This window comes from Malus domestica, chromosome 07 (assembly GCF_042453785.1).
Source record: "Malus domestica chromosome 07, GDT2T_hap1".
Taxonomy (NCBI): Eukaryota; Viridiplantae; Streptophyta; class Magnoliopsida; order Rosales; family Rosaceae; genus Malus; species Malus domestica.
In genome coordinates, this window is record NC_091667.1 from 5,995,334 (window position 1) to 6,067,422 (window position 72,089).

Consider the following 72,089-nt stretch of genomic DNA (forward strand, 5'->3'; position numbering starts at 1 on the left):
CATCATTTACCGATTTGGCATTCCTTAATCCATCGTCACCAACAACGGCCTGCAATTCGTGGGCAAAGATTTGGCGAAATTCTTCCAAAAATATGGCATCAAGCAGCATATGTCCATGCCGAGATATCCTCAAGGCAATAGGCAGGCCGAAACATCCAAAAAGATGGATCTCATCTGGGAAGGTCTGTACAAGCTCAGCAGAATAGGCGGTAAGAGTAATTATACCCCTGCTACCATGAAACGATAAAAAGATCGAAAAGTAGTGGAGCGCCTACAATCTGAAGAAGTACCATGTGTGACCTCCCACTACATCAAAGCTCGAAAACTCAAGAAGCTTGACGGGCACCACCTCACAAGTCGAGGACTATCCAGTTGTTATGCAGTTCCTACCTTACAGCTAAGTTCTCGTTCGTTTCACTCGTTTTTCAATGAGGAATTCAGAAGTAATCACAACTTGGCTCGGCTACATGCTTATAACAACTGATCACTCCGGCACTTCAAAAGAAGACTGCGCCCTTCTTAGGGACCCATCGCAGGAATTGCGCCCCCCGAGGGACCAACCATGCTCTCCAGTGCGAGAGGGTAAACTAATTGCTCTCCAGTGCAAGAGGGTAAACCAATTCCCCGACACCCATATGGGTCGGCTCTCCAAGACGGGAGGATAAACTTTACACTCCGAATATCCAGACGTGGATGAGCCTGGCTGCCCTAGTATAACTAGATGCACGATGGCTTGCGCCGGGATTCTTAGAAGTAGCCGCAATGGTCTTTTTCAAGGCTTAGCTAACTGAAGGATTTTGGGTCTCTTAGCCTAATCCGTGGGGAACTGGGCCCTAGAGACGGAGAGGGCACATTACGCAGTACATTCGATGGACGGCTGCCCTGGAATCCTAAAGCTGCTACCGAGTGCACTAAGGTAGCCTATGGATTCCGGAAGACTGCCTACGGCTTGCCCTTCGAGCAGTAAAATCGCGCTAGACTTAGGCAACTGCACATTCTTGTGAAAGGTTAAACAAGCTAGCGCGCATATACAAAGTTTTATCCACTGCCGACATGCTATGTAGTCGATAAGCTTCACCTCTGCCAAGCGCGGAACAACCTACACCAAGTCCTAAAGTGTTATGATACTTGCTACGCAACCTACGGAATTGAAGAAAGTCAAGGTTAACAACCTAGTGGTTACGCGGACTTGTCTGCTTCTGTAAGTAAGGCATCCGGCTGCCAACCCTATGGCTAACAACTTTGCAAAGTTCTACACCAACACTTACGGCTGCATAGGCTACGCGAGCTTGTCTGCTTATAAAAAAGTAGCATGCCTGCCACTGGTCTATCAAGTCTAAAGGTTAGGGCATGAAAAAAAGAAGTGAAGATGAAGAAAAACGAAGGAAAACATGTTTATAAACAACTAGCAAAGGCCGAATGAGTTCAAGCAAAACAAGAGCTACAAGGAAAAACAAAGAAAATCCTAAAGGCTACCTAAAATACTACACTACATCAGCTTGGACACCATGACTACTCAGTCGCCACACCTTCATCCGGCGCTTCACCCCCGGCTGCCCCAGTCTGGGCACTAACTTCTCCAACTACTTCACCAATGGAAGCCTTAAAAATAAAAGCAAGCAAGTCTTCTGGAGAAATAGAGAAGCTTATCCACTCCCTTCTTAGCATAAGCAGCAAAACGAAGCTCAGAAATTGCAAGCTTATGATCTTGAATCTGAGGCGAATCAATCTCAGCAGCAAAGGGAGCAGGCTTTGGCGCCACTTTAGCAGCAGAGTCCACCTTACCACTCTTCATAATAGCAAGTCTCTACAAAGGTGAACCAGACTTGGCTCCCAAAGAACGTCCTGGTACAGACTTCGGCACTGGGGGCATGATAAAACCTTTACGCTGAGCAATCTTATCCACAATTGTACTAGCCTTTCTCAACATGGAAGACGCCACATGCTCAGATCTAGCAGCCTTATTTTTCTTCTCATTGGAAGAAGTCATGTCAATCATATAACTCTCGGTAGCAAGCGGACCCTCATGAGCAGCAGAAGAAGTCTTTAGTTTTTTCTTAACTGGCATCTCATGAGCAGGCGGGGAAGATCTCTTCTTTCCATCTTCATTCATAGTAAGCTCCACGACAGCGATTAGACGAGCCAATGCATCCACCTTGATCCTCTTTACCTCCTCTTTCTGGAGCAGCCCACATTTCTTTCAGCAAAGAGGACTAAGCAACCAACGACATTCATGGTACTCAGCAGGGGAGCTCAACCCAGCATTCCAGCAGGCAGGAGGCCTGCATGCCCAACATTCCAACAGCCCATGAGACCCGCAATCTCCTTATTTCTCTCAATCGCCAGCCTAGCCCGAGTCAGGTCCAAGAGCCCAAAGGACATGAGCCATGCGGCTCGCCTAGCACTGCGCCCCAGCGCCACAATCCTCGACCCCAGCTGCACAAGCTGCCTTTGGCTCAAGCCAAGCCAATCTACCCAAGCAGTGGTCCCTGCCACGACATCTCCTCAACCCATGCCAAGCCAACTCCTGGCCCCTGCCAGCCGACGTGCCGCACCACCCCGACGGCTGCCCTGCAATAGCACTATCCAAGAAGAAGGCAAGAAAAATTTATTTTTTCTTACATCGGTGAGGCACGGAGAAGACGAAGAAATCAACGAAAGACGGTCTTTTGCACGGGTAAGATGTAGAAGATTGCTAGAGGAGGGGGAACAAATATCCTCTAACTTTCTCTCTCTTGTTGGGTAGAATAAATCGCTCTCCAAAGTTGATTTAATAACCCACTTAAGGTGGAATTAAATAGGCTTTGAGAGAAATTTATTTCCCTTTCCTAGAAGGATCTAATTTCCATTTAAAGAGAGAATCAACATCAAAATAGGAAACAGTCTTAAGTTTCCTAAAGCAAGAAAATCTCTACACCTGTTGTCCTTTCCTACAAGCAGCCCAACAGGTGTGGGGGCATTTGTGGAGCCAAAAATAATCACAAGGCGACACGTAGATTTTTGACAAAAAAAGACAAAACTACCTTTGAGGTATACCGGGATTCCTACGTGCAATCAGCAGACAATTATCCTTCAATCAAGTCAAAAGTGCCCAAAATAGGTATCAACTTAAAACCTAATTTATTCATATATTTCCCATTTCATTATTTAGCTAATCAATTAGCTAAATAATATACTTATTCCTTTCATATTTCCTAAAATTAACTAATTAAGGGATTAATTACCTAATCAATCCCTTAATTATCAACTAAACCTCCAAATTATAACCAAAAACCCACTAGGGCCGGCCATGCCCTTTATTTTCTGTTTGTTGCTGCCATTTTCTCCCCCTTTTTATGACATTCAAATAGCTAGTTAATTAGGTTATTACTATTTGCTAATTAACTAGCCAATTATTTCCATAACTCCCCAAAATAACTAGTCCATTATCTCCATAACCCCCCAAAATAAATCACCATTTCCTCTCCTATAAATTGGGTCCCATTTTCACAAAACACTAGTTCCAATTATCTTACAAAAAATCCCAAATATTCTAAACACTATTTCTCTCTAAAATTCTAACTTTGGCATCGGAGGTTCTTCGGCCAAAGCCTCCCCATTCATCGTGGGCCCATGAGGCTCTTGGCCTTAACCTAAGGTGCTAGTTGTTTTGTAGGTGCAAAATCGTCCAAGATCGAAGAGGAGAAAATTTGCATCCACACTAATGGCTAAATATCTTTATTTATACTACTACAAAATAAAATCCTAAAAGGTCTTAGAATAAAACTAGGAAACATAATAAAATAATAAAACAGAAAATAAAAGGTTTCCTATTTAAACTAAAATTTGGATTCCTTAGAAAATCAGACTTTTGACCAACGAAATCAACTCTGATATGGTCCCAAAAGGTCTCTTTTGAAAGATGGAGACGTTCCCTACAAATCCTCAGAAGAAATCTTATTCAAAATATACCATCTTGACCTCCAAAATACCCAAAACGTCCAAAAATGTCAATCTGGAAAATATGTGCGATAGGCTTTTATTTCATCACCACGGTCAAACGATTTGGTAGAAAAATCCGAAACTTTGATACAATCATCTTGAAAGGGTCACGAACATTCTCCAATTAGAATCACTCTAAAATTCGTCTGTTTGATCACTTTTTTTCTCTAGAGGAAGTCGAATGTCCTACATTGAAAATCTATAACAAAGTATCAGTATTCTACCAAAATAACCAATAAACTATAACTAAGAATAGGGTAAAATATATGGTATAATATTGACTCATCACTGAGGAGGTCCTGAATGAGATCAGGAGAGTCCTCTAACTCTACAATTTCATTGCCAATAGAAAGAGAAAACTTAGCTAATTTATGGGCAACCCCATTACATGATCTTGGCACATGCACAAACTAGATAGAGGAAAGGAAAGCCGCCACTTGCCTAGCATCCTCCGCTAGCAAACCAAACTCGGACAAATCCTAAGAATGGTTATTCATAGTAGCAATAACGAGAGAGGAATCACTCTCTACAATAACCTGCCCAACATGTAACCTTCTCACCAACTGGAGGCCCTCCAATACTGCCTCAAACTCCGCGTGGAGAGTAAACCCAATTCCCACCTTCCTCCATACTCCCACCGCTAAGAACTTCCCTATCCAATCCCTTAACACAACTTCTATACCCCCTACAAACTGCTCTAGTCATGTGGTCCCATCAACTTTGACTTTGACCCACCCATCAGAGGGGGTCATTCATTTGAGTTGAGGCATCGGCTTTGGCACACTCGGCAAGGTATGTGCTGTAAGAGTATAAGTAAGGACAACAACAAGTATCAAGAGCAGAATTCAAGTGAAAGCAATTCAAGGGTCTAGATGAGGACAAGTGTCACAAGATCAAAAGGAAGTTACAAGGCTGTTAGGATATGGTGCTAAGGTTGTTAAGTTTGTTAAAACTGATATACTTCATATCTTAGCTTACAGAGCAAGGTATGTAAGGATATAAATACAGATATCCAAAGGTGTAAAGATATTATGAAAAATACACAAGTAATACAAAGAAATCTTCTCTGAAATCTCCCTGTCTCTATCTCTCTAAATCTCAGTTTCTTCGACTACCTTCATTGAAGCTACTGCTTCAATCTTCACATGGTATCAGAGCCTTTACTCTCCATTTATCAACTCTGTAAGGATAATAGATGCCGATTCATATGTGATGATGTTTCTTTTTAGGTTCAGGACAAATTCACAGGGAAAATCCTTCTCAAGGGGCTGTGTAGGGCTGGTTATTATCCTATACCTTTTCACATTTCTCCGAAGCTGCCATCTGCATCATCTTCGTTTCACAAATGCTTTCTTGCACAACCTGTTAGTTCAAGTCTATGGCATCGACGGCTAGGACACCCCTCTAATGCAATCACTTCTGCCATACTACATCAGCATCAACTTTCTGCATCTTTAGACTCTTGTAAAACAGTTTGTACACCATGTCTAGAAGGGAAATTTACCAAGTTACCTTTTTCTTTTCCCACAAATAAATCTGTACATCCCCTAGAAATCATTCATAGTGATGTATGGGGCCCTGCTCCTATCTTGTCATATGAAGGGTTTAGATACTATGTAACCTTCATAGACGAATGTACACGATTTACATGGATTTTTCCTTTGAAATATAAATCAGAAGTGTTTACTACATTTGTCAAGTTTCATGCATTTGTGTGTACTCAATTTTCTGCCAAAGTTAAAATTTTACAAAGTGATGGTGGAGGAGAGTATATTAGCTCTCCGTTTCAACATTTTCTCACCACCAATGGTATCCTTCATCACAAATCATGCCCACACACTCCTGAACAGAATGGATTAGCTGAACGAAAACATAGGCACATTGTAGAAACTGCCCTTACTCTCCTTCAAACTGCTAAGTTACCTAATCTCTTCTGGTTTCATGCTTGTGCCACTGCAGTCTATCTAATCAATCGCTTGCCCTGTGTCATTCTTCACATGAAATCTCCTTATCAACTGTTATATGGTCATCTTCCACACATTGGTCATTTCAAAATTTTTGGATGTGCATGTTTTCCTCTATTGAAACCATATAACACTTCCAAATTACAACCCAAAACAGCTACCTGTGTGTTTCTGGGCTATGCAGGCGATTATAAAGGTTTCCTATGTTTAAATCTTATTCAAAACAAAATGTACATATCTAGACATGTCCTTTTTGATGAATCCACATTTCCATATGAAAAGTTTTCTGTTTCTGTCAAACCCTCACCTTTGGTAGTATCATCTCCATCATTGCATCTTTCTCCGTCATTACCATGCATTACCTTGACTAATCAAGTCACACCATCACTTCATACTCATGCATCCTCATCTCATACTACAGCTTCAATGCATTCAGCATCTAGTACTCCAGATTCCTTGCCTGCATCTAGTGCCTCAGATTCCTTGGCTGCATCTAGTGCCTCAGATTCATTGGAAACACTTACATCTGTCCCACATTTGAATTCTTCTCTTCCTCCAAGTGTTGACATACCAGGTACCATGCCTACACAGTCTTCCATCCTTATGGATCCTGATTTCCAACCCGATCATCTTAATGTTGTTTTCTCATTACCACTGAATGTGCATCCTATGGTCACACGTTCCAAGAATGGTATTGTCAAACCAAAGGCTTTCTCTGCTAGCATTGGCTCTCAGTCCCCTGTCTCCGAGCCAAAGACATTCAAGGCTGCTTCTCAAGTTCTCGAATGGCAAACTGCAATGCAGGAAGAGATCGATGCCCTTCATTCTCAACAAACATGGTCCCTAGTTCCTCTTCCATGTGACAAGAACTTGGTTGGATGTAAATGGGTATATAGAATTAAGAAGAATGCCAATGGCACTGTGGCAAGATATTAAGCCCAGCTTGTCGCCAAAGGGTACAACCAAGATGAGGGTGTCGACTACGGTGAAACATTCAGTCTGGTGGTTAAACCTACAACCATTCGTCTTATTCTTGCCTTGGCATCACAGTTCCACTGGCAACTCCGGCAACTTGATGTCAAAAATGCCTTCTTACATGGCGTTTTACAGGAGGATGTGTACATGGCACAACCTCCAGGATTTCTCAGCAACCAGTATCCATCTAATTATGTCTGTAAGCTTCACAAGTCACTCTACGGGTTAAAACAGGCTCCAAGAGCGTGGAATGATAGATTTACAAGTTTTCTCCCTGCCTTGGGATTTCAGTCTTCACATGCCGATCCATCGTTATTTGTTCAATCCTCTCCACAAGGCATTGTTGTCTTACTGCTTTATGTGGATGATGTTATTTTAACTGGCAGTTCTTCTCAGTTAATAGCTCAGGTCATCAAAGCTCTTACTGCTGAATTTGAAATGAAGGATTTAGGTGATCTCCATTATTTCTTGGGGCTGCAAATTAGTCACACTGCAGAGGGTTTATTTGTTTCTCAATCCAAATACATCAGTGAGTTAGTTGCCAAGGTGGATTTACAGGCATGTAAACCTTGTGCTACTCCTTGTTTACCCTATCATCGACTCTTAAAGGATGATGGCAAGCCGTATCACAGTCCTGATCAATACAGAAGTATAGTGGGAGCTCTTCAATATCTCACATTTACAAGGCCTGACATAGCCTTCTCCGTGAATCAAGCCTGCTAGTTCATGCATAATCCTATGGAGTCCCATGTCATTGCAGTCAAACGGATCATCCGCTATCTCAAGGGTACACCGGATTATAGGATACATTTTAAACCTGGTCCCCTCTCTCTTCTATCCTATAGTGATGCCGACTGGGCTGAGGATCCAAATGACCGACGTTCCACATCTGGCTTTATTATTTTTCTTGGATCCAATCCTATTTCCTGGTCCTCAAAGAAGCAGCATACGGTCTCTCGATCATCCACAGAGGCCGAGTATAGGGCGCTTACTATCACAGCTGCTGAACTCTCTTGGATTCGACAGTTGCTTTGTGATTTACATATTCCTCTCTCTCACGCCCCGTTGATTCACTGTGATAACCTTTCCGCCATTGCTCTTTCCACCAATCCTGTCTTTCATGCGAAGTCTAAACACATTGAGATTGATTATCATTTTGTTCGTGAAAAGGTGACAAAAGGAGATCTTCACGTTCACCATGTTTCTTCTACTGATCAATTTGCTGATATTTTCACAAAGGGTTTATCTGCACCCTTGTTTCAACATCACTGTGGAAATCTCATGCTCAGTTCCCTCAAGCATGAGATTGAGGGGGGATGTAAGAGTATAAGTAAGGACAACAACAAGTATCAAGAGCAGAATTCAAGTGAAAGCAATTCAAGGGTCTAGATGAGGACAAGTGTCACAAGATCAAAAGGAAGTTACAAGGCTGTTAGGATATGGTGCTAAGGTTGTTAAGTTTGTTAAAACTGATATACTTCATATCTTAGCTTACAGAGCAAGGTATGTAAGGATATAAATACAGATATCCAAAGGTGTAAAGATATGATGAAAAATACACAAGTAATACAAAGAAATCTTCTCTGAAATCTCTCTGTCTCTATCTCTCTAAATCTCAGTTTCTTCGACTACCTTCATTGAAGCTACTGCTTCAATCTTCACATGTGCAGCCCTAAACGCCTGGTACTAATAGACGACCTTCTGCCCTACCTCCATAGGTAGCCTTGGATGCCCTTCCCACACCAGAGAGTTACTCGCCTGCCACACACCCCAAAGAATCATGCAAACAAGTTCAAAATTAGATCTTTGGGTCTCAACCACTGAAGGTAGCCATTCGCGCATTATCACTCCAAGTATAGACATGAAACTAGACTCCCAGAGACCCCAACCACACATCCTTTGCAAACCTACACTCGCGGAACACATGCCCCTCCGTTTTGAGATCCCCCATACACACCACACACTTTATATCGAGTTGCACCCCTTTCCTTGCTAGATTACATTTAGTCGAAAGAATGTTCTGACTAACTTTCCACTTAAAAGTTTTCACCTTAGGGGGAATCTTAGCACTCCATATTGACTTCCAGATAGGCGGAAAAGAGTTACTCCCTGCCGACGTAGACGTACCGGACGAGTTAGATTGCACCAACTCCCTAGCCACCAAATAGCCACTATTAACAGTATACTCACCCCGATTATTATAGTGCCAAAGTAAGAGGTCCGACTGTGAGCGAAAACTGATCGGCATAGTACTAATCAAACCCACCTCCTCCTCTAAAAACAGTGTGTTAGAAGGACTTTGTATCAATCAACTTCTGCACTTGAATATCTTTCTAGTAACAACAAAGTGAGGTCTTGGTAACAATCTACCCTTCCACTCCTTAATAGCCACACTATTCCCAACAACCCATATAGAACCTCAGATCATCACCCCATGTGCCTTTAAAATGCTATTCCAGCAATATCCTCCTAGTAACAACAACGTTGGGAAAATAGCGAGCCTTGAATAGTTGGGCCACCAAAGACTCAAGTTGCTGGAAAATACGCCACCCTTGCTTTGCCAAAACAACCAAATTAAAAGCAAATAAATCCCAAAATCCCATACCATCCCCCTCCTCCTTCGGTTTGCGCAATTTCTCTCAAGACCACCAATGTATTTTCCTCACATTTAGATCACTTCCCCACCAAAACTGAGCCATTAATTGGTGAAGATAATCACATAACATCCTAAGAAGCAAGAAACAATTCATAGCGTAAGCCGGAAGGGCTTGAGCAACCACTATAATAAGAAGCTCTCGCCCCGCACTACTCAAACATTTTCCTTTCCACCCGTTTAGCCATTTCAGAACTCGTTCCTTGATAAATGAAAACGTTTATGTCTTATTTTTCACCACAAAGGTAGGGAGACCCAAGTATTATTCATGCTGCTCAACCACTTGGACCCCCCAAAAGCTGGCAATAGAAATCTGCTCCCTTGAGCCAACATTTGCACTAAAAGCAACACTACTCTTAAAAAATTAACCACTTGGCCCGACTCTTAAGAGTGGACATCCAATATATGTTGAATCGCCACACTCATCTATACTAGCTTTCTCGAAGAGAAAACTATCATCAACAAAGAGTAAGTGGTGAATATTCAAAGCACCCTCACAAATTTGAATACCACTAAGAGCCCTACACTGCTTCTTTTTGGCAATAAGCGCCGAAAGATCTTCCACACAAAGAAGGAAAATATAGGCGAGATTATATCTCCTTTTTGGAGTCCACGAGATGGCAAAACATATCCCTTAGTCTCCCCATTGATTAGGAAAGAATAGGATATCGAGGACACAGAAGCCATAATCACTTTGATCTATTCCCTAGTAAACCCCAAGTTAACCATCATAGCTTATAGGAATGTCATTCGACACGGTCATATGCTTTACTGAGGTCCATCTTTAAAGCCAAATACCCCTCCCAACCGCGCGTCGTTTGTTATGTAGGAAATGCCCAATCTCCGCTGCCATCAACGAGTTATCAGAGATCAATCTTCCAGGAACAAACTGTTTGGGTTAAAACTTAAATCTTGGGCTTAGAAGGGAGTTGGCCCAACGAAGAGAAGAAAAGCCCGAAGTCCAGCCCAAATCCAAAAGGCAGAAAAGGGCTTTCCCGACTAGGTGCATGTCATTTGCACCACTTGCTCACCTACCCAAAGGCCAAGTGGTATAGACCTGCCAGCTGATCAGCCCAAAAGTACTTTACAGTGGTAGTACAAGTAAATAGATGATGAGTCACTACCCTTCAAGCTGCATTCGGGCAAGGTTGCTGCTACAGGAAGACAAGCTGAGTTGTCTATAAAAGAAGAAAGAGAAATCAGGAATAAAGACACTCAATCAAACAAACAAATACAAGCACAAACTCTGCTCAAACCAGATTTGCCTTCAAAACGAAGCTGTAGTCAGCCCAAGCCTTCATCCTTCTCGGGATAAACCTTTGTAATAGCTTTGCTACCTGGTCAAGAACCTACTGTAGTATCGATTTCTTTCTGCAAACCCATATCCCTACCCCTTTTCTGAAAGTTCTCAACCCCCTTGACAAACCATAAAGATAGGAAGTTACAAGACGATCAGCCTTGCCCGACCTTCTTTGTTTTTGTCTTTTCATTCATTAGCCTAACAATATGTTGTATACTACAAGTTGTATTCAAGTTATCTCTAGTAATATGGCTATTAAAAGACTTTCTCAGCGCTTAAATCCGAGTTGAATATGTCTTCATAGTTCAAATCGGATCTAAGTTCTAAACCCTCGGGCATGTAAGATTTGATCATCCAAAAGTCCTTGGCCTCAAGGCATAAAAAAGAACCTTATATATAAGGGAGGAGGAGCCAACTGGAGGAAGCCTGAATCAAAGAAAGAAGCGTTCAGGGGTAATGATCAAAGCCCGAGGAACGAGTCCGCCCTTCTCTTCAATAATAATAATATATCTACTCAACAACTAAGGGATGAGTTGGCTGAATTGAGAAGGGCAGTGGTTCAAAATGCTCAACCACGAGCTCGTCCAGTGTTCAGAGTTACTTATCAAAAGCCTTATCCTGAACACATTGACGAACAAAATCCATTTCCCCTCAACTTCAAGATGCCCGTGTTCCCAACGTTCACGAGTGAAGATAGCAGTGTATCCTTCAAAGACCACATTTTCAAATTCTCTAATCACTGTGTGGCATATGAAGACAACCCAAACTACAAGTTAAGGTTGTTTGGAAATTCATTGTCGGGGCTAGCATCTCAGTGGTATTCTTTATTACCCCCTAATTCTATTGCCAACTGGGGGCAAATGGAGATGGCTTTCCATGAACAATTTTATAGAATAGAACCAGAAATGACTATTAATGATCTGGTTGAAGTCAAACAATACGAGCATGAGTCCACAGAAGACTTCATGATGAGGTTCAAGAAGACAAGGATGAGGTGCCAATTCCCGGTTAACCAAGCTCAGCTCATATCAATTGCTCAAAGGGTTCTGAGATTACCTTTGCGGAAAAGATTTTATGATACACAGTTTAATGAGCTACAGGAATTGGTCATTGCTGCCATAAAATATGAAAGACTATTGCTAGAAGAACAGCAAGTGAAGCATACTTCCAAAGCTACTCCCTTCTACAAAAACAAAGCTGCAATTCATCGAGTGGAGGTAGGAGAAATCAGGCCAGAGCAGGAAGATAGCCATGACAGAGAAGAAGTTGAGGTATGTGCCGCTGAGATGACTACGCCTTTCAAACCATTAACGGTGAAAGGATTAGTTCAACCCATCAAAGATCAGAAGATTGTGATGAACGATGGAGGCTTTGTTCCGATGAAACCTTCCAAGTACCAGAGCTATTCGTTCGATTTAGCCAAAGCACCTGAGATTTATGAAGAGCTGGTGCGGGCAAGGGTAATTGTGCCCGACAGTGCGAAAAAAATGCCCAAACCAGAAGAACTAAGGGGAAAGAAGTATTGTAAGTTACACTATACCTTCAACCATTCTATAACTAATTGTGTCCAGTTCAGAGACTGGATACAAGACCTTATAGTGAAGGGAAAGTTGTTACTTGACAAGCCACAAGCTAGTATAATGGTTGATACTAATCCATTCCCAGAAGCTCCTATCAACACAATCCATCTAGTTTAGATGGAGAAGCCAGTGTCATCAGTTGTTAAGGTAGAGATAGAAGATGAATCTCAGGGGTCCCACAACACCCTTGCTCGAATAAAGTGCCAGGAGAGGGACCAAGAGGTCATGATCCTATTCCAAAAGCAGTGCTGGTAAATAAAGCAGAAGAAAGGAAATAATAAGCAAGGGGCAAAGAGTTGCCCTAAAGAAGTTCAAACAAGGACCAGAAGCAAAGCAAAAGACAAACATGTTCATTCCACTAAAAGAGGGATTACAAGTAACCTTAGTCTAATAAATTTACATCTCCACTCAGGGTGATTATTCGAGACTGATATGTCTGCATGATTGCAAAAATCCTACTAGGTTCGGCCAACACAGTGCGACTATTTACGAGTTGAGACTCGGTATGCTCTAGCTCCGAGTTTGATTTCTTCACTTCTTCAATTTGATTTTCGAGGGTGTCAAGAAAAGTTGCTTGCTCAGCCTTGAGAACAACCAGTTGTTCTTCTAGCTTCTGGATTTCAGAAGTCACTACTTCGATCCTTGCTTTTGTCAGAGAGCCGTCATTCATCAATTTTTTTACCTGAGCAGAAGTGTTTGATTTTTTTCTCCTGGAAACATTTTACGCGATTAGCTTGTCGTTTAGCTCTCATATGTTGATCCCGGAGAGCCCTCGAGTTCTCAAAGGAAGAAAGAAAGGAGTCATGCTGAGTTTTTGACAGTTGACCAGCTTTGAAAAGATCATTCGTAACCTTTTCCAGGTCACAGAGAGCTTTAAGGCTGAATGATGCTGAGAAGTCTTTCCTTGCCCATTCTTGGAAAATTCGTTGCTGCTCAGGAAAGTCGGAAGGTGAAGGATGCTGTGAAGATTTTAGTCTTGTTTCAAGTTGCCCGAATTCTTTAAAAAGCTTGGGCAACTTAGCAGCTTTTGAAAAAGGAGAAGCAGGAGGGGGATTTTGTTCTCCAGTTTCCTCTAATGAAGTAATGCTTATTAGTGGGGCAGTTTTCAGCTCCCCGACCTTCTCAATTCTAGGATGGGCAATCCCGGCACTCCCAATAGTCAAATGTGGCTGCGAAGGCTTTGACTTACGAACTAAGCGAGGAGGAGAAGCTTCTTCCACAATTTGCTGCAAAGGCCAAAGAAGGCCAAATTAAGACAGAAAAACAGTTTGAAGCAAAGGGAGGTGTCGGGAAGAAGAAATATACCTGACTAAGCCTTGGAGCTTCATAAGGAAGGGTGTTAATTCCTGGTTGAGAATAAGGTTCTCTACCATTGACAGGGGAAGAAAAAGCTACACCTGAGCCTTCACCAATACTCTAGAAGTATCCAGAAATCACGGCAATTATTAGTAAGCAGATGGTAAGAGAATGACCGGAGGAAGATATCTCCTTACCTGAGTTCGACCAGGAGAAGATGAAGGAGGTTCATCAAGAGTAACTGTCGGGCAAGCAAAAACCTACAGAGTAGTTGCATCTGAAGTCACAGGAATCTTAGGAGTTACAGGTTCGTCACATGTTGCTACTGACGGGTGTTGAGTGTTATGTGGTGAAGAAGGCTGAAAAAAGAGGTAAACAGAAGTTAATATTGAAACAATGTATGGGAAATCAATGCAAGGATGGTTACTCACTAAATTACTGTCTTCATCCACGAAGTGCAACATTACTCCAGTAGATGGATCAAATTGAGAAGAAGGAGTTGCTTCTAGGACAGAAGGAGAAATCAAAGGAGAACCTTGACTATGCAAGGGGGTAGATACCCCAACCTGGATGAAGTTGAAAGAAGAACGAAGATCAGGCATTAGTTCCATAAATTATAAGAGTTACCTAAAGAAGGAAGGGAATGTACCTCCGAAGGATTAACCCGGGGGGGAGAAAGGCTGGTTTCTCGGCTAAGTGGTAAAGAGACCTCGGGCGGATGAAGTTTTTCCTTTCTAGCAGCCTGACTCAAGAAAACATGCACAGAGTTGTAAAGACAGGAGAGACTATGCAGACATAAAAAGTAAACTATACCTCAAGTTCTTTGAGGGTGATGTTTCGCAGGTCTTCAGGTTTTTTGTGCATTTCGGCTCCTAATGGTTCATCCTTAGAGGCGATGGTTGGTTTCTTTGATGCTTAAGGTCCTATGTTCAAGAAGAAACATGAGTAACTAAGTAGAAAACAAAGGTGACAATCTGATAGAAAAGAAGACAACTTACTTGAAGACTTTTATTTCTTTCTACCCGCTTCAGGAACCGGAGCAGGTGGGTCTGAAGACTTGAGAGTCTGGACGATTCTGGTTCTCTTACTCTTTCTGGTGGGAGTAGGAATTCATCGTTTAGACTTGGGAGGAGATGCAGGATCAGAATCAGAGGTCTCAATCACAACTGTTTTCCTTCGCTTAGATACTTGGAAGGTGGCTTCAGGCGCTTCTCTTTCAGCTCTTGAATCTTCAGAAACATCCCCACCTTCCCCAGCTTCTCATCTTTTAGCCTCTGCCGCAACTCCATGAAGAACTGCTGCATCAGCCGAGTCATTCTCGGACTCCGAAGGTACTGATTCAACATCTACTTGGGCTGCAAGAATGAGCAAGGAAAAAGTTAAAAGGACTTCAGGGAAAAGGATATAGAATCAAGATAAGAAGAAGAAATACCTATCAGAAGAATCCGATTCTTCTCCTGGATCATCTCCTTCCAATTCTCAAGTTCGCCCGAACTGGGGTATGATTTTAGAGAAAGTTGACTGAAGAGGCGATTATGAGCCTCTTTCAAATCTCCTCCATATTTCCTAGCCCATTTGTCTTCCCACCAAGAAGAGAAGAGTGAGGTGCATTCAAAATTAAGGATTATGGACTTTCGGGCAGCTTGATTCATAACTTCAAGACTACGTCGGGCAGCTCGAAAGACCACCTCGGAGGGAGATGATAAACGAAAGGAAGTGCCATAATGAACGGAGTCAAAGAAAGGGATGGGAATGGCTTGCCTAAAGCCTAATTGCCTGTTACAAAAGTTAGGGTGATACACCTCCAACCCTCGATCATATCGATTGCCCCGAACTCCCCAGGCCATGTCTCTCGACTGAATGCAACTAATGAATTTTTCCCTGCAAAAGGGAGTGGCATCCTCCCCAGGAGCATCTTGAAAAGCCTGATCAGAGAACCAAAGATATCTCCTCAAGACTGATGCACCCCATTCTAGGTCTGATCGAGTCCTACAAACCTTGAAAAAATAGAAACAGGCAAAGGTGGAGTGATCAGTAGGAGCAACTTCAGCTAAGATTCGGGCAGGAGCCACACCTTCTGGGAGTTCTAAATTAGCAGCCCGAAACTCTGGAAAGTACCATTGGAGCCAGGTTTGTATCATCTATATGGGTCCATTCAGGTTAGTTTCAAATGGTTCGCCTTGGGTCATTTCGAAGAGAAGATGGTAAAGATGGGAAAGAAGGAATGGACCTATTGCTACATCATCAAAGTTATGAAGAGCTTCCACCAGGAGGATCCATTCAACCTTCACTCCTTTAGATTTATTGGGGAAAACATGTTTGTTGAGCCAGTATAAGAGGAAATACATGTGCTCTTGATCCCTATCAGCATGAGGAGAACCTGCTCCAAAATTTTCTTTTACAAAAGGGATGAATCCCTTGAACGAGGTCCCGTAACTCTTGAAGGTTGCAGAGTTATATTCCAGGGAGAGGAAGGAAGCGGATGAACCTGAGCTTTCAGCAACTGATGGGAGGGCCCAGTCTTGAGTAACATCTACTATCCTGCCCGATGGCCTTAACCTGAAGACCTGGGCCATATCAAGAATAGTTGGAAACATGGGACCCATGCAGAAATCAAAAGTGTTTGTGCTCGAATTCCAGAAAAGAAGAGAAGAGGCCAGCAGTTCGGGCTTAGGAATAATGGTGGTTTTCGAGAGCATTATCAACTCGTAAATACCATTATTCATCCATTTCTTCTTAAAAATTGGCTCTAGTTCGTCAATCCATTAAGTCCACGCCGAATCATTCATCAATGGAAAGCCTCGGTGATATGATGACCACTTGGATGAAGAAATGCCCGACTTAGCCGAAAAGGGGTTTGGGGAAAACCAGTTATCCTTGGGCATATTGTCCTCTATCACTGTGGGGACCCGAGAGATCCATGCGGGACCCAACGATTGTACCCCATGTACTTCAAAGAAAAGTTCAGAATACAAACCTGCCCGAGGGCGATGCAGGCCGTTGAGTAAACGACGCAAAGTGGCGATACCTTCACCAGACTCATAGGATGGTTGGATTAAACTGGACCCTGAAGCCATTTGATGAAATATGGAAAAGGGACGGCAACGAAGGCGATGAAGGTAGAAGATGTCGGGCAAGGGTCAGCGGAGAAATTGAAAGATTTAGAAAAGAAAAACATCTCAGAGTTAGGAAATTTTCGATTGCAGAAGAAGAATGTAAGGGATTCGTGAGTGGCTAGAATAACTGTGGGAAGGCGGTGATTGCAGTTGAAAAGCGTGTAAATCCCTAGAGAGAAGACGTAGATATTAATAGAGAGCTATTCAATCAATATTGGCGCCTGGAATTCCAGTCTGAATATTGATTGAAGGGGGCACTGTTTGGGTTAAAACTTAAATCTTGGGCTTAGAAGGGAGTTGGCCCAACGAAGAGGAGAAAAGTCCGAAGTCCAGCCCAAATCCAGAAGGCAGAAAAGGGCTTTCCTGACTAGGTGCATGTCATTTGCACCACTTGCTCACCTACCCAAGGGCCAAGTGGTATAGACCTGCTAGCTGATCAGCCCAAAAGTACTTTACAGTGGCAGTACAAGTAAATAGCTGATGAGTCACTACCCTTCAAGCTGTATTCGGGCAAGGTTGCTGCTACAGGAAGACAAGTCGAGTTGTCTATAAAAGAATAAAAAGAAATCAGGAATAAAGACACTCAATCAAACAAACAAATACAAGCACAAACTCTGCTCAAACCAGATTTGCCTTCAAAACGAAGCTGTAGTCAGCCCAAGCCTTCATCCTTCTCGGGATAAACCTTTGTAATAGCTTTGCTACCTGGTCAAGAACCTACTGTAGTATCGATTTCTTTCTACAAACCCATCTCCCTACCCTTTTTTTGAAAGTTCTCAACCCCCTTGACAAACCACAAAGATAGGAAGTTACAAGACGATTAGCCTTGGCCGACAATGTTAAACCTCCCGACCTTCTTTGTTTTTGTCTTTTCATTCATTAGCCTAACAATATGTTGTATACTACAAGTTGTATTCAAGTTATCTCTAGTAATATGGCTATTAAAAGACTTTCTCAGCGCTTAAATCCGAGTTGAATATGTCTTTATAGTTCAAACCGGATCTAAGTTCTAAGCCCTCGGGCATGTAAGATTTGATCATCCAAAAGTCCTTGGCCTCAAGGCATAAAAAAGAACCTTATGTGGACTTAACCCATCCATGACAAGCTTTGATAAACAAGAAGTCCGAAGTTACTTGGGGCGCAAGTAATCGATCTATCACCTAGTTTTATTTCTATTATATTATGATTACTATAGAACGTTGAGTATAGAATGAATTCTGATGGGAAGCCTCAAGGCCTACACCTAAGGCCCTACAAAGGCACCTATTTGGATTCATTATGTCCTTTGGGCTAGAACGATGAGTATAGAATGAATTCTGATGGGAAACTTCAAGGCCTACACCTAAGGCCCTACAAAGGCACCTATTTGGATTCATTCTGTCCTTCGGGTTCAGATAATCAGAAGTATAATGGTTATAAGATTTATATAACCAAGGAAACGAACCATATGTATATATTCAAATACTAAGTTAGTTATTAACGGGAAGCCTCAAGGCCTACACCTAAGGCCCCACAAAGGCACCTGTCATAACTAAAGTAGTCTCTTGGGTATGTATACAATTAAAATTCAACAATCGTTCTACATCTGCCATGCTGAAGATGGTAGTGGCACGCCTGAACACTTAAAAGTTAATCTTGATTGTGAGCCTCAAGGCCTACAGCTAAGGCCCCACAAAGGCACCTTTCAAAGTTAACTATGTCCTTCTCTTTCAGCCTTGCCCGACTAGGCTTTGATCGACAAGCCTACCAGTAAAGCAGAAGCCCGACATGAAGCATCAACCGGCGCCGACCTCTCGGGGAGTTGTGTGCTCGTCGGCCAGGGAACATCCCCGACGGAAATTCCTGCCACGAACACAAACGCACTCTGGTGTGGCGAGATAATAGTAGAGAACATCCCTTTGAGGCACTTAGCTAACACTTTAGTCGCTATCTTATACATTACACTGAATAAGCTAATTGGCTTTAATTGGGTCATATCTTGAGGTTCGTTCACTTTTAGTACAAGCATAACATGCGTAAAGCAAGCTTCACGTAATAAATGACCTGAACTCAGGAAAGATTGAACTGCCTCTACCACATATGTCCCCACAATATGCCAAAATTTATGATAGAAGAGTGGAGACATCCCGTTGGGTCCCGGAGACTTGGAATGATGCATTTGAAGCAAAGCCGACCTAATCCCCTCTTCCGTATATGTCAAACTTAAACTATTATTTTCAGAGTTGTAATAAGTATTTTTAGAAATAATAATAATAATAATAATAATAATAATAATTGTTTGGACCCGAAATTACATCTTCGGCCTGTACAATCAAGGCCGTTGAATGGGCGTAGCTCATAACCGTTGGATGAAAAGAAGTGAAGATAATTTTGTAATTATTGAAGGATAATATTGTGATTTTTTATCATAATTATCTTTTAATAGTGATTTATCTTGTCTTTTTCTTATGAAAGATGGAAAATATATCTCAGGCTGGAAACAAGCGGCACGATTCGAATTGGTTTGAATGTGTGGTTTGGATCAATTTTGGTTGACGGATCTGCATGCATACGATGAGGTTGAGGGAAAAAATGGTGATATGCTTGGGAAATAATTCTACACGTGGTGGCGATAAGATGGCAAAACAATTGTTGGGACACATGGTCTTCATGCATGCATAGGAAACTTGCAGATTGGGTGAATTCCAATAGGTAATTGGATAGACATCTGCAACGTGTAGGGCAAATAAGCATTTGAGAAAAGCAAGGTGATTGTTTTGAGAATTGAATTGCCGTGTGTGGCTTTCCAACTAATGTAGTGATGGGATAAAAGATAAAGTCAAAGGTTGGAATAAACTAGATTAGCATACAGAAGTCCCATTTGCCGTCCAGATCCGTATGGTGTCGTCATTTCGTGTCTTAGAATATTCCATTACTAGGTCTCCAGATGCAATTGAAACATTCTGCTTATCATCCAGGCCACGGTAAATACGTACATCAGTCCTATAAATACAGAGGAAGTGCAACATTCAAAATGACCCCCAATTTAACACACAACTGCCCTGTGCAAACTCTCTCAACAACTTGAGATTTTTTATTTTCCATTTTCGCTGACACATCTTCCGTTGGCATCAACAGCACTGTGAAAGCAACCGGTGATATCTTAAGTCGGCATAGATAGCTCTATCACCGTAGAATTAGCCGATCTCGCAGTATCTTCCGTTGGCATCAACAACACTACGACGAGGACGGTTGGTTACCTATCCAAGTCTCGGTCGAGAAGGATTTCCGAATCCTTATTGGTTGAGGTCATCTCATTAGCCTTCTCAGCGAAGTGAGGTGTTACAAGTTATTACATTCGGCACATTGAAAGCCGAATTTGATATTGAACTTTGTAAGAATAGTAGCCTTGTCTTCAGGTTCGAGAACCCAAGAGGCCGAGACGTGTTCCTTCCTCGGCCGCAATCGCAAGACGCAGAAGTCAGCCGCGCACCCAACGCAACATCAACAAATTTACTCCTCAGCCGAGCTCGGCCAACGAGTTGGCACGCCCCGCACACAACCGAATGACGTAGTTAGCTCATAGATTACTTGGCCTGCGCTCCACGTAGGCTTGGTAGTTTTTAGGATCAACAATAATAATAATAATGATGATGATGATGATGATAAAAATGTTTAGGAATGTGATCATGTAAATCCTATCATATCTAAGATATCCTTATGGGATTCTACCATATCTCTTATACTAGATATTATCCTATTAGAGTTGTCATCCTATTGGGGTAAGGAATTTACCTTCCCTACTACTATAAATAAAGGCACAATAGGGTGAGATAACATACATCTCACAATTACACATCTCTCTTCTCTCTCTGTTGCTGCCACACCCCATTTCTCTGTCCTTTATAATGATTCAGTAAATTAGGCCTACAACACATTATCAGCACGCTCTTGACATTGCGCTAAAAAGAGTTTATTCTTCAATCATGAGAGTATTACGTTTTAATCATCATTTTTATGATTAATTTATTATTTTATTGAATTCATCTACATGCTATTGATTAAATTTAATTTTTCTTTGTTGAACGTGATGCAATGCATTGGAGATGCAATTCCGGCTTTCAGAGAAGGATCTTCTACAAATTCAAAGGCCCTATTGTTTTCTGCCAATCAGGTTCTTTTAAAATAAATTAAGATAATTGAAATGTCCATGAAGCATGAATCCCCTACATTTATATTTTCCTTTTGATATATATATATATATATATATATATATATATATTGTATATGTTCATATATTTTTCAATATGTATACGTTTATGCATTACGCAATTATAAATCGGTATGTGGAATTTGTGAGCCAAAGAATCGAAAGAAAATAGAAGTAATTTTGGGTTTTTCCAAACCCTAGAATTCGAAAAAGAAAATAGAAAAAAAAATCTGGGAATTGTGTCGAAGCCTTGGTTGGCTTGCAGCCAAGCCGCGTTGAGCCACACCTAGAACGACATTGTTTCAATGTTTAGTGAAAACAGCAGCCCTCTTGGCAAACCAGGCCGAACGCCTGGGTTCTTCACGATTGGGCTTGCAGTCTCAATCTATGCCCGCCTCATCAGAAGCCAACCTTGCTAGTCTTCTGCCTCCAGCCAACACTCAAGCCTCCAGCAGCTGACTGGGCTTGTTCCCCTAATTTTTCCCTCGACCTGTGTTACAGCAGCATGCCTACTGCTACAGATTTATTTTTTTTCCGGCCCCGCTCTCTTTTATCTCTATAGCCTGCAGTTGCATCACTGGACCTTTGTGACTTGGCCCAATCGCTGCTTTCTCACTGCAACAGCTGTTGTTGGGCTTACAGATCCAGCAGCCCGCACCAGTCTGACTTACAGCAAGCAACCTGATGTTGCTAGGTTGTTCTTGTTCTCGGCCTAAAGCCATTTTTGGCTTTTTTTTTTCAACCCGCACCCATTTATTTTTTTGGTGCCTAATTTCGTGGCTTTAACCTATTTTAAAGTCTTTGCTTTTGCATGTCATGCAACCATCTAGCCCAATATATGGCCTAAAACTTTGCATTATTTTGCTTTTACAATCGACCCCAAATGGTCTCGATTTATTGAATTAATTATTAGTGACCAGCAGTCCATTAATTTGACAAGATATACAAAATTATTTGCCTGAAGCCCACTTTTGGACATTAACAGTTCAATATTTTATTTCTTTTCTTTGAATTGATGACTCCCTTTCATAGTCCCAAAACACTCACAATTGAGTTCCTAAAGCAATTTTGTATATTATATTCTATTTTCTTACAGGTACCTCCGTTTATGAACTGGAAGTTCATAACTAAATTTGAACCTATAGTTTCGACTTTAGTGCCTATAAAACCCGAAATTTTCATAAAACAATACAACAATGAAAACCCGACGTTTTTCATGTACACCATGTCTTAGAACTTGAAATGTTCGAACTTTGATGCTTATGGATATCATATTTCAATAGCACTAATCATAATCTTGTTCTTTCCATTCAATGGATTGTCAAACCGTCACAAGTTCGATTTCCCTGATTTGGACGTTTCTAACAGAAACCACTTTATGTGGGTACAAGACTTGAATCTTCACTTGACTATCAAGAAGTTGAGAAACCATTGAAGCCAACAGTGCCATAGAACAGCCGAATAAGCCTTTGCCATAATCTTCACTTGAAGATTTATGCCTGAAGCATTACAAACGGAAATACCTTCCAAACGAGGATTCCATGCTTTTTGGCTCGCTCTTATGGACCGTTTAATCATGATAAATTTTTCCTAAAGCACACCATGATTACGTCGATGAATGAGTACGATTATGAAGTTTATAAATCTGATCAAATTTTGACTGGAGAACACTTATCATCCTTCCATGTTTCTAACTCGTTCCTGAAGTAATAGTGTAGAAAGCAGAAGTTTACCAAATTCTCGGATCTTATTACTACCATAAATGTGAGAGACCAGTATAGACTCAACTTCGGCTGTAGTCTACCAAATGGTGATACCCAGTTTCGGTTGGGGCCCACTGAAATGTATGCTCTGCTTCGGCAAAAGCTTACCGAACAAACCTCTCCAGCTTCGGTTGGAACCTTTCAAACCCAAGTTTGGGCTTGTCTATCCCATAATCCAATTTCAAGTTTTTTTTAGTTATGGATGATCTTATCGATATTGTCTTCGAATATGAGTTAATTGACCGAATTCAATTAAACACGTGGGAGAGTTGTCTTGATGAATGCAATACTATGCACACTAACTTTATACCTAAATCACATCTCTAGCAACGACTTCAGATCTATCCAACATGATTAAGAGCATTGGCACACTCCTTGTTGTATGAATGGTACTAAATTACCATTTAAGAGACATTATATTCTCCCTGTTCCGAAAGAACATCGTTGAGTCTTTAAGGATATTCGAGAGAACAATGATCAACAATGAAACCACTGAAGAAAATAGAGTGGAATATCTTTGCGCCACCTCAAAAATACAAAGCCTGAATCTATATTTTGGGGCCAAGGGGTTGCCTTCTAGCTGGGATGCGCCACATGTGGCCGGCCTAAAGCCGGGTGATTGAGCACTTTACTTTCTTTGGCACGACCATTTAGGACACTTAGGTCAAACAATGATGCTGTGACACATGTTCTTACCCGAAGTAAGGATATTATGCTTACAAGCACACTTTGCCAAGCTCGCTTGTTTAGGAAATTTGATCCTTTATATCATCCCTCATAAAGATACGAAATCACCTTCTTTTCACAGTGGATTCAAGGAAATATATATAGACCAATCCAACCAAAATGCGGACCATATAAATACTTATGGTTTTGGTTGATGTATTGACAAAATGGTCACATGTTTGTCCACACACATTGTTGCTTAACCTCTTGGCTAATTCTAAGGGTTCACCACCCTAATTATCCCATAAAGTCTAAAAGACTGGATAATGCCAGAGAGTTCATATCAAAGATGCTTAGATAAGTACTGCATTTCTTTTCGGTTTATAATTGGACATCGAATTCCCATGTTCACCCTAAAATAGCCTCGCAGAGCAATTATAGAAGCGCAATTTAAATGATCAGCTGAACCTTGGTGAACACACCAATCTTTCTACTTTTGCCTAGGGCTATGCAACCTTTACGCAGCTATAATGGTCCGCTTTAAGGCCCATTAACACCCAACCATTTCTAGTGTTACAGTTAGTTACTAGGTACAAACCTAACGTTTCATACTTACGCATTTAGGTGTGCATTCCATGTGCCAAGTTGTTCTGCCGCAACATACCAATATGGGTCCTCAAAGAAAGATATGAATACTTGTCGATCATGATTCTCATTGGCACTAGCTCTTTAGAGCCCTTACAAGCAATCATTTTACTGTTCATCTTGTGGATTGTTACTTCAATAAGACAGTCTTCCCACTATTAAGGGAGATAAGAGCATCAATGTTCTTGTACAAAGGCGTGAATTTGCATGGATGTTGTCCACAATGTCTCATCTCGATCACCATGCCCATAAGTGTGATATAGGCAAGTTCGATGTAATCTAGCTTTCAGAATGTTGCTCCAGACGTATTCCTCTAATCTCACTAAAGTGATGAGACCATATACATGCTGCAAATAGACCTGCAAGGATAGATGTACTTAACGAACGTCGAGTCAACATCCTTGAAAGATGTGCTGCCCCTGAAGGATGTGCCACCCCTAACCCCTAACCCCTAAAGGACGGTTTGGCTGCACCTGTTGGACGGTCTAGTACATTAGCAGATAGCCAAATAATCTGTCTTGACCTGAAGCATGATAGATCACTCGGTTCATAGGATTCACTTACCTAGAAGAGTAAGGTCATGTCACGAAATGAATCCATGCTCGATCGCTCTCTCAATCATTTTCACCTTATGAGATTAGTCCGGATTACTCCCGAGACTTGAAATTCTTGGTCCAGTATACTAGTTTGGATAAGATAATGGAATTGGAATGATCTATTAGTAAAGATACATCACCGCCCCTACACGCGACCGCTGAAGGTACTACGGATTTACGCTAATCTTAATACATCCCGAGCGGATTCGACCCCCTGGTCTTTGGAATGATGTTTACCTTGTTTGTTATGTTGTCACTGATTACGTATCAAACCCGCATAAGTCACATCCCTACACGATTATGTTTTTACTGTTAGGGATATCATAATATCTTGGATGTTCACAATATGACCTTAGTTGCAAAATCTTTGAATCATTCCAAGACTCACCTGACTTCACTATGCCACACGTGAGACATGGTTGAGAGCTCTTATTGAGCATATTCAAAGTACATGCTGTTTTCATTCATCGTTGATTCCTGATGACGATCCATGAAGACTATGCCACATGTATCCACCCGACCAAGACAAGATACATCAACAAAGTCAACTCCAAGACATATTGCGCCTACATCATATCAGTAAAGCATTAGGAGATTGAAGTCATGCAAGCTGATCCTAGACAACCTTGCCAACCTCTACACGACGTCACTACCGAAGTAAACCTTCCAGAACCTTGTCCGAGGAATTGGTGTGCCTAATTATTCATACACAATGTTTGTAGTTCTCATTTCACAGTTTTGTCATACTCAGGGGGAGTATCCATAAGTATACTCACTTGATCTTAATGTACTCTTTTTCCTTACAATTAGGAGCAATTTTCCCACTGGGTTTTTTTACCTAACTAGGTTTTGAGGAGGCACCCATCCTGAAGCTGGTCATACCCTTGTGAGCTATTCTACTTGCATCTAGAAGATGTTTAGTTTTGACTTAATGCAACTTCTCACTTTTCCCCTTACTCTATAGGTTTTTCTCCCACATTGGGTTTTACCATAGCGAGGTTTTGTAAGCTTTCCTTTTTATGCATTCTTTCGTTGATTTGAGACTCTCATTCACTCATTGTGCCGACGACTTCATCAGCTGTTTTTACTTTATTGCTGAAAATCTGATGCACCATTTACTTGAGTATTTACATGCTCAAGGGGGAGTGTTGTAGTCCTATTAGATTAGGAATGTTATCGTGTAAATCCTATCATATCTAGGATATCCTTATGGGATTCTACCATATCTCTAAGACTAGATATTATCCTATTAGAGTTATAATCCTTTGGGGTATATTGGGGTAAGGAATTCACCTTCCCTACTACTATAAATAAAGGCACAATGGGGTGAAATAACACACACCTCACAATTACACATCTCTCTCCTCTCTCTGTTGCCGTTGCACACTCTCTCTTTGTCCTTTATAATGATTTATAAATGAAGCACCACGAGAAAATGGAAGACATCGCCAACCACCATTGGTTAACACCACCTCATCTAAATGGGAATGAACAAAGCTTCCCATTTGGGGTTTAAGATCACTTGTCCATCTATATGGCACTGAACCCCACAGGTAAAGACAAGTAGGATGGTGAAACGATGCATTATGTGGGTAAATCCCATATAGATCAGGATTGCTTTCAGCATAATGTCTAGAAAAGTATGGAAGCAGGTTGCTGCCTTGGGAAAGGAATGAGGAGCTCCACTGTGCATGTGGGATCCAAAAGGATCGCCATATCTAGGATAGTTCTTTGAATTATGCCCGGAAGAGTGTGGAGTGTATGTATAAAATGTGGAGTTTATGTTGAGAGCGTAGGGTGTGAGGATATTATGGGAAAGTATGCGGGTTATATTCAACAATATGTGGTGTATATGAAGATAAATTTTAATTAAAAAAGAAAGTGTGTGGTGTATTAAGTATGTGAGGTGTATTCAACAATATGTGGAATGTCAATAGAACAACCCTTTATTAATCAATAAAAATAGATTTAGTGTTGCTGTCTAATTAGGTACCAATCACCTTTACTGTTAATCTACATCAAGCCACATAAGAATTGACATTTCTGTTGGAAAATAATAATGTTGTTTTTTTCTTTACTGTTATTGGTGATGTGACATTTTTTACTACATCATTTCTTTTGTTTACTACCAATATCTAGCAATGGCACACTCGCTCACATGATTGCTTTCAAGTCTTGTATTGGCACCGAGGGTAAAAAAACACTCAGGACAAACAATTTATTCAAGTGACCTAGACCAACCTGACAGTAAGAATATTCTGACGATGTAGGTCATAGTTAATTATGAAGGGCATTTATAATTCCTCCTATTAGTTCCATCTAATAATTACTTTAGTCTAAAGAAAGGTTGGAAATGGCACCGTTGAAATGAACAGTGTTTCATTCTGATATTTCTGTTGGTTTTGGGTCTGCAGCCTGGCCCTTAGCCAGGCTTAAATGCGTTGGTTTTGGCTGGGAAGCTCGGCCCTCAGTAAGGCCCAGATTATTTAATTACATTTTTTCCCATCTAAGATTACAATCCTAAGGTGGGGATGGTCTATTACGAAGGGCAATTGTGTCCTCTCCATTTTGGGTGAGATGAGGGTCACCGGGTATGTATCATTTGTTGTAGTTCAATTAGGGTTTTGAGAAGGGTCTGTGAGAAAGAGAGATAGAGAGAAGGAGAGAGACACAGAGACAGAGACAGAGATAGAGATGGCGATGGAAGGAGAGCAAGGGGGAGGGGTAGGGGTATCGACACTGTTTCTTAGTATGTTAGGTCCAGTTTTGGGGGATTTGTGATTTTATAAAGAGAGATGGATAGGGAGATTGAAATTGACAGAGGGAGGAGAAAGGTTGATGCGTAGGGTCAGTGAGGTGAGTGACAGAGGAAATTTGATCTTCTATATCATCCATCACAAAGATACGAAATCAACTTCTTTTCACAGTGGATTCAAGGAAATATTTATGGACTAATCCAACCAAAATGTGGACCATATAAATAATTATGGTTTTGGTTGATGTATTGACAAAATGGTCACATGTTTGTCCACACACATTGCTGCTTAACCTCTTGGCTAATTTTAAGGGTTGACCACCCTAATTATCTCATAAGGTCTAAAAGACTGGATATTGCTGGAGAGTTCATATCAAAGATGCTTAGATAAGTACTACATTTCTTTTGGGTTTATAATTGGACATCGAATTCCCATGTTAACCCTAAAACAGCCTCGTAGAGCAATCATAGAAGTGCAATTTAAATGATCAGCTGAACCTTGGTGAACACACCAATCTGTCAAATTTTGCCTAGGCTATGCAACCTTTACGCATCTATAATGGTCCGCCTTAAGGCTCATTGACACCCAACCATTTCTAGTGTTACAGTTAGTTACTGGGTACAAACCTAACGTTTCATACTTACGCATTTAGGTGTGCATTCCATGTGCCAAGTTGTTTTGCCGCAACATACCAATATGGGTCCTCAAAGAAAGATATGAATATTTGTCAATCATGATTCTCATTCGCACTAGCTTTTTAGAGCCCTTGCAAGCGGTCTCTTTACTGCTCATCTTGTGGATTATCATTTCAATAAGATAGTCTTCCCGCCATTAGGGGAGATAAGAGCATCATTGTTCTTGTAGAATGATGTGAATTTGCATGGATGTTGTCCACTATGTCTCATCTCGATCGCCATACCCATAGGTGTGATATAGGCAAGTGTGATGTATTCTAGCTTTCAAAATGTTGCTCTAGACGTATTCCTCTAATCTCACTAAAGTGACGAGACCATATACATGTTGTAAATAGACCTGCAAGGACAAACGTACTTAACAGACATCGAGTCAACATCCCTGAAAGATGTGCTGCCCCTGAAGGATGTGTCACCCCTAAAGGACGGTTTGGCTGCACCTGTTGGACGGTCTAGTACATTAGCTGATAGCCAATTAATCTGTCTTGACCTGAAGCATGACAGATCACTCGGTTCATAGGATTCACTTACCTAGAAGAGTAGGGTGATGTCACGAAATGAATCCATGCTCGATCACTATCTCAATCATTTTCACTTTATGAGATTAATCCGGATTACTCCCGAGACTTGAAGTTCTTGGTCCAGTATACTAGTTTGGATGAGATAATGGAATTGGAATGAGATTATCATCAATGATGTTTTCACTTATATGGTAGCTACCTACGTAAATGAAAAGCGACGATATTGAAACGTATTTTGTTGATTAATGACAACGCAGAACTGATTGGATATCCAAAATTAGAATCCAGATTAAATTCCTTACCAAAGTGTTCTTGGACTTATCATTCCTACATTGCCCAAGGTAACCCTGTTGTGTTACAAGTGGGAAATGAAGCGAATGAGATGAATGAAATAATGTGATATGATGCACGCCTCACGGCAAAGTTTCTCTCAAACGCCCTAGGATTGATAACAGTATTATTGAATGTGGTTAATGTTTCTCCATACGGATATTGATACGGAGATTGACATGTAAGTTCACGAAGAATTGCATGGACTAGTTCAAATAGTTTCAAACCACGGAACACCCTCTTAACTCTTTTGAGGCGTTCACTTACAGATTGAAACAATTTGACGGATGTCGTATACCTGTCAAAGTGATTATTTGATTAGGTAGGGATATGAATTATGCCTTTGCGTGTTAAACTATGAAGTCATATTAAGAATGCTAGAGTTACAGTTTATATCGTAGACTTGAATCTCATTAAGTATCTGGAAGAGCTTGAGAAAACTGCCTCACACCTAAAGACAGAATTTGAGATGAAGGATCTTGGGAAAACTCGTTTATACCTTGACCTGAAGCTTAAGTGTTGTTATGACGGTACTTTGGTATACCAGTCGAATTACACCCCAAATGTGTTTCCTTTGAGTATACCTACGATCTTCCATACGCTATATGCAAATGAGACCCTTGAAGAGGTTATGGAATCTAAAGTTCCATATCTGAGTTCAACTTTGCGCTTTGTTGTACTTAGCTCATTGCGTTAGCCAAGACATATCCTTTGCTGTTGATTTATTAGTAAAGATGCATCACCGTGCCTACATGCGACCGCTGAAGGTACTACGAATTTGGGCTAATCCCAATACATCTCGAGCGGATCCGACCCCTTAGTCCTTGGAATGATGTTTGCCTTGTTTGTTATGTTGTAGCTGATTACGTATCAAACTAACACAAATCACATCCCCAAATGGTTATGTTTTTACTGTTAGGGATATCATAATATCTTGGAGGTTCACGATATGACCTTAGTTGCAAAATCTTTGAATCATCCCAAAACTCACCTGACTTCAATATGCCACACGTGAGACATTGTTGAAAGCTCTTGTTGAGCATATTCGAAGTACCTATTGTTTTCATCCATCGTTGAGTCCCGATGACGATCCATGAAGACTATGCCACATGCATCCACCCGACCAAGACATTATACATCAAGAAAGTCAACTCCAAGACATATTGCGCCTACATCACATCATCAAAGCATTAGAAGATTGAAGTCATGCAAGCTGATCCTAAACAACCTTGCCAACCTCTACAAGACGTCACTACCGAAGTCAACCTTCCAGAACCTTGTCCGAGGAATTGGTGTGTCTAAATTCATACGCAATGCTTGTAGTTCTCATTTCAAAGTTTTGTCCAACTCAGGGGAAGTATCCATAAGTATACTCACTTGATCTTAATGTACTTTTTTTCCTTACAATTAAGAGCAATTTTCCCATTGGGTTTTTCTACCTAACTAGGTTTTGAGGAGGCACCCATCCTGGAGCTGGTCATACCCTTGTGAGCTCTTCTACTTGCATCAAGAAGATGTTAAGTTTTGACTTAATGCAACTTCTCACTTTTCTCCTTACTCTATAGGTTTTTCTCCCACCTTGGGTTTTACCATAATGAGGTTTTGTAGGCTTTCCTTTTTATGCATTCTTCCGTTGATTTGAGACTCTCATTCACTCATTGTGCCGACGACTTCATCAGCTGTTTTTACTTTATTGTTGAAGACCTGATGCGCCATTTACTTGAGTATTTACATGCTCAAGAGGGAGTGTTGTAGTCCTATTAGATTGGAAATGTTATCGTGTAAATCCTATCATATATGGGATATCCTTATGGGATTCTACCATATCTCTAAGACTAGATATTATCATATTAGAGTTATAATTCTTTGGGGTATATTGGGGTAAGGAATTCACCTTCCCTATTACTATAAATAAAGACACAATGGGGTGAGATAACATACACCTCACAATTACACATCTCTCTCTTCTCTCTGTTGCCGTTGCACACTCTCTCTTTGTCCTTTATAATGATTTATAAATGAAGCACCATGAGAAAATGGAAGACATCGCCAACCACCACTGGTTAACACCACCTCATCTAGATGGGAATGAACAAAGCTTCCCATTTGGGGTTTAAGGTCACTTGTCCATCTGTATGGCACTGAACCCCGCAGGTAAAGACAAGTAGGATGGTGAAACGATGCATTTTGTGGGTAAATCCCATATGGATCAGGATTGCTTTCAGCATAATGTCTAGAAAAGTATGGAAGCAGGTTGCTGCCTTGGGAAATGAATGAGGAGCTCCACTGTGCATGTGGGATCCAAAAGGATCGCCATATCTAGGATAATTCCTTGAATTATGCAAGGAAGAGTGTGGAGTGTATGTATAAAATGTGGAGTTTATGTTGAGAGCGTAGGGTGTAAGGATATTATGGGAAAGTATGCGGGTTATATTCAATAATATGTGGTGTATATGAATATAAATTTTAATTGGAAAAGCAAATGTGTGGTGTATTAAGTATGTGAGGTGTATTCAACAATATGTAGAATGTCAATAGAACAACCCTTTATTAATCAATAAAAATAGATTTAGAGTTGTTGTCAAATTAGGTACCAATCACCTTTGCTGTCAATCTACATCAGGCCACATAAGAATTGACATTTCTGTTGGAAAATAATAATGTTGTCTTTTTTTTACTGTGATTACTGATGTGAAATTTTTGACTCCTTTGAAAATGATCATTTCTTCTGTCTACTACCAACATCCAGCAATGGCACACTCGCTCACATGATTGCTCTCAAAGCCTTGTAGTGGCACCGAGGGTAAAAAAACACTCAGGACAAACAGTTTATTGAAGTGACCTAGACCAACCAAACAGTAAGAATATTCTGACAAAGTAGGTCGTAGTTAATTATGAAGGGCATTTATAATTCCGCCTATTAGTTCCATCTAACACTTACTTTAGTCTAAAGAAAGGTTGGAAATGGCACTGTAGAAATGAATAGTGTTTCAATCTGATCTTTCTGTTGGTTTTGGGTTAGCAGCCCGGCCCTAATTTTGTCCTTTCCATTTTGGGCGAGATGGGGGTCACCAGGTAGGTATCATTTGATGTAGTTTGATTAGGGTTTCGAGGAGGGTAAGGGTATCGGCACTGTTTCTTAGCATGTTAGGTCCGGTTTTGGGGGATTTATGATTTTATAGAGCGAGATGGATAAGGAGATTGAGATTGACAGAGGGAGGAGAAAGGTTGGTGCGCAGGGTCAGTGAGGTGAGTGACAGAGGGGTGTATGGCAAAGAGAATATGAGGGATGGAAGAGTCGTGGGTGAGAGAAGAGGAGAGAGGGAAGACTCATGCGTTGCAAACGGGATGAGAGGAAAGACGGGATGAGAGAGGGAGGGGTGGGATGAGCGAATCAAGGGTAGGGGTTCTAGCTGGAAGCCATTTCCACGACAATTAATGGGGAAGGCATGGTTGTGTGCAATTAGTGGGGTTGGTCGGTCAGGAAGGGGTTACTGAGGGAGGTATGGGAGAGTTTGATTTCACTGTTCCCACCCTTACTTGAACAGGTAATACACTGTTTCCTCCCTTGATTTCTCTGTTTCGTGATGAGATAAAGATAGATATGGAGAGATGGATAGGGAGATAGAGATAGTTAGAGAGAGGAGAAAGCATGGCTGTGTGCATTTGTTGGGATTAATTAATGGGTTAGTGTGTAGGGTCAGTGAGGAGAGAGTCAGAGAGGGGTGTATGGTAGGGTATGGCTTTTCGTTTTTTCCCTTTGATTTAATAGGTTATGCACTGTTTGACAATAATTGTTTGTTGTCTTATTTTGCTTTTGCTTTGTTAGAACCATCATTCGATTTTTGGGTTTCACTGTCCTCATTTTTGTGCTTCTTCAAAATTTTCTTGGTTCCTTATGTATTCGTTGGTTCTGTCTAATTTTTGGTTGTGGGATGATGCTTGCAGGTGAACTAGGTGCACGGTATTTTGGGACAAGTTAGGAAGATCCACATGAAAACAACATGGAAGATAGAGAACTGGTATGCTGCTTTGTCTTTCTGTTGGATTTTTATGTTTATGTTCTACTGCTAAGAGGATTTTAAAATGTTCTAAATCTGTTTTGTAAATGTGCTTAAAGATTGCACATGTTCTTGAATATCGACCATGTTGTTTGGATTGAATATGTGATTGAATATTGGAGAAGATACCATCTTGCTTGATTTCAATTAAAGGCTACTAATTTGATCGGCTTATATAAAGTCTGTTTATGTTTGAGATGTATTTTGTTCGAATCTCTAAACTGAACAGTGCATTCATAACCTCTAGGTCCGTATCATGCATGGTGAGTTATCTGTGAACATCACCCTAAGTACCTTCTTGAAATGCTCGATTTCAGGAATGAGAGTTGAGATGGCTTCCATGAAGAGGGATGCAGAGCATTACTCGCGCTAGGTGATATCTGCTTTCTCTCTTTTCGTATATCTTCATATGAAGAGTTTTACTAAGTTATATTGAGCACTATGTTATTTATAGGTTATATTTTCCACTTTGCAGGAACACATGGAGCTAGGGAAGTGCTATCGTGAACTCACTGATCTACTGGTAATGTCACTCAAGACACTTATTTACATGGTCAAAGATCGCATTTTTATGACACTTCTTATTCCATCTGTTTTCATGTTTCCGTTTCTTTTTTCTGGTTATCATACTTAAACTGCTTTATTTGTGCAAGCTGCTACTACGCGCTTGAATGCATTTATTACTGGCAGGATGCGAAGAAAGCTAGATATATGTGCGGGATCGCTTGTTTAGTGTTAGGGTTTTAACAACTAATTGTTAGCAGCTAGAAGCTTTGGTTAGATGAATGCTAATCTGATTTTCCTTACAATACTTGAGTGCCAGTTTCATAGTGTTTGTTCCCGGCTGGATACCTGCTATATAGTTTCATTTCTGTTTCTTCATAACTTTAAATGCATATTGAGTACAATGAATGTCCATTGTTATCTAACTGTTGGGCTTTACTATCTTTGTAGCAGCCTGCCTAACATTTTTTAGGCACTACACTCCAATTTAATGAAAAATTCAAAGATTGGACGGTATTGATTGAAGAAATGAAAAAAATACTATGATAATAGAAATGTGAATGTCGTTGTGTTAGAAGAAGCGTCTAGCATGATGGGTAATATTTTAAGTTTGTATTTCTAAAATTTTTTCGTTCTGGAGTACGATTTACCTAAATTGTTTTGTACTTTAATCTTTACTAATTTTCATTGTGGAGTATGATTTACCTCAACTAACAACTTTTCATTGTTTAACTTTTTCCTCCCTTAGATAGTTGAATATGTTTGATTTGTTAATATGCTTCTTACACATGTTGTTGCCTTGGGTTGCCGGATGCATGTGCAGATTACTCGAATAGACGAAGCTAAGGATGACTTAGTATTGAGTGAGAAAGAAGGTTGGGTCAGTTGGATTTCGACATTTGATTTATTCATGTTTTTTGTTGCTTGCAATGTTCTCTCATTGTTTGTTCTGAGATTCTGTGATCTTATTTTTAATAAGAACTAACATTGGTTTACCATATAATGTTTCAGGAACTTATACAACAACTAAACACCTTGCTTAGCTCTCACGAGACATACTTAACAGGTTAACAAACACTAACCTATAAACTGATCTGCTGAGCTGGACCATTAACCTCTGTTTATATCCCTGCCACTCATCTTTTGGCAATTATCAATAGCAAAATCTAGAGTTGCAAAAACCCCAATTTTAATGAATATTATTTTTAGTTGATAATTAAAATTAATTGATGATTAATCTATTCCATTGTGCATTATTTTATCGCCAAATACTTTGAATATTCATTAGCAAAAGATATAGGGTTCACCATTTAATGAATAGAATTTTGATGGTGGATTGCATTTCCTGAGTTATAAATGTGGTGAATCCATTATTCACTAGTTGAATAATCATAATGTTTTGGCCACTTATCTTGAATTTTGTTCAAATTGAAGAAGTCACATGTTTCTTTCTGTTGTTAAGGTAATCTCTGTTGAAAGCTTCTATTTCTTTTTTCTTTTTCTTTTTTTTTTTCATTTGGGTAGATTTTTTTTTTTTTTATGGATTTATGTATTTTTTTTTAGAGAATTCGAAATGAAATAGGAATAGCGGAGTGAGCATAAACAAATTGATGAAATTTTTATTTGAGTTTTTGTGTTGGTCCTTTTTTTATTTGTTGAGGTTTGGAATTATTTGAGTTTTTTTGCTGTTACTACTGTGACGGATGCTCAGCAATCACGAAATGGGGGGCTACCTTTTTGGAAAGAGAAGTCTCGTTGTCCAACCTCTCATGAATTACAAACAAGGTGCTTTTTTGCTGGAAAAACCACTGAACTAGTAGAACTTTCCTCGGTTCTTCAATTCGATTCGAATAATTTTTTTACCCAGAAAAGCCAGCGTTTCTTGGTGATTTTTACAGCTTTCTCAATGTTTTTGTGATTTTGGATTTGCAAATTTGTTTTCTGTTCAAATTTCTTTTTGTGATTTTAGGGGTTTTGTTTATCGATTCTCTCACTCATCTCTCAGCTCTCTCTCTCACTTTTGAGGTACATACCGTTGGATTCTATTTGTTGCTGCTGATCTGCAGGTAAAGCTTCAATTACCATATAAAGTTTACATTTTTCATTATTTCTTGAGTTTTGAGTTTTAATGATAAAGACAAAATAAATGGTAAAGTGAATAGTACCAAGTTTGACTTTTTAATGTAAAAATATGGTTTTTCGTTAAAGTGAACAGTACTGTGGGCTTTTCGTTAGAACTCCCAAACAAAGGAAATATTGTTTTTCCTCCCAAACAATGGAAATATTGCTAGATTCTTATCATTATGTGCAAATTACTGGCGATTTGGATCGGTGCCTGAGATTTAGAGAATGATTTAGAGAATGGCTCGCATTTTAAATTTCTTTTCCTTCATTATTACTGTTTTCAAAATTTTTATTGTTGGGTATTGATAATTTGTAGTCTGTGAGGGCTTCAATCTGTTGGAATTTTGAATGGTTATTGCTTCATCAGAATTTGGGTGGTCCAAATTTTGAATTAGAAGAAACCTATTTGATTAATATTTTTGGTGGATTGGTTCTCTGTGTTTTCTTTGTTATTTCTCCCCCAGTTGGAAAGTGGAAGCCCCAACTTTGAGCTCAGAGCTTGAATTTCTCAATCGTTCGTTTCTCTGCACTCTCATCAGTCACTCTTGATCCTCTCTCTGAAGAACTGAGTAATTTTCCAGCTCTATCAAGTAATACTCCATTTAATTGCTTAATTGAGGTTTTTTGTTTCTCTTTTTCACTCTTTCATTAGTTCATTGGCTTTGATGTTGGGCTTAAGTAATGGGAAATCATTAATTGGCATTGTTCAAGATATAATTCTGTGTTTTTGGATTTGTGAAACGATTTGGCTAATGAAGATAGTGGTTAAGATATATTTTTCGTTATGAAAGAGAACATTGTTCTTCGTTTGCCTACGGTTTTTACTACAAAGTTAAACTACTATGATTTTGTTCAATTGACTGCAACTCATGCCGCAGTTTGCTTCACAAACCTCTACTGTTAACTTCCATGTAGTATGTTTAAAGTTTGAGGATATCTCTACATCTTAATTTCTACTCTCTTTGGTTGCTTTCAAGTTTGTAATTTTACGTGCTACACTGCCACTTGATTTGATTATAAAAATGTAAAACAAAATATGTCCATGATTTACAAATTTGTATTCGATTTTTGATGTTTTTCCAGTGCAAGGCATATGTTGCACAAGTGAGGTATGTAGGCTGCAGGGCATATATTTTGTTGTCTTAACTGCAGGGGCAAAATATGTGTAAACTGCAGCTTGCTTCTGTTTCTTCAGTTTCGTATGGAAACAAACCTTATGCTTATGTTTGCCTTTGAACAGTTGTGATTACAAAATTAGCTACTTGAACAAGTCCTCAACACTTTATATTTTTAATTACCTATTCAAATGGCTGCCTACACTGCAGGACACATATTATATGTGTGAACTAAATGTTTCTTCTGTTTCTTAAGGAAACATAATTTTTCGGAAACCATCTCTTTCTAATCAAAGACTTTCAGTTTCTTCCCACTCATTGTACAATGTGTTTATATGCCAACTCGCTTGAATGTATATAAAAGCAAAACTGCTTATCTTATCGATCTCATTCACTCAAGTATCCATTTGTTTGTTCATAATTATGTTGAATTTATTCAACTTAAATGTGTTTTATTCATCCGATTACGCTTGAAATAGTTGGTTCCCGCGGCAACGTGCGGGCCTAATTTCTAGTTTTTAATCTATTTCCTAATAACTTGACCTCAATTCCTCGGGACTTAGATATCCCTCTTACCCAAACGTTTCAATTTCTCAATTGCTCAAGGGCAACCTTTGCATATACCAGATGGAAGTTCTCAACGACTCATTTTGTCGCATTTTCATATTCCGACGAAGAAGTGTATTGATTATGGCTGCTTCTCGGTTTAGGATCCTTCAGTAATATAGTAATTAGAAATAAACTCATGATATTGGTTGGACCCGGAGGAAGGATAAACTTGACGTTATACTATAAATTTGATACAAAAATCCAAATTTAAGGATTAAAATATCTGGAGCGCCGAGTACTCCGGAGCACCCATTGGCATTCCATGTGTAAGAGTTGACCTTGATTTGCTTAATCAAAGACAAGAGGGCTAAAAAATATTCTACCATCAAAAGAAGACAAACAACTAACTAAGAATGAAGATCAAAAGTTGAATATGTTAACAGAAGTTGGAAGGACAGAATGACTTTAAAAAGAAAGGCCATGTTACATAGAAATCAGAAAGCAAATCTGAAAGCTCATCACCCATGGCAGAAGCGGCAAAGAGGTAAGTACCTACTACTTCCCTCATGTTTTTGAAGCTTCACACATCAGACCATTTGGCCACACCAACAGTAATGAAATTTCTTGTACATAAGTGTTGTATACAACCCTCTCACGTTTGTGAAATGTTGGATACAACGGTTTATTTATGAGAATTTCTCCAAGGTGTTAAAGTTTAAGCATGAGAGTGTATGACTCGAAGGAAGAAAGAAATATCGCAGAAATGGAGATAGTGATGGATGCTTCTCTCTCTCTCTCTCTGCAAAATCACAGAGGAATGTTTTCTCTTATTCTCACACTAGCACACACAATCGTGCACTGCATAACGGTTATTTATGCTAATGGAATCTCACCATTACATCAAAAGATCTTAGCTGCACATCTAGCTGGATTCAAGGTGATTAATCCACATGTCACTTAGACAAAATTACAATATGAGCCCTACACTTGGTAATTTTAACCAGAGTGAATACACAACTAAATACAAGGCTTATTTCTACTAACTTAAAATCAGCTCATGGCTTATACACTAACACTCCCCTTTAAGCTTTGAGCTGATATGACTCCAAGCTTATCTCTGAGATAGTTGAACCTCTCCTTTGGTAGAGCTTTAGTAAAAGTGTCTACCACTTGTTCTTTGGTAGGTTAGTAGACCAAATCAACAATTCCTTGCTGCAAAGCATCCTTGATGAAGTGATACCTTCTATCAATATGCTTTGTCTTTTGATGAAATACTGGATTCTTGGTTATAGAGATTGCAACTGTATTGTCACACTGAAAAGGAGTTGCTTTAGTTTGCAACTCTCCAAAATCCTCCAGAACAAACCTAAGCCATATAGCCTGAGCTGTGGCTTCTAATGCACTGATGTACTCTGCCTCTACAGTTGAAAGTGCAACACAATTTTGCTTAACAAATGCCCATGAGAAGACTCCACTCCCAAAGGAAAATGCATAGCCTAATGTACTTTTGCTATCATCAATTGAACCTCCCCAATCACTCCCACAGTATCCAATTAGTATTGCATTCTTCCCCTTTTCATAATTCAGTCCATAATCTAGTGTTCCTTTGACATACCTAAGCACTCTCTTGGCAGTCCCATATTACTTATTTGTAGGGCAATGCATATATCTAGCAAGTAAGCTAGCTGCATACATCACATATGGCCTTGTAGCATTAAGATGTAACAGACTGCCCACAATCTTCCTATATTGCTCTTCACTTGCTGGGCCACTTCAATCTTCTTTGCTCAGTTTGTCAGTAGCAACAAGAGGAGTACAGACAGATTTGCATTCACTTAAGCCAAACTTATTAATAATTGATGGATGCGTGTTGGATACTGTGACACATGTATCTTAATTGATTTTTAGTGCAATGAGTCTTTGATTTTGTCAGGTATGCGGTTGTCACAGGCTCGAATCAGGGGATTGGATTCGGAACAGTTAAGAAGTTGGCAGCAAATGGGATCATGGTGGTGTTAACTGCTTTAGATGAGAAAATGGGTCTTGAAGCTATTGAAAATTTGAAAGAGTGTGGCCTCTCTGACCTTGTGGTTTTTCATCAGCTTGATGTAACGGATCCTGCTAGCGTTGCTTCCCTAGCAGATTTTGCCAAAACCCAATTCGGGAAACTAGATATCTTGGTATGATTCGAAAACATTTTTATAAACAAACTTCCTGTTCTGAATGAATACTTTCATTTTTGCCATTTTTTCGTCTGTGAATTTTAAATTTTTTAATGAACGGACCTCATTCGCAAACTCTATATGATACTAATATTTCAAGCATATTCTGTGTACCCTGTTGAAAATTTTCACTTATCCACTGTGTTGTAAATTTTAACTGAGTCGCTTCGTAATTCAGCTTAAAATAAGATAGAAAATCCCTAAGTACGATGAAGGGTCTTAATATTTTGTTGGGATTGAACAAAGATGAAATGTTTAGGAACTTCCACAGGTAAACAATGCAGGGGTTAGAGGAACCATTGTAGACCCTGAAGCTTTCAGAGCTGCTGTAGCTTCTGGTGTTGGTAGGGTAAGTCTTTTTATTCACTATTTAAAATCCAACTTATCTTGAGTTTTCAAAATTTGGCTTTCAGTTTTTGGTTTTACATTTTATTTTTTGAAAACTGAAAACTGAAATGGTTATAAGATGGGTCCTTACATTGTCAAATTTATAGGTTGAGTAGTGCTATCCACACACCCATTTTTACTTCTCACACACTCCTCTCAAATTTTTGTCGTCGGATCGAATGAATTGAAAAAGATCAATGACCAAAAATTAACAAGGGTGTGTGAGAGTTAAAAATGGGTGCTTGAAGAGAACTTTCCATATAGGTATGGCTAAGTGCCATAAATCTTTCATTCAAAAATCCACTATGGCAAAATGAAATCTTTCTTTTCCTTGACGCAGGATGGTTTAGGAGTCAATTGGAGTGAAATAATGACTCAAACGTATGAGTTAGCTGAAGGATGCGTGAGAACAAACTACTATGGCTCCAAGAAAATGACCAAAGCACTGCTTCCCCTCCTCTAGCTATCTGATTCACCAACAGTTGTCAGTCTTTCTTCTGGCATGGGATTGTTAAAGGTGCGAAGATTTTTCATACTTTTGGCATCTCATCGTATTTCTGGTTCAAGGTCAAATGTCTTCCATAATTGGGAAAACTGAAATTCTGTTGGCGTGGATGTTTTGTTTCAGCATATCCCAAATGGATGGGCTAAAAGGTTGTTAAGTGATGCCGAAAAACTCACAGAAGACAGAATAGACGAGGTTTTGAGCGAGTTTCTAAAAGACTTCAAAGAAGATATGCTAGAAACCAGAGGATGGCCTGCTTCCCTCTCTGCCTATATACTCTCAAAAGCAGCCATAAACGCTTTCACGCAGATCATGGCCAAGCAGTACCCGAATATCTGCATCAACTCTGTATGCCCTGGATTTGTCAAAACAGATTTGAACTTCAATACCGGAATATTAACAATAGACGAAGGTGCTGAAAGTGTTGTGAGGCTAGCAATGGCAACAAATGGCAGCCCTTCTGGCCATTACTTCTATAGACAAGAAGTCTCACACTTCTGAGGATAACAGAATCTTTCAATTTCATGGAATAAATATCATTTTTTCTGTACGCAATGATGAGATAATAATCTTTGAATTTTCGTAGACGAACAATGTATCCTTAAAAAATTACTATGCTTTTGTTGCTGCAACCTGGTGATCAGCCACACCTTGCAAAACGAGAACGCATGGTTTCCACTTCCAGAGGTTTTCCTCTGCAGAGCACTGTTTAACTCTAAACAAATTGTTCCAACTACAGAAGTAAAAAAGGAAAAAACAAATTAAAGTTCGTTAGTCCTTAATAAGCAAGGCGTGAAAAAGAATTAAGCATGCATAAGCCAGTACCTCACTCATAGCTCGTCTACCATTCGTTAGTTTTCTCCTCTTATCCCACAATAGGCCTTTATATTGGACTGTCCCTCCTTGATCACATTTCCCGTTGCACAATATCGTTCTTACCCACGATTGTTCACATAGATTGTTAGAGCAATTTCTTCTCATCATCCACTAGTCCATGCGGTACTTGTATAACCCCTTTGTTGAATGTAAAGATACCAAGTGAATACCTCTCCTTGTCTTTGTTATGCTTCACTCAATGATGGCAAGCTTTTATTCTGTCATTGCTTATACCTAAATAAAAAGACTGGTTTTGGTAATGTTTAAATTTTATATTGGCACATCAAGTTAGACTTCAGCGAGCCAAGTTGGCTAGAATAATAGGCGTGCATCCCTCCCTCTCTACAAGTTAGATCGAATTCTCTTCTTTGTTATTTATATTAAATTACAATGTCACTCAAATATATTTGTACATCAAATTATATGAGAATACATGTGTATAATAAGTTCACTATCTATCTTTATTATTATTTTTTATGATCGATGAAAGCTTCATTGGTCATAAATAAGAATTTTCATCAACGGAAGCAACATCTGTAGAAACACTATCTACCTTTACTAAATGTATCATCATATTTCTAGTTCTCTGTTGTGAGTTTGAGTGAGTCTAGAAAATCCTTAAAATTAAACTCACACACCAAAAGATAGGTTTATTATCATCATCATCTCTCTCTCCTTTCTATCCAGATCTTCCGAACCAAATATAATGAATAAAGAAAAAATTAACTTTAGGCGTGATTTTCGGTTATAAAATTTCAATTTGAACTAAGAAGAAATATTATTTTTCTTGTTCCTTTTGTTTGGATACAAGCAGAGCCGGCCCTGAGGGGGTGCAAGTGGTGCCACCGCACACGGCTCCCGATTTTTCAATTTTGTATGCATATACGTATATATAGTAGTATGTGTAAAATATTGCAAACTTGAGTCTTAGGGCAAGTGATATTATTACTTCTTTACATCATCCTAGGGGATGGGTTCAAAACTCATCTCCATCTTTTTTTCAATTTATTTTTATTAAATGCATAAGCTTCCACAAAATAATATACAAATTCGACACAATAACATGAAAATTTGAACCCTAGCCCTCTAAATAGTTAAGGAAAAACAATACGCCACATTTTCACCTGTTGATTTGGTAAATTTGTTTGTGCCATTAAAATTTATAGAAGCTCAATTGAAAACTAAAGTTAATTTTTTGAACAAAAAAATAAAAAAATTAGATTCTTAATATTTTTTTAGGACCTCCAATTCACTTTCGCACAGGGCCCTGAAATCTCAGGGCCGGCCCTGGATACAAGGTTAAGCGACTAGAAAAATAAAAAAAACATGGATGGATGCTGACAAAGAACAGATGGCTGTTTAATATGTGAATGTGGTTGTATGGACTCGTCGCTCATCGGTCGTGAACTAGAATTTTTAGCGCTATGAGTTTGTGATTGGAAATTGCGTGTTCAGTTCAAAAATACTGAACATATATTAATTCAGATCATGGGTTACGAATTCGGATTTTAGATTACAACCCTAAACCTTAATATCGGCCAAAGTTTGTATGTAACTACATATTTGTGGAATTTAGATGGGAAATTAGTTTATGCCCACTTAATTGTCAAAAAATAAAGTACTCGTAGTTATAGGACTCGCCTGCAATCTATCGGCCGCCAAGAACACGAATTTTGAAGGTGTTTGGGTTAATATTTGAACTTTGGGCCTAAAGAAAGAAAGGAAGAAAGGTAGGCCCAAAAGGACTAAAATGGGGAGATTCGCTCGAGGCCCAGCACCCAGCCCAGACCAACTCTCTCAAAGACAAAGTGGCGGCTTCCCATTAATGCATAGGCTATGTGCCTATAATCTAAATATGACAAGTGATAAGATCGGTCACCTATCAGCCAAAAGCACTATACAGTGGCAATACAAGTAAAAAGCTGGTGAGTCACTACCCTCCGATTACTTTCAGGCAAGAACAGAACTGCAAATAGCCGGGTTAATTCGTCTATAAAAGGAGGAAGAGGACCCAGAGACAAGGACACTCAATCAAATAAACAAACCAACATACAACTTGCCTCTCAGTCAAACAAATACCCAGAAAGCTATGCTTTGTCCAGTTTCTGCATCCCTTTTTAGCCTTAGATTTCCATTAGAAATACATCTTTTGTCTATGTAAAAGCTTTGCTACCCTTCTCTAAATGATGTAGTATCGATTCTCTCGTGTAAACTTGTTTACATCCATTCCCCTTTAGCTCCTAAACCTTTGTAACTGCAAAGAGAAGAAGCGGCACAAGATTTCACCTTGCCCGACAAGGTTAAATCTTGCCTAACGCTCTTTGTATTGTCTTTCAATTAATAGATCTGGTGTTATAATGTATCCCTCATTATGTATTCAAGCTATTTCCAGCCTTTTAATGATTCATAGTTCTATCAGCTATTAGATCTGGTTCATTTAGTGGTTTTATTGTCATAAAAGGATCAAAAGTGAACTAAACTGATGACTTAATTAGATATGGACCTCCACCCTTTAAGCATACAAGATACATAAAAGTCCTTGATCTCAAGGCATAGAAAATAACTTAATGTAGACTTAACTCATTTACGACAATCCTTTGATAAACAAGAAGTCAGAATAACTTGGGGCGCAAGTAATCGGCTTAAATACACTTGTTCTACATCTGCCATACAAAGATTGCAGTGGCATGCCTCCGCACTCAGTTTTGATTGTGAGCCTCAAGGCCTACACCTAAGGTCCTATAAAGCACCTTTCAGAACTGAATGTTTCCTCCTCTTGCAACCTCTTAATAGGCAAGAGCCCGACAACCATCCAAAGTGCCAACTCCTCAGGGAGCTGTGTGTTCGAGCCAGGAACGCCCACCTGAAGGGAAATAATGAGATTTATGTGGGATTTCTAGTGACTATCATGCATATACAATTCTAAATTTATATACATACGCAACGGAAGCATATTATCACATATTATCAAAGCTATAGTAATGCAAATCCCATTCAAGAAGCATATGTTCATATATGATGCATCAAACAAAATATTGAAGAACAAAGTGAAGGTTGAGTTTTATACCTCTTGATATAGACTTTAGACCAAAGATGGACCACCTCCAAGCTCTTTGTTCTTGGAACTCCTTGAGTCTAGCCTCCCTCCTTGCTTCCTCCACCTTGATAGATTTGGAACCCTTTTGATTCTCCTTTAGTCTCCAAGGTAGAAGACCTCTAAAGATCCACACCCACTAATGTAGTGAGATGGATGTTGGAATAACCAAAAAGGAGAAAAGATGATTAGTTAATTTTCCCTTTTGGTGGCCAGCCTTGTATGTGGGTAGAGAGAGAGACTTGTTTTCTCTTCTTGTTGAAAAGAACACACAAAACCCTAATGAAACTTTTTCATTAAACTTTCTTTATAAATGTCAAAGAAGTGAGTCAACAAATTGACTCCTCTCTCTTCTTTCTTTAGTAATGGCCGACCCCTTAGTGTGGGTTTGGACTTTGGGCTTTTATCATCTCAAATCATTCTATGCTTGAATAAAATGACCCAATGGGTTTGGGCCCAATGGGCCTGAATGAACTCGAACTTTTCTTTAAGTTCTAAACGATCTTTCATTACTTCTATGATTTCTTTAGACTTTCTAATTAATCATAACACTTAATTAATCCAATTAATTAATTCCATCATCCTTTAGTTGTCTCACCACAAGAGTCTTTCGGTGTACAATCATTTTAGGTTCTAATTAGCAAAGCAGTGAGGTGATTGGTACCAATCCAATTGATTAGTATTAATCCAATCACTTAATGAATTAAAACTTACTTTTAATTCTCCTTCTTCTTTGATGACTACTTATTAATCATTTAGAACCCACAAGCCATGAGTGACATCTAATAATATATCATGACTACCCAAGCTAATGTAGAATTTGTTCGGAGAACCTATTCAGTTGGAATTACAATGTAATTCGATCATTCTCTAATACAATACTCACAATCACATTACTAGGGTATGGATACTTAATGTCAAACCCCTAATGTGATTATATCAAGTTATATGATTCTATTGAGTCGTATAGGAACACTTTCCATCATTACGCTCGATCTTCAGCCGAAGATTCCCGAATCATATCTAAGAGTATTCATCCTCTCATAATGAGGATTAGATATCCCTTGTTGATCATTCACATGCCTCTGAGAATAAATCACTGACCCCAACAATGCATAGAACACATCCAAGATGAGATGTGGTCATGTCTCATTATCAAATGATCAGCAACGTATCCCCAAGACAACTATGATGTCTCAGGTCAAAGGATTACTTACATTATTCCAACTAGTAGAGTTACTTGCTTGACATGTGAGTAGACCTCCTTGCAAGTATTCTCATTTGATTGTGTTCAGTGAACTCATTCCCTTAATGAACACCTACATACTTATCTTAGTGTCACTACATGAATGGCATGAGACTTTCCATCCTTCCATTTTAAGGGGACATAGTATGTATTGGTCTATATATTGTTAGTATCCCTCTGAAAATCCTATGACCAGGAACCTTTTGGACATTACGGTTATGTGAAAAAGGTTTATGCAGTCTAACATCATTAGATTACTTCTTCCATTGATCCATTGTCCATGGATTCACTATTTAGGACTTATATCGTTTATTGAGATAGTCTTAATGAGTGACTTTGCCTTTTGCTGTATTAGAGTCATCTATATATACAGACATTGTCCTGAAAGGTTTCTTCCAAAGATTGACTTTCAGAGCATGTCTCCAACACCACCATCTGAGATTTCCTGCCCGAACATAGTTTTGGCACGCTCGGTGGGATAAAAATCTTGTATGCCAAGAAGATAAAGGAAAGAACAAGCCTTCAGGTGGGAAGCAAAGCAAAAAACACCCCAGTATACACCAAGATCTAGCATGGCAGATCTCCCCCGAAAACTTGCAATGACCTATCTTGATAGAAAGCCTGACTCTTTCTGAGAAATCGAAAGGGAAGGTCATAAATGAAGATCTGCATGCTATTATGATGGCTGTCTTGAGAAGCATGGAGTGAAGCTCTCAAAACATGGACAAAAATTCTCGGGAAACAAGAGAAGACATAAGCAGACTCTATTCCTTAACAGGAAATCTGCAAAGAAAGCTAAATCTAAAGTACTCTACCCCAGAAAATGATCATGTTAGAGAGATGACGAGCAAGGCTAGCCCTGTGGAGAAGGCAGTCATTCCTTGGTTTCCCACGTTTGAGGAAAAGAGTAGTGAGGGGAAAACAAGGAAGAATCCAGAGCTAGTTAGCCGTTGTTGAAAAATGAGCCAGAGTTGCCCAACCCCTTGTTATTTTCATTGGATAGTAGAGGCAATGCGGGCCAAAAATAAAGCGGTTATTGAAAAAACCACAGGCTGATATGATGGTTGATACTAATCCTTTCCTACAAGCCCCAGTAAACATGATGAACCTAACATGGGCAGAAAAAAGAAAAGGAAAAGCCATGTGGGAAGTGAAGGTAGAAAAGAGGACAAGCGATAGACCAACCGAGGGAGCTGTCAAGCTGCCTGAGAAACCGAAAGCCGCTATAATAAAAGGAGTAGTGATATGTAGCAGATCTCACTGTAAGTGTGAGTTAGAGGTACCAACAACAGGAGCCATCCTTGATCGGGAGCTGATCAAAAGAAGGGAAAAGGAAGAGCATGAAAACCACATGAGTATCATGCGGACAGCCGAAAAAGAAACCTCTCGAAACGTCTTCCAGAGGTTAGGAGGAGACTCTCAGCCTAAAAACATGTCAGAAGTGTTTAGGAACTATGAAGCTTCAGAAGAAGTGGAAAACAAGGAGGCCAAGATGCCAAGGTAGATGGATTTAAGGCCATCCCAACTGAGTTATGCCGGCGGAGATGTCAGGATGAAAGGAAGGACAATGAACCCGATCACAAAGAAGAACATTGCCCGACTCAAGCAAAGATGGTACATAGTCGAAAATGACGGGAAGCCTGTCAAGGAGATAAGACCCTCCATGATCAGGAGAGTCCAAAGGCAACATAAGGCTCATATGAACTCATTGAAAGTTCCCGCTTCTTTAGAAACCTAGGAGAATGTAAAGTTTGAGAACGCTCTTCATGAGGGAAGAAATCAACCCCATTGGAGGAGTAAGAAAGAGGTAAAGAAGGCAAACAGCAAAAATGAAGGGGAATGAGACCATGTGCAGCCAAACCTCCATCCTGGGAAATACAGAATCTTGAGGAGAGCTCAAGAAGATATGATAATGATGCCTACCCCAAGATGGAGCCCAAAACCAATCTACTTTGGAACTGTCTCGCCAAAGAGGGGGTTGCCCACACCATTGTTAGTAGATACTACCTATGAGGTTCCAAAGTGGATGCCAGACTTCGGTATCACCAGGGAAGAAGATCTACATAAACTAATGTTGCCTAAGAAGCACAGGCGTGGATAGATGAGTTTATGAACAACATTGGAGGCAAGGGGAAAGATTTACCTGGACTTAGCAACTTCCACATAAACATTACATATGTTTTATCAGCCATGTTTCATGTCGAGCATGATCAACCTCCCATAATGGAAGGTGATCACTTGGCAATGGAACCCATGATGGCACATGTTAAAGTCGAAGAAGCAGGAGAAGGAGAACCTAGCCAAACAGGCTTGCCCGAGCAATCAGGGAAAAAGCCTAAGAGAATATACTTAGACAAAATGGTCTTTGTTCGCCCAAGTTTAAACTTGGCCAACCATCTCAAACCCATATATGTAACGACACACCTGGAGGGAGTACTCTTCACAAGGGTCTTGATAGATGGAGGGGCCATGGTCAATGTGATGCCATACAAACAAATAAAGAAAATGTGCAGAAGTGATGATGATTTTATCCCTACACATCTTACAGTTTCTAGTTTCTCGGGAGCTATCACCAGGACTCATGGGTTACTACCATTAGAGGTTGATTTGGGATCAAAACAAATCATGCTGGCCTTCTTTGTCGTGGACAGTGCTTCCACTTATGGGGCTTTACTGGGCAGAGATTGGATTCATCAGAGTCTCTTTGTGGCATCTACCTTACACCAACAAGTAGCTGTCTACCATGAAGAAGAGAAAACATGACCTGGGTTCTAGAAAATAGTGAAGGCCGAGTCATGGCCATTCCTACCTACAACCAACATCGCAGAAGCCAACTTCTACAATCCCAGTACTGGGATTCTTCAATGTTCAGAAGCTGGTAAGAACGGCTGCCCAACTAAGGTGATGGCCCAAAAGCTTTTGGAGCAAAGGTTCTCTTTTACCAGAGAAGAATAGGATCATCCCTATATCATCCCAACTCCCCAACACCATTAAATGTCAAAGTAGAAAAGGAATGACCAAGTAGTTACAATCAGGTCCTTAATAAAAAGACTGTTGGTTTATGGGAGAAAGAAAATAAGAGAGGGAGAACTCAGCCAGGGAAGAAGAAGAGTGGAGCGGAGAAACTTTAAATAGCCAAAGGAATAAGGAAGAATCTTTTATAGAAGAGTTAGAAGCAGCCATCTAAATGGTTGAGTGTGTATATGACTTGGATGGGCCATAGGACTTGCCCGACAATCCAAAACTGGTCAAATTTTTGTGTGCAGAGCCAGGTAAACCAGCCACAAAAGTGCAAGACCCATTGGAAACCATTGATTTGGGGACTAAGAAGGATCCAAGACCTATACAGATCAGTGGTTTGTTCGAAATCGAGGATCGGGCAAGGATTGTTGACCTTCTACATTAATTTAAAGATTGTTTTGCTTGGCATTACACCGAGATGCCAGGTTTAGATCCAACCTTGGTAGAACACATGATGCCTATTAAGGAGGGGTTTCAACTTGTCAAGCAAGCACCATGGAGGATGTCAAAAGAAATTGAAGAAAAGATTAAATAGGAGATTGAAAGGCTGGTGAAGGCCGGATTTATTAGGCCTGCCAAATATGTTGAGTAGTTGGCCAACATTGTACCTGTCTTAAAACTATAACTAAAGTAGTTAGATGTTGTGTTGATTATAGAAACATTAATAGAGCCCCGCCTAAAGACGAATACCCCATGCCCATGGCGGACCTATCTATAGATGTTGTTGCTAAACACAACGTTTTATCTTTTATGGATGGGAATGCTGGATACAATCAAATAAAAAATGGCTAAAGAAGATATACATAAAATAGCTTTTAGGTGCCCGGGCCATGTTGGAGCGTATGAGTATTTGGTAATGCCATTCGGGCTCAAAAATGCCAATGTAACTTATCAAAGAGTAATGAACGCCATTTTTCATGATCTAATAGGCCGTAGCATGGAAGTATATATTGATGACATCATGGTAAAATCTAAAACTGAAGAGCAGCATTTGGTGGACCTCAGATAAGCCTTGACAAGAATGAGGATCCTTAAGCTAAAAATGAATCCAAATAAGTGTGCTTTTGGAGTAAGATCGAGCAACTTTTTGGGATTCCTCGTTCATCAAAGAGGAGTGGAGGTCGAAAAAAAAAGCTCGGGCAATAATGGAGTCACCTCCTCCCACCAACAAAGTATAACTTCAAATCCTGCTTGGAAAAATCAACTTCTTGAGGAGATTCATTGCTAATTTAGCGGGCAAGATTCAACTGATAACTCCTATGCTGAGACTGAAAGACAAAGAAGAGTTTGAATGGGGCCCGCCACACCAAGAAGCTTTCGACAGCATTAAGACTTACTTAGCCTCTCCACCAGTGCTCATGCCACCTCAGAAGGGAAAGCCGTTGAAGCTTTATATCTCTGCCTTGGAGAGGTTAATTGGGAGCTTGCTGGCCCAAAACAATGAAGGTGGGAAGGAACAAGCCATATACTACCTCAGTAAGGATATACTACCTCAGTAGAATCCTTATTGAGGTAGAAACAAGATATACTTCGGTTGAGAAATTATATTTGGCTTTGTACTTTACTGCCTGCAAGCTAAGGCATTACATGTTGCCTTGCCACATCCACATCATTGCCAAGACCGACGTAATCAAGTATATGCTGTCAAAACCAATGCTAACTAGGAGGATCAAAAAATGGATTCTAGTACTATCAGAATTCGGCTTTCAATATGTCCCTCAAAGAGCAATCAAGGGGCAAGCAATTGTAGACTTATTGGCAGAACACCAAGAGTCTCAAGAGGAGACTGTCAACATCTTTGGAACTCTGAAGGTAGCTAACCTTTACATCCTACCAAGTAAAGCCCTCTCGGGCAGGGAAGAATGGATTCAACAGGAGGTAAAGAGGATATCCAGCCTTTAGATTACTCTATGGAGGTTGTATTTTGATGGATCTTGTACCCAAAAAGTTACTGGAGCTGGAATTGTCATCATTTATCATAGAGGTACTCATCATTGCTACTCTTTCCTCCTAGATTATGAAGAAACTACCAAGAATCGGGCAGAATATAAGGCCTTAATAATTAGCCTGGAGATCTTGATAGAGTTAGGGGCAACTGAAGTAGAAGTTTTCAAAGATTCAGAGTTGGTGATTAATCAGTTGAATAGAGAATACAAATGCAGACACATCACCATGGCCGGTTATTACTTAGCGGCCACTCAATTGTTAAGCTATTGGGGCACAGAAATATCAGCCAGCTACATCCCTAGATAAGCAAATGCGATTGCCAACGAGATGGCATAATTGGCCTCTAGGGCATAGATCCAAGAGAGGAAGTTTGAAGGAGATATAGAAATCCAAAGAAGAAATCTTTTTTCCATCTTGGAAAGGGAATTCAGCCTATATGTAATGATTGAAAAGGTGGGGACTGAAGATTGGAGAACACCTGTTCTTCAATATCTAAAAGATCCATCCTTCCCCACAAGTAAGAAGAATAAGCAGCAGGTAACTAACTACGTTTTGTGGGGAGATAATTTATTAAGGAAAACTCTATATTGGCTAATGTTAAAATGCTTGGGCCAATAAGAATCAATGAGGGTAATGGTTGAAGTACATGAAGGGATCTGTGAAGCACATCAGTCGAGAACCAAGATGAGATGGCTACTCAGGAGATACGGTTATTTCTGGCCCGAGATGAAAAAGATTGCAAAGCATATGCCCGAGGGTGTGAAGAATGCCAAAGACATGGACCACTCCAACATGTGCCCTGAATACCTTTAAACCCCGTGGTCAAGCCTTGGCCCTTCCGGGGGTGAGCAATGAACTTCATCGGGCAAATTCATCCAGCCTCTAGTAAGGGACACACGTTCATAATTGTGGCTACGGATTACTTCACCAAGTGGGTAAAAGCTTAAGCTGTCAAGACTATTACTTCAGCTGCAGTCACGAAATTCATTGAAACCAAGATCTTGCATAGATTTGGGGTGCCCGAGACAATTGTCACAGACCGCGGGCCATCTTTTATTTCAAAAGAAGTGGAAGAGTTTGCCAGCAAGTTCAAAATAAAGATGGTTCAGTTTAGCCCTTACTACCCCATTCAAACGGTCAAGCAGAAGCCAGCAACAAAATCTTGGTAAACATTATCAAAAGAATGGTGGCCGAGAATCCGGAGAAATGGCATGAGAGGTTGGGGGAAACTTTGTGGGCATATAGAACTTCCAAAAGGGCGGCAATTGAGACTACTCATTTTGCTTTAACTTTCGGGCAAGATGTTGTACTCCCTATGGAGATTAATGTGAGTTCGGTCAGAATTCAAAATCAATTCGAACTACACTGTGAAAAGTACATTCAGGCTATATGTCAAGAAGTTGAAGACCTTGATTTAGCCCGAATTGAGGCTCTAGACAAAATCCAAGAGGGGAAGAAAGCTGTTGCCCGAGCATACAACAAGAAAGTAAAATTACAAACCTTCACAGAAGGGGAGTTAGTGTGGAAAACAATTCTGCCTTTAGGAGCTCAGGTTAGAGGCTTTGAGAAATTGAGCCCGACTTGGGAAGGTCATTTCGTTATCAAGTGAATTTTGGATAACGGAGGGTTCTACTTAGCAAATTTGGAAGGAAGGTTGCAGAAAAACTCTATCAATGCCAAGTTTTTTAAGAAGTATCACCCAACTTTGTGGGATGTCAAGGATTGTTACATTAAGGAAATTTAGACATTATGAATGATCTGAAGACAGCTTATATGTTCACCACGGTTAAAAATCAGGAAAAATGCAAGTTGGAGGAAAATTAAAGAGGCCATTTTCATTTCATTAAATGTTGAAGTTACACAGATTTAGCTCAATAGTTTTACATCCTTAACTAGGGCAGCTATCCTAGAATGGTGGGTCTACCTTTCGCCCAACTCTTCCTAAACATTGCTACTATTGGCTAAATATGTTTTGCACGTATCCAACTTCCTTTTGTTGTCTTGGCATCTTCAAATCTTCTGAGCCTTCGCCTATAAGCTTGACTGAAGTTCATTGATTGGTGATGTCATGCCGATTGATCCCGAAGCATACACCTATGATGATGAAGTCATCAAGAAAGTAGAAGTTATAGGGAAGTCTGTGCTCGTGAATATCAGGAATCTATCGGTGCGATAGAGATTACTCGACTAGCCTGCAAGGTTATAGAAGTCCTATGCGAACCGAGAGCAGAGCACTTAGCTGAAGATATTAAAAGAACTAATTGATCCTTATGCATGTTGTTTCCAACAATAATTGAAACTAGAGAAGTCCATACAGGTCCCAAGGGATGCACTTCCCCATTTCTGAAGAAGAGTCTGGAGTAAAGGCCTACCCAAGGACAATGAAGGCCATTGAGAAGGCGAGGAATGGTGGAAATACCTTCACTAGTCCCTTCACAAATCTCAAAGGAAAATTGGATTCATGAAGCTTTGGGTACCCTTCGATATTTTTGAAAGAAGATAGGGAGAAAAGTTGGAATTAGGAGGAACTGAAGATGAAGAAAAGAGTCTGAAACGTCTAAAGGTTCTAAGGGATTTCTGGAAAATTCATGGGGACTCAGACAAAACTCAAATTGGTTAAACTATTTGGCCAAAAGATGGGATTGAGCGAAGTTTTATAGCGAGGGATCAAGCGACGGTTGAAATTAAAGATTGTGGGTTAGTGTAAAGGTCGCAGACAAACACCGGTTGCTTTTGAGCAGTGCAAGTTCTGAGAAAATGCGTGCGATGGTAGTTAATGAAAGACGAGTGTTCAATCATTATTAGTGCCTCGGTTTGCAGGCTTAACAACGATTGAAGGGGGCACTATTTGGGTTAATATTTGAACTTTTGGCCTAAAGAAATAAAGGTAGGCCCAAAAGGACTAAAATGGGGAGATTCACCCGAGGCCCAGCACCCAACCCAGACCAACTCTCTCAAACATAAAATGGCAGCTTCCCAATAATGCATAAGGTGTGTGCCTATAATCTAAATATGACAAGTGATAAGACCAATCACCTATCAGCCAAAAACACTTTACAGTGGCAATACAAGTAAAAAGCTGGTGAGTCACTACCCTCCGATTACTTTTGGGAAAGAACAGAACTCCAAATAATCAGGCTGATTCATCTATAAAATGAGGAAGAGGGCCCAGAGAAGAGGACACTCAATCAAACAAACAAACCAACATACAACTTGTTTCTCAGTCAAGCAAATACCCAGAAAGCTGCACTTCTAGTTTCTGCATCCCTTTTTAGCCTTAGATTTCCCTTAGAAAAACAGCTTTTGTCTATATAAAAGCTCTGCTACCCTTCTCTAAATGTTGTAGTATCGATTCTCTCATGTAAACTTGTTTACATCCATTCCCCTTTAGCTCATAAACCTTTGTAACTGGAAAAAGAAGAAGCTGCACAAGATTCAACCTTGCCAAATAAGGTTAAATCTTGTCTGACTCTCTTTGTATTGTCTTTCAATTAATAGATCTGGTGTTATAATGTATCCCTCAGTATATATTCAAGCTATTTCCAGTCTTTTAATGATTCAGAGTTCCATCAGCTCTCAAATCTAGTTCATTTAGTGGTTTTATTGTCATAAGAGGATCAAAAGTGCACTAAAACTGATGATTTAATTAGATCTGGACATCCACCCTTTAAGCATACAAGATATATAAAATTTCTTGATCTCAAGGCATAGAAAAGAACTTAATGTAGACTTAACCCATCTACGACAATCCTTTGATAAACAAGAAGTCAGAATAACTTAGGGCGCAAGTAATCGGCTTAAATACACTTGTTCTACATCTGCCATACAGAGATGGCAATGGTATGCCTCTGCAGTCAGTTAGTTTTGATTGTGAGCCTCAAGGCCTACACCTAAGGCCCCCATAAAGGCACCTTTCAGAACTAACTGTTTCCTGCTTTTGCAACCTCTTAATAGGTAGGAGCTCGACAACCAACGAAAGTGCCAACTCCTCGGGAAGCTGTGTGCTCAAGCCAGGAACACCCACCATTCAAGATTTCCTGCCCGAACATAATGTGCGGCCTCAATACTAGCCCAATGATGTGAAGTTTTTATCCGTATGGCTTAGAAGCCAAAGAGGGGCATCAATCTCATCTGGTAGATCATATCATATTTGATGAATCTGAAAACGTGACTGTTGGAGCTAGCAAGAGACTCATAATGCTTTCCTACCCAAAGCTTTCGAATACCATTTGTTCCATTGTTCTGTGGAAATCTGCTAATAATTGGTTAAATAAATCTATGATTTAACTGCACCATTACAGGAAAAAAAATGTATATAGAACAAGTAAATAATAATTCAACGTTTAAGAGTTATCTTGCCATACTTGTGTAGTCAGACAAATAGTATGTAGATCGGCTCTTAATAAATTTGAATCAAACAGTTAATTAGGAGCCGTTTGGTAACCATTTTGTTTTCACATTTTTTGAAAACTAAAATCTTGTTTGGTAACTACTTTCAGTTTTAGTTTTCAAACTATTTTCTTGAGTTTTCAAAACTAAAAGTAGTTACCAAGCAAAATTTCAGTTTTCAGATTTCAGTTTTTAAAAAAAAAAAGAAAATATTTTATCAATAACAGCCAGAATTTAACACCTAACTTCATAAATGTCAGTTTTTTATAATATCTTTTAAAAATAACAGAAAATCCACTTAAATAGACTTAAATACCCTTCTTTGGTATTAAAACAACCAAAAGCTTAAATGCCCTGCTTTGAAAAGCAAGAGATAGCTTGGTATGGGAAGTTTTAGTGCAGATGCTATGGCTTTAATTCACATCACTTTCAATTAGATTCATGATTTCCAGGAAGCCAATGAAGAACCAGTAGAGTGAGCAAAACCAAACAATCACGGTGGTTGCCTCCTAATGAAGGGTTTGTGAAACTAAATGTGGATGGAGCCATAAGGATAACGGATGGGAAAGGAGGTGCAATAATGATCATCATTGGTTCCAATAATGAAGATCATACAACACACCTGATGCACTTTTCCACTTCAGCCATCCAGCTTATATACCATGATATAAATCTCCTTTGGATTCTCCATTCTTTTGCAAGATAGATCAAAGATAGCGAAAGAGTTCATCTTTGGTACTTCATGATCCAATCATCATTCCTACCTCGTTTGGACGCCTATTCCACTAAACTTAAAACTCCATATACTATGCATTTGACCTACTTAGACAAAGACCTTTAGACTCCTAGCCAAAAGTTAAGCTCCAATGTACTTCCTCATGCATTTCATCTATCAGCATTATATCATTTGTGAAAAGCATACACCAAGGGATATCATTTTGAATTTGTCTCGTTAACTCGTCCATTACCAATATAAAAAGGTAAAGACTTAAAGCTGAGCCTTGGTGTAACCTTATGGTTATAGGAAAATTTTCAGTTTGTCCTTTATGAGTTCTTACTGCAATTCTTGCTCCATCATATATATCCTTTATTGCTTGGATATATGCTACTCGTACTCATTTCTTGCCAAACTTCTTCACTAAGTTCTTGGCATACTTTGTTTGAAAGATGAAGATGCCATCCTTTTCTTGTTTTACTTGAAGTACAAGGAAGTAGTTTAATTCACCAACCAAGCTCATCTCAAATTCATTCGTCATCATATTGATAAATTGTTTCACAAGAGAATCAGAAGTAGACCCAACAACTATGTCATCCACATACACTTGAGCAATCACAACATGAGATTGAACCTTTTTAACAAACAAGGTTTTATCAACAAAGGCACGAGTACAACCATAAGCAAGAAGATAAGAAGACAACCTGTCATACCAAGCACTTGGGGCTTGTTTAAGACCGTAGAGAGCTTTCGTTAGTTTGAACACCCCATCTGGCTTGTGAGGATCCTTAAAACCCTTAGGTTGTTCCATGTAGACTTCTTCATTAAGATATCCATTACGGAATGCGGTTTTGACATCCATTTGAAAAATCTTGAACTTTAAATGTCATGCAATTGCACAAAGAAGTCTAACTAATTCAAGAGAGTAACAGGAGCGAAGGTTTCATCAAAATCAACACCTTCAAGTTGAGAGTATCCTTGAGCAATAAGCCTGGCCTTATTTCTGACCACATTTCCTGACTCACCAGACATGTTCTTGTAAATCCATTTTGTGCCAATAACATTAGTGTTCGATGGACGATCAACAAGGGACCAGACTTCATTCCTCTCAAACTGATTTAGCTCTTCCTACATGGCTAAGACCTATTCTTCATCAGTTAGAGCATCTTTGATATTCTTGGGCTCAATTTGGGAGACATAGCAAACATTTGCAACTTCATTAGTTATTTGTCTTCGAGTTCTAACATTTTTGTCAATCGAACCCACAATTTCCTCATCACGATGATCTCTAGCCCACTTCAGTTTATCCTTGAATAGGACATGAGAATCTTTGATTGGTGCTTGATTCACTTTCGTTGTCATTTTCTGACACCATACTTGACTCACCAGAAGCATCACCGTTATCCTTAGAAGAGCAAAATAACACAACATCATTTTCAATTGCCAAATAGGGAGGAACATCAGTGTCATCAATCTTGACATTTATGGACTCCATGATGGTCTTTGTCCTTAAATTGTAAAAGCCTAACTTGTGTTGGAGTACCCCAAGAATATTCATTCATCATTCTTAGTATCAAACTTTGCAAGATGTTCTCGATCACGTAGAATGTAGCACCCATTCCCAAAGACTTTGAAATACTTTACCATTGGCTTGTTACCCTGCCAGAGTTCATAAGGTGTTAAATGAGTGCCAGGTTTGAGAAACACTCGATTTGAGATGTAGCAAGCGGTGTTCATGGCTTCAACCCAAAATACTTTGCCAAGTTTTTGCTCTTAAGTAGCACCCTAGTCATCTCTATCAAAACACGATTTTTTTTCTTTCCACTACACCATTTTGTTGAGGGATGATTGGAGCAGAAAACTCATGCTTGATGCCGTTGGTTGAACAGAAATCATCAAAGCGAGCATTCTCAAATTCGGTTCCATGATCAATTCTAATTCTGACTAGAGCAAGATGGCTAGACAGAGATTCATTCAACATTACTTTGTACATAGTGAGGAACTATTGAAAGGTATTAGATTTTTCCCTTAAAAAGCATACCCAAGTAAATCTAGAGTAGTCATCCATAATTACCAAGATGTTATTCTTACCACCAAGAGATAAAGTCTAAATTGGTCCAACAAGATCCATATGAACTAATTGAAGAGGCTTAGTTGTTCCAATGTCAGTCACTTTCTTGTGTGCCACCCTAGATTGTTTTCCCAATTGACATTGTAAACACGAAAATTTTGTAACGAATGAAACGAGAACACGTGTACAAAGTAGATTTGTATTGATGAATTTATAGGGTTACAATCTCTATATATAATTTTCCCTCTGATTCAGTCTTTAAATTTGATGTAGATGGTTGATTGTTAATCCAAGAGTCGCGATGACTTGATCTCGGACGAATGATTGAATGATTTGCTTCAAGCTTTGAGCTTGAAACAATGTGTGGATAGTTTTCACCTCAAGGTTTGTGTATGACCTACGACAAAGGTGATGTTGATGCGGGGTTTTGTTGATTCAAGGGTCTTGACAACTTGATCTTGAATTGAACATCGTTACAAGTTTTGAGCTTGCAACAAAGTTTTGAAGGAATCGGCAATGCTTGTTCATTCTTCAAGGGAATGCTTCGTCTTTGGTTGAAAGAAAGCTTCAGCTTTGGTTGTGCGTTCTTTGAAAAGGGCTTTGGTAGCATATTAGTCTTCAAAGATTTGGTGCAGAGGTTCCTCTGGGTGTAGAATTGCCGACCCTTATTTGTGTTTGGGACCTTGTATTTATAGACTTCCAAAGCCATGTCTTCGGATGGATTTGACTTTGATTTGTGTCTTGATTCATCCATGGGAGAATTTAGGCATTTTTGTGTCTTAAGTTCAGCCACTTTCCCTTGCTTGCCCGAATTATAGGGCTTTCTTGCCTATTTTGTGAGCAATCTTCAATTCTTGCTTGTTTTATGAAGATGCTTTAACTTTCTTTTCAGTTTTGGGAGCAATTTGGGCCCCTTGCCAATTTTAAGGAGATTTATTCCCATTTGCTACATTTTAGAATGCTTTTGAGCTTCCTTTGCTTGATTTGTGCTACATGTCATTTATGACTTGTCCATTTGTGATGGGTCCTATGCCACGTGGAGATGTGTGATGCATCATTTGTATGCAATGAAATTTACATATCTACATACATGATCCACAAACATAGGAGTCAGAAACAAAAATAGATGGAAGGCCCTTCACAACCTCATGTTTGGACAACTTCTTAAGGTACTTGAAGTTTACATGCCCAAGTCTCTTATGCCACAATATACTAGTTTCATCAATAGCTTTGTGGCACTTGGAGTATTCAGCAACTTTAGAGACATCAAGAATGTAGCAATTGTCTCCAGATCTCGGGAGTACATGCAAGTTCTTTCCATGTTCATCCACAGTCCAACACCCTCTTTTTGAGAAGCACACTTCATCAACCACATCATCACACAATTGGCTAATGCTAATGAGATTTGACTTCAACCCATCAACATAGCTAACATTTTCAAGCTTAGGTAATCCAGGGATTTTGATATCACATTTCCTTGTGATCTGAGACTTGTATCCACCACCAAACACAACACCACCGCAAATAAAAGGAGTAAGAGATGAGAAAGCCTCCTTGTCTCTAGTCATGTGACAAGTGCACCCACTATCAAGATTCCATACATTTGGCTTGGTAATAGATAGAGCATTTAGAACAACAAGACACATGTTCAAGGCCTTCTGAACCCACTTTGGACTTTGCTTAATATTTCCAGATGAAGAAGACTGAACAAGCTAAGCAATTCTGTTGACTTCGATGACCAAGCGATCTACCTGACCCTTCAGCAAATTAGTCTTTCCAAAGTACAATTTTCTACATTTTGGACGAATGTGCCCAACTTCACCGCAGTGATGACATGTAGGAACAGATCTTGTCTTTGGACATGGTTTGACTTTCTAAGATATAGCCCTAGATTCTCTCACAAATTTTGTTTTGGTGGGGATAGAAATTGAGCCACTTTCTACATAACCAAGACCACTTTTGTCATCGTATAGTTTTCCGATACTCAGCATCTTGTCAAATTTTCAACCTTAATAATGAGACGAATAACCTTATCATTTGCCTCGTTCAGTTCAAGTAGCTGTTTCCTGTTGACTTCATGATACATCACATTATTTGCCTTCAATGCATGAATTTGATTCATCAAGTTCTCTTGAGATTCTAGTAATTTTTGAACCTGAGCTTCAAGAGTAGTAATAACATCATCCTTTTCAACTTTTTCATTGCAATTAAAAGCCTTCTCATTCAGCTCCTCAACATAGGCCTCAAGATAACCAATTTTTTCATCCAGTTCAATTCTAACTAGACAAAGAGACATGTTTTCTTTCTGTAATACAACAACCTTCTTAGTTAGCTCAATCCTCTCCACTTTTGTAGTACAAGTCTCATCAAAGAGAGAATCATACTTGATGCACAATTCATCATACGACATCTCCTCATTGTCATTCAGAACAGAATCATCATCACTCAGAGACACTTCCTCAATTGGAGCAACAAAAGCAACAATCTTTTCTTCATTGTCTGATAACTCATCAGAATGCACAGAACCTTGATCATTTTTATCACTCCAAGTAACCATCATCGCCTTTTTATTCTTTTGACCAAGGAGTTTGATGTTACCATAATCAGCAGCACGGTGCCCACTTCCCCCACATGTAAAGTAGGGACCAGGTACCTTTAACACACCTTTGTCTCTTTTTCTAGTGAACCTTTTGTGCTTCACTCCAGTAGATTTTTTTTCCCGATTGTTTGATGACTTACCAAACTATTTAGAATCATTTCCTTTGTTTTTTAGAATTCTTCTGAATTGTTTGACAAATAGGGCAAGATCATCTTCTGAGACATGTCTACACTCATCACCAACAACCTCACATTTCTCAACACTTTGAAAGGCCACTTCTTTTATCTTCTTGGAGTCACTTTCATCCATTTCAAGCTCCAAGTCATAGGTAATGAGCTTCCCAACTAATTTTCCAAGCTTGATCTCATTTAGGTCCTGAAACTCTTGAATGACAGCCTTCTTTGCTTGAAATCTCTTGGGCAAGCATCTCAAAATCTTTTGAACAACGGTTGTTTAATCAATAAGCTTCATTAACCCCAAGACATTTATTTGTTAACATTTCAATGTTCTCAAAGAAGACCAAGGAAGTCTCAGACTCGAGCATTCTCAAATCTTCAAATTTCAAAATGGTCATTTAAAGCTTTAAGTTTCTCACTTGTTTATCACCCTAATGAAGAATTTGGAGTTTGTCCCAACCTTAATTGGTAGTTGTGAAATATCAAACATGAGCAAACTGATTAGACAAAATGGCAGAAACAATTGCATTCTTTGCTTTCCTATTAGCCATGGCCGAAGCAATTTCTTCTTGAGTCCATTCACCTTTTGGCTTAATCACAGACTTTCTATTGACTAGCCTCGATGAAGCCTTCCACTTAAGAGAAATATAATCAATAGCTAAAAGATCTTAAGCCTCAATGAATATCTGAAACTTCTCGTTCCAAGCAGCATAATTTGTACCATCAAAGAACGGATGTGTATTGCATGAGCCACTGACACGACACGATCCATGGTGGGATTCCACCTAATACCAGTAAATCTCATATATCACTCTATGTATATCTAGAGCAAAGCTCTAATACCAATTGAAATTGGGACCAAGCAGAATATCCTGTATATAAAAATTATAATATGCTAGACTGACTAGTCAAGCCTGCTAGTCAACTCAAATAGATTTGTTAATCAACAAATCAAAGATTCAATTACCAATTTCAGTTACCAAAAACTATCATAGTCAGCAAGGCATCAGTTTGTTGCAAGTTATTAATGTGTCAAGAGGGCAAGATTGTGAACACATACCGTTTAAATGTTCAACAGATATATGTATCAAGTATGTGTATGTGAGATACGTGACACAATAAAAATAACTTGAACACAAGATATTTTTAGCTGGAAAAACCCACCTCTGGGTTAAAAAACTGGGGACTCTCCACTGAGTCCAATCCACTAGTATAAATAAAGGTTCATAAAAAGACCACACAAGCTCAATTTCTAGATCCCTATCTATGGAGCAACTTTACCTTTATGCAACATTGTCTTACACGAGACGGACTCCTTTGGTCTTCACGAAGTAGCAGCTCCTCCTGAGCTCATCACCTTGTGGCACTGAGATCAAGACGATCAATGATATGATATGATTTTATAATATGCACATGAAATCTGGATTTAAATGACCATTCAGGTTCTCCAGTCAAACAGTTGAAGGAAGAATCTAACTTGAATCAAAAAGCTTGGTCTAAAAACGAATTTAAAGCTTAAAACCAAACGAAGACATAAATGCAAAACCTTAAAACAATGCAACCCTAATATACAATGATTGGGTGTTTAATGCATGAGGAAGGTTTGGTAGTTAGGGTTTCATAATTGAAGAAGATGCAAGCTTAAAGCCTTGAAGACAACTATCTCTCTCTAAAAACTAAGTTCTAAAACCCCTAAGAACAATCTAAAACCCTAGAAGTAAATATACCCAAGAAAATCAAATTTTCCATCAGCTAACTTATCCCAAGGACATTTGTCGGCTACAAAAGAGATCTAGGCAAATCAATGGCAAGAAACTAACTACCATTAGAAAGGTGTCATTTAGCCCATGTGGACTATCTTAATTAGTGTGCCTAAACAGCTGGAAGTCAGCGCGCAAAACTGACTAGACAATCAAACTAGACATAATGCAACACAAAAAGTGATAGGAAATGCACATGCATGAACAAACCTTTTGATGTGAAATAAGCCACTTCATGAACATTTCCTCCAGTAGCAATAGCCCATAATTGGAGTTTATTCTAAAGCTAGATTAAGCATGTGGTACACAAATACAATATTTAAAAAGGAAACCTAAACACTTTAAATTAGACTTTACACAAACAGTAAGGTTGTGGATTATAACATTCAAACCTAGGCTCTACGCCATTATGCGGAATAGTCAAAAGGGCGATCCGGAAATCATTCGAATGTGGCTCTAAACTCCGGCCCCGAGTACGACTACTTCTATCCTGAACCAGCATATTAAGCCAAGTATTCGTATGTTAGCAGGTTCAAAAAGGGCATCCAGACTAGGTAATCCCAAAGAGGAATTTTATTCCAAAATAGCTCTGATACGCGGAAAAACTTTGGCCAAGTCAACCAAGGTGGTCTGATAGGAAACACTCAGGTCTGACACATAAGGTTTGACAAAAGGATTCAAAAAGTGTTTCCGACCCACATGCCGACGACCAAGTTTCCAAAGAACTTTTGTTTAAAATTCACTAGAAACGGACATGTGATCTAGTTTAGAAAGAAAAATCCATTTTTTTACTACGTTGCAAGTAGGCCTGGCAAACAGGCCATGTTTATCGTGTTCGTGTCGTTTTCATGTAACACATGTTATCTTAACAAGTTATGTCGTGTCACACCTATTATCTTAACAGGTTTTTAACAGGTCAGGTCATTTCGGGTCATTTTACCCTACAAGTAAAATGACCCAACCCATTATGACCCGTTTAGAAAAATATTTTTTTTATAAATTTGAACATACCACATTGTCACATAAAAATTACTTCAAAACATAAAAACACATTTGTTGTTAACTACTGCATACTCCAAAATAAGAGCCTAATAAAAAAAAACATCAATACACTACTACAAAATATCAAATGTCCAAGGATATGAAAAATGAAGGAGTTTTTCTTTTCAAGGTTGTGAAGCCTTTCTTAGAAGTTAAGACCTTGCCAAAGAAACTCAGAGCTTGCATGTTGTTCTTTTTACAAAATCCTTCAATTTTCATCGATCATCATGGGAAAAATAGTATTGGAACTTTGGCCTGATTTATTGTCTTCAATAGTTATATGATGAGAGAGAGTTTGATTTAGAGCTGAGAAAAACATTAGGTGGCCGAGATTAAATTTCAGCTGATCCAACAATCATCAATTTTCTACATTTAATTTATATATATATTTAACTTTCAGTTCGGTTGGGGATTAAATTATACTATTTTAGTGGTATAAAATTATTAAATTAATATTTTTCTTATTGTGTAATGGGTACGTACGTGTATACCTATATCAGCCCATTATTTTAACTGGTGCTTATTGGGTTACTTGATAACGACTCGATTCATTATTATATCGACCCGAAAACCTGTTAATTTCATGTCGTTTCGTGTCCGGTTAACAGGTCATGTCAAAAATTGCCAGCCAAAGACTAGGGCAGGTAAAAATAGTTGATTATCATTTAATTTTCTTTTCACAGGTAGCTTCAAACTTAAACTTCTTCAATCCGATAAATGTATTGATAAGCATGGAGCAAAGGGTCTTTCAATTGTTTAATGTTCAATTCCTGGTACCGAAGCAAGGTGGTCCTCCAACTATTGCGACGAGGATCCTTTACGGATGCTAAGTTTGGGAGGTAATGTTTTTCTGAATCAACATTATCAAGGAGGCTTTTTTAGCCATGTCCTAGGCCCATAAACTTATTCGCATTCTGCTATGTTGCTTATTTATTACTTAAAGTTCGTTTACTTTACAATAATTTATTGGATTAAGAATCTCTTCACATTTACAAAGACAAAACAAATAGTCACACAAGCACATACTCATTATCCAATTCCCAATATGAGGGACCAAATGGGTATAGTGTTTGGGGGAGACAAGCTCTCCCCCTAGCAAAAGGAAAATCTTGAAGACAAGGCGACATGTTGGACCAAAATCATTAGTGTTGAAAAAGATACCACTATCAGATCAGTGGCATACTATGCCCATCTTGCTGCATTCTGAGCACAACACTACATTGAGGGTGAGCATTTTGATGGAAATTTTCCACCGTCGTCGTCCATAAGCAGAGGAAGAGGAAGAAAACGGTGATGGAAAACCCTAATGTAACCTCAACACCTCGAGGAGATTGGACTCAAATGCAAATCCTGCATCGTGAGTGCCAGAAAATGATGAATGTTATGAAATAAATCGCAAGAAGTGAAAGACATTAAGATAGAACTATGGCTAAATAAGGAAATATTTAGCTTTGTTTGACAGAAATCGACAAACACAAGGAAGAATTTTGGTTGGAGGATTCTCGACATCAAAGGATCAAAGAAGAAACTGACAACGGAAGCTTTGGTTAGAACATAAGAGTTCAATAATGCAGAAACGAAAGTGGTTGTGAAAATCTCAAAAGAGAAGCAGTTATTTAAAAGCAAATCATTAGAAGATTTCACCATTGAAAACAAAGAGTCGTGTACCTTGGGATCAATATGTGCAAAGATCAAAGCCAATTAATGAAACGTGTGGAGAATCATGCACACAAAATAGAGGCGTTCATCATCATTGCAGTTGAGTTTTCACGATTCTAGAGGTCGTGTGATGGAAACCGAAGCAACCAACTACCCCGCTTTGTCAGAGTGCCAAACTAGCTCACAAAGAATCTAAAGACTAAACGGTATGTTTTCTAGCTTACTCCAAAAGGCATCATCTTTGGTTAACAATTCATCCTCAAAAGGAACAATTTGGCTCTTAGATAAATGGTTAAGGGCAATTATGGGACCATGATTTTCTTGAGTCAAAGTAAGGCTGATCCAAATACAGTTACCTTAGAAGTTCGGTCATGGACTCACCAGCTCCGAGGCGGAGCTGTATTAGACATAACAGCGGTGTTACCATCACCCTATTCCAGGGTAATAAGCGTAGTCCTAGCGACTCCACTGGATGACCATGCTTGTCCCGCAGAACACGTGATCTGATCCAAATATGGCCATAATTAGATCCTTTAAGTCTTGGAGTTCCTATAATCTAGGAATTGGCGTGTGCTGCAAGTAATCATAACTACTAAGAGGATGAAATATCTACTTTTAGATATCCTCTAAGAGATTCTCCCGGCTTAGAACGAGGATTCTATCCTAAAAATGTCTATCTCCCCACGGTATAATACACCCATCTAGGTTCATCTATTGTAATGCCAATCTAAATACTTCAATACATTAGCCCACTGCTTGAGTCGAAAATCACTGACTAACTTGACCATCGAAGAGCCTTTGGACAGCACACCCCCTCCTCCTGCATCGGTCTCAGGCTTGCTCACGGTTGTTTACTGTTTTGCAGGTTACTCGAGTTTGTGCTCAACCACCACTCACAATGGTGCACGAATTTGGTTCCAACAGAATGGTTTTGTCGCACAAAGGCCTTTTCCTTTTTATCAGGCCAAGATCTCTCCATTTCTTGCAATTCATCATTTTCATCAAATTCACTCTCTTTCTCTCTCTCCAAAATTCATCCATTGTAAACTGATCGGCTCCCTCTTTAGCATTCACCTACAACATCTCTTCCCAAATCTCTCTATCTCTCATAGTCCCGCAAAGATATTACATTTAATCTTAATAATTTTGAAGTTGTGAAATTTGTAATTAAATCATGTGTTCTTAGTTTATATTGTGAATTTGTTATATATATATTGTGAATGTGTTCTTGATTAGTATGTTTTAATATTTGTAAGAATTTTGTTTAAAAACAATTGGGGAGATTGTTGAGGGATAGGTTTGGAATGTTGAGAGATAGGTTGTAGGGCCGAGTTGCGGAGGGGGACGGGTGGTGAGGGGGACAGGTTTGGGGAATAAAAAAGGTTTGGGGACAGGAACCGTGAAGAGGGGTACATGTTTGGGGAAGGGGACGAGTAGGGATGGGGATGGTTGGGGAGGGAGATGAGTGGGGATGGGAACGGTTGGGGAGTGAGACAAGGTGGGATAAGACATCGGGTGATATGATAAAGATAATTTTTTTGTTATATTACAATTTTTTAGGAAATATCACCATTTTTGTGTATATTATAAATTCTTATAAAATATTAGACATATTTAGAAAAGTTGGGAATTTCTAGAATTTTTTTACATAGATACCTAGGCGCCACATTGTCGTCACCATTTTTCTTGGCTAACGAGTCATGGTTGAATTTGACACAAGACATGGGCGTCCAGCATCCCCACGGGTTCATTCAATGTTGAATTAATCGATACGTGTAATCATCTGCCTTAACTGCCCTTTGACTACCCATAAATGGAGGAACATCTCCTCCGAAGTGAAGCAAGCCCTAATGGCAGAGCTCTCAACTCAAGTGTTTTTTTTATTTATAATATTTTAATAATTTAATTATGATAATTACTAAATTATTGTACTTTTATAACTAACACTTGTTTTTTGTCTATTTCAGATCAATTTTGATATTAATGTAGAACACTCGCGTACGTTAGACTGCGTTAATCGGCTGTGAACTAAGAGATTCAAAAAGTGGATGTTCGAGCTGCACACCCAGTACAGGACTTTGCAAGTCATGAAGAAGCTCTGACCCATCCATCCCATGAATTTGCAAATACAATGGACTAGTGGGAGTGGCTCTGTGGTTATTTTCAGAATTTATAAATTCTGGAAATAACATCTTCCATGGGACGAGTGAAGTTGTTTATTATCCGGAATAATTTTTTCTTTTCAATAATGTTGTAAGAACTTTGATATTAATTAAATAAATTTGTTTAATATTATGATATTAATATAATAATAGTTAATTATTTTTTTAATTTAATGTACATGTTGCACGACGACCCTATCCTTCGGCCAACGATATCAACTAATTTTTCCTCTTCAGTTAAAGCATGTCGGCGGGCAAAGTTGACAAACAACTATTTTTATAAAAATTTAGTTTTTGCACAACGACAAGTTTTCGTCGAGTGAAACATTGTCCGCGGGGCCTCGACCGTCAACGAAGACTTGCTCGATGAAGTTTAGTCGCCATGTTCATCAGGCAAGACCTCGTTGCCCGACGAAAGTGTTTTACGACTGCTTTTGCTCGACGATTTTTACCTGACGGAATTTCATAGCCTTATCTTTTTTCGTGACGAACATTGTCCTTAAGAGACGTAACAGAATTCATCTCCCAAGTCAGTTTTTTTTTAGTGTATATCTACTGATTTTTTATAATGCAACTCCCTTTTAATTGATAGTCATTCAATCCTAGTAACCCAAAAGCTACACACATATCTTTTTGCTTACAGTTGATTTTAACAAAATCCCAGCAGTCTGCATAAATTTTCTAGAATATTCGATAATTATCTCTGGGAAGAATGCTATATTTTTCACTTTACTTACCGAAACGTAATGAAAGATCATAGTAATCTTCACTCAACTAATGAAAGAGTAAGCAGCCTAATTAAGATATAGGGCATAAGATATAAAAATAAATGAGTTGGGGTTGAATTGTTAATAACAAAATATTCAGAGTTTGTTAAAATAAAGAGTGTTGTTGGAGATGGAAAGTTAAACTAAATAGCTAAATTAATTTTTTGGCACTTTTGACTTGCTAGTTAATAAAAATTTAGAGCTTTTTATATAGATGTTTATAGTGTTAGAGGCTTAGAGCATCTTCAAGAGACTTTTTAATATAACTAGTGGCGGATCCAAAATTCTACCATCGGGTGGTTCTAATCAAGGCACGCTAGGATAGGGGCTACTCAGGTGGCGAGTTGGGGCCTAGGCGAACTAGGCAGATCTAAATAAATTTAATATATAACACATAATAAGCGCCTATTTACACTTTAAAAAACTATACTTATGTTTAGGATTTGAGTTTATTATTTTAAATAGGTTTATTATTTGACATATAACTGTTTGGGCCCAAAAATATCAGTTTGGGCCGAGTATAGAATTATTCTCGGCCCAGCGTTTAGTTCTGGACCGATTAGGTCGTGGGCTTCCGAACCTGGGTCAGTTAAGCCATGCTGCAAGACGAGTCGAATCCTGGTGCAATGAGGAGTCTCGGCAAGATTAATAACCCGGAAGTGAATCCGGCTTAATAAAGGACTAGGTTCACAATTATGGTGAAAATAAGACTAGTCAAGTTGGTATTTGATCAGGAGAAAAAGTCCTATTCTGGGTATGGTTTTAACTCGACCTTCAAGGTATCCGGTGCTATAAATAGAGGAGGTTGTACATCATTCAGGCCCCTCCAATTCAACACACAACTGCCCTGCACAAACTCTCTCAACAACTTTGAGATTTTTATTTTCTCTTTTCGCTGACACATCTTCCGTTGGCATCAACAGCACTGTGAAAGCAACCGATGATATCTTAAGTCAGCATAGATAGCTCTGTCACCGTAGAATCAGTCGGTCTCGCAGCATCTTCTGTTGGCATCAACAACACTGCGGCGAGGACGGTTGGTTACCTATCCAAGTCTCGGTCGAGAAGGATTTCTGAATCCTTATTGATTGAGGTCATCTCATTAGCCTTCTCGGCGAATTGAGGTGTTACAGTTTACTAAGCTCAGCGCATTGCACACCGAGTTATTTTATGATTGGATACTCTCAAGTGGGATTTAGAGTTCGGCATTCAGAAGGCCGAACCACGTTCACTATTAAGACTTATATTCACTTTGAGTATTTGTGCCTTTACACTTTGGTGTCGATTCGGCGTGAGTTTACTCTGACGAACAACATCACTGTGACCGAATCCAACGACGGCGATTCGTGAACTTCGTAAGAATAGTAGCCTTGTCTTCAGGTTCGAGAACCCAAGAGGCCGAGACGTGTTCCTTCCTCAGTCGCAATCGCAAGACGCAGAAGTCAGCCGCGCACCCAACACAACATCAATAAATTTACTCCTCGGCCGAGCTTGGCCGACTAGTTGGCAAGCCCCGCATTCACCGAATGACTTAGTTAGCTTATAGATTACTCGGCATGCGCGCCACGTAGGCTTGGTAGTTTTTAGGGTCAACATTTTGGCACGCCCAGTGAGACCCAGTGCTAAACTACAAAGTTCATGCCAATTGAAACGCGATCGGTAAAAAAGAAAACTATGGGAAAATCAACAGCCGATCTGCCAATTCAGAACATAGGACAAAGTGTGCCACAGGCGCAGAATCCCATCAGCACCGTAACACCTGAGTCCACGAGCGTGACTCGTCGAGAAAGGGAAGTTAATCTCGGCGGTCAGTTTCACAGTCTTGAAATCCCTGACAGGAACACCTGCGTTCTCAATGAAGGGATAATAGAGGATTGTGACGAGGATGGTGGCGAAGGATCTGATCCACCAACAAGGTCGTTTCTTCGAAAACGACTTGACGAGCAATCTCAAACGGTTGAACAGATGTTTAGTCGAGGAATCGATAAACTTCATGACGTGATACGCAATACCAGTGAGGCACAAACCAGATTACTCGAAATACTGGTTAGTAAGGTCAGCGACGATAGGTCTTTCGATCTTGCCCAGCACTTGCCACCAAGAAATAATCTATTACCAAGTGCACCGGCCAAGTCAATCCCTGCTCGGCTCAAACCAATTAACTTGGAAACAGGAGGAGGATAGAATAGTAGGTCAGAGGGATGCGACCAAAGAGTGAAAGCAACACCCATCGATATGACCGAGGTCCAACGGATGATCGATTCGGCCATGAAGAAAGGGTCGAAGTTCCCTAAATTTATACATTCGTATCCAGCTTATGTGGAACAGTTAAAATACCCTAGAGGTTTCAAAATCCTGGATTTCAGCCTTTTCGCTGGAGAATCATCCTTATCCTCGTTAGAACATGTGGCTCGTTTCATCGCGACTTTCACAAGCTGCGACTTTTCAACTTTTTGCTGACCGGTTCAGCGTTTGCTTGGTATATCAACCTCCCACCGAATTCTGTCCAGAGCTGGGAGGAGTTGGTCGAGAAATTTCATGAGCAGTTTTATCGGCCAGGGATGGAAATGCCAGTGTCCTCGTTAGCAAGGATGGCTCAAGCATTCGACGAGTCACCAATGGATTATCTTACCAGATTTAAATCAGCCAGGAATTGGTGCCGAGTACCTCTCCCCGAAGTCGAATTCGTCAGACTTGCTCTGAACGGTCTTGACGTAGAATACAAAAAAAAATTCTTAAAGGTAAACTTTCGGGATATGTATGAACTAGCCCAGCATGTCGAGCAATATGATTATTTGCTCCGCGAAGAAAAGATTTTGAACTCTCCATCTCGAGGGACAATCTACAAAAATCCCACTGTCAGTTACACATCGACCGAAGGTGAATGCGTTAGCATGGACACAGTTGAAATAGTAATAGATAGGTCATACGTTTGCAAGGCGCTGACTCAAATTGACTCTAAGGAAGTCAAAACCCGCTCGGCCAATGAGGAAACAATGAAAACGTCAAAAGTTTATACTTTTGATATTACAAAGGCCGATGCAATTTTTGATCAATTGTTATCAGCGAGGATCATCAGACTTTGGCCTGGGCATAACATTCCCAAGGTCGAAGAGCTTAAAGGAAAGATATATTGCAAATACCATAATTCAAGCAAACATACGACAAATAATTGCGTCGTGTTTCGAGACAACGTCGAAAGCTGGATTGATAATGGCAAACTCAGATTTCCAGAGAAGAAGATAAGTGTTGATACTGACCCATTTCCCACGGCAACAGTAAATATGGTAGATGCACGCCTACCTAAGGACAAAGGAAAAGGGAAGGCCGAAGCTGTTACAACGCAACGCGTTCTGAATCAGAATTCTCAGCCATGTTTCACTACTGATTTTCATTCAAACAAATGACCTACAGCTCTAACAGGACCCGCTATTGTCAAGCCCACGACAGAATACAGCACTGACAAAGAAGGTGGGTCGGCGCTTTTATGCAAAAAGTGTAAAGCAAATGTCAACACCGAGCCAAAGGAAAAGTTATCTACGGCTATAATGGAACAACCTACAGCCGCCACACAGCAAAAAGAGCTCAACGCAGGCCAACATCAAGGGGTTTTTTATAGGCTCGGCCTTAAAGTACGGGTGGAAGAAACACCTTCGGTCAAACAGTGCCTAGATTTTGATGCCCCATTTTATGACGAAGATTATTACATCTGCAATTCTAGCAGCTCGAAATCATCGCAGAGCCAAAAAACTTTCAAACCTCCCGAACCTAGAGATCAACGTTGGTATACATATCATTCCTCGAAAGGTGTATACACTGCACTGTCCAAATCCCAGAAACGTCGGCACCAAAGAATAGACTGCATGGAGCACCGACGGGCAGCCCAAGAAATTTCGGTCCCTAAATGGCGGCCGAATGAAGCAGTTGCCAATGATGATGAATGACCATCTCCAACTATTATGACAGAGCTGGTTCAAGGGAAACGACTAGTCAATCGAGATGTTGAAACCACATTTGAGGAGGCTGATAAACGGATCAAATTTCTTCTCCAGCCCGGAGAAATGAAGGCACGCTTC

The 72,089-nt window shown here is 39.6% G+C and overlaps 3 protein-coding genes and 1 long non-coding RNA gene across 4 annotated transcripts; 3 read left to right on the forward strand and 1 right to left on the reverse strand.

Annotated features, from left to right (window-relative positions):
• Nucleotides 1-35,559: 35,559 nt before the first annotated feature.
• LOC139197898 (uncharacterized) lies at nucleotides 35,560-36,521 on the forward strand. The gene is made up of 2 exons (XR_011583277.1): nucleotides 35,560-35,654; nucleotides 36,177-36,521. It is a non-coding gene; the product is annotated as an uncharacterized lncRNA (long non-coding RNA).
• A 1,316-nt stretch (nucleotides 36,522-37,837) lies between these two features.
• On the forward strand, nucleotides 37,838-41,200 carry LOC103438834 ((+)-neomenthol dehydrogenase-like). Its single transcript, XM_070825475.1, has 5 exons — nucleotides 37,838-37,920; nucleotides 39,310-39,556; nucleotides 39,870-39,947; nucleotides 40,326-40,502; nucleotides 40,614-41,200. Exons 1-4 carry the CDS (start codon nucleotides 37,901-37,903, stop codon nucleotides 40,446-40,448), a joined length of 468 nt encoding a protein of 155 aa, XP_070681576.1. The 5' UTR covers nucleotides 37,838-37,900; the 3' UTR covers nucleotides 40,449-40,502; nucleotides 40,614-41,200.
• LOC114825818 (short-chain dehydrogenase/reductase 2b-like) lies at nucleotides 40,488-40,991 on the forward strand. The gene is made up of 2 exons (XM_029104830.2): nucleotides 40,488-40,502; nucleotides 40,614-40,991. Exons 1-2 carry the CDS (start codon nucleotides 40,488-40,490, stop codon nucleotides 40,989-40,991), a joined length of 393 nt encoding a protein of 130 aa, XP_028960663.2.
• A 17,731-nt stretch (nucleotides 41,201-58,931) lies between the features above and the next one.
• On the reverse strand, nucleotides 58,932-61,175 carry LOC139197648 (uncharacterized). The gene is made up of 4 exons (XM_070825584.1): nucleotides 61,113-61,175; nucleotides 60,695-60,883; nucleotides 59,879-60,592; nucleotides 58,932-59,552 (listed from the first exon to the last, which is right to left on the reverse strand). Exons 1-4 carry the CDS (start codon nucleotides 61,173-61,175, stop codon nucleotides 58,932-58,934), a joined length of 1,587 nt encoding a protein of 528 aa, XP_070681685.1.
• Nucleotides 61,176-72,089: the final 10,914 nt, after the last annotated feature.

Excerpts from the sequence above, each read along its gene's own strand:
- LOC103438834 (XM_070825475.1), top strand. The coding sequence starts at position 37,901 with ATGGCAGAAGCGGCAAAGAG. Across the intron at positions 39,557-39,869 it reads TCGGGAAACTAGATATCTTG|GTAAACAATGCAGGGGTTAG; the intron begins GTATGATTCGAA and ends GAACTTCCACAG. Across the intron at positions 39,948-40,325 it reads TAGCTTCTGGTGTTGGTAGG|GATGGTTTAGGAGTCAATTG; the intron begins GTAAGTCTTTTT and ends TCCTTGACGCAG.
- LOC139197648 (XM_070825584.1), bottom strand. The coding sequence starts at position 61,175 with ATGGCTAATAGGAAAGCAAAGAATGCAATTGTTTCTGCCATTTTGTCT. Across the intron at positions 60,593-60,694 it reads AAAGTGTTGAGAAATGTGAG|TTTGGTAAGTCATCAAACAA; the intron begins GTTGTTGGTGAT and ends GATTCTAAATAG. Across the intron at positions 59,553-59,878 it reads TGAACGAGGCAAATGATAAG|TCTTCTTCATCTGGAAATAT; the intron begins GTTATTCGTCTC and ends TAGCTTGTTCAG.